This window comes from Arachis stenosperma, chromosome 6, assembly GCF_014773155.1.
Source record: "Arachis stenosperma cultivar V10309 chromosome 6, arast.V10309.gnm1.PFL2, whole genome shotgun sequence".
Taxonomy (NCBI): domain Eukaryota; kingdom Viridiplantae; phylum Streptophyta; class Magnoliopsida; order Fabales; family Fabaceae; genus Arachis; species Arachis stenosperma.
In genome coordinates this window covers 13,690,713-13,762,801 of record NC_080382.1, presented here as the reverse complement: position 1 = coordinate 13,762,801, position 72,089 = coordinate 13,690,713, and the positions used below count along the sequence as shown (strand labels likewise).

The following is a 72,089-nucleotide window of genomic DNA, read 5'->3' as shown; positions in this document are numbered from 1 at the left end:
AACTTGTAGTCAAATTTCTTAGTAGAAAACAGATAAATGTACAAGGCACTAGGATACCACCAGCATCATAATAGACTAATATTCATAGCAAACATTAAAATTAAAAATTGACTATGAAATAACTAAAGTTGAATTATGAATTAGTTAAAATTAAAATTTTAAAGTGGCTTAAAAATCTTTTAATACTTTTAAAATGTTATTAACTTTAGATTTTTTTTTTTCAAAATTTAAATAATATAATGAATCATAGAAAAAAAAAACAAATAGATTATTGATTTTTACCTAAATTCATGAGAATTGAAAAAATATTTTTAAATTTTTTACCAGTTTCAAAATTGGACAATTAAATTTCCCGTCTATCCATGTCCGTGAAACAAGATAACAGAGACGTGTGACATATTACATATGAAAAAGTATAGATAGATAATGAAAATACTAAACAATGTGAATAATGAATATATCGGATGTTTATTTTACTAAGTATGCGAATGATTATTCTAATATTAAGATTTAGATAGATAATTTATAGGTATAGTGTGTTTTAATTTGATTGATAGTTATTCATGTTGTCCTTTGACCAGTGGCGGAGCTTGAAATAAAATTTTGGGAGAGGGAGAAATAGAAGATAATTGTCAAGATATTTTTGATATAGATCCCATTTAAGATAAATTCGTCTAACCTCATCTCTCTGATTTGGGTGATATTGCCGAATTTGAAGTCGTTTTCTATGGTTTCATTCCAAAGAATTAAGGTCAAACTCATCAGATGCAACTCTTTGAACTTTTGAAGGTTGTATCTCACTTTTTTCGTGATTTATTAAAGTCGAAGAATTATCTACAGGTGTTGATATTATAAAAGTTATATGTTCTCTTTCTTGAATATTAGCCTTCCTCTTAAAAAAATGCATTAATTTTTTGATTTTTTAAGATTATTTTATATAAAAATTTGAATATATATCCTGTAAAATATATAAAAAAGAAGTTAGAAGGACAAATTTTAAAATTTATAATATTTATTGAATTTTTTTATCAATTTATACAAATATAATAATATCAATACTTATTGAATATTCTAATATTTTTTATCATATAAAAAATTAAATTAAATAAACAGTAAAATATAAAATAATATTAAATTACATAAATAAAAAATACCTCATTTTTTCTATTTGAACTCAAAGGTAGAGGGAGTTTTGCTTATTGAATAGAGAGCTGCGAAATGCGAAATGCGAAACACTCAGTTCAGTCCAAATCCAACATGTTTTGAATATTTAAAAATAAAAACTAGTATGTAATAAAAGCAAGAGATAAAGATTAAACTTTGATATTTTAAATCATAGTAAAGTATTTGAGCCAACTGAATTATTTTTTATTTTTTAAAAAAATATTACTAATTTTTTTAACAAAAATTTGAGAGAGTATGGCCCCCTTGTCTCAACTAAGCTCCGCCCCTGCCTTTGACCTTTGTTGCTGATGCTGGAGTTGGTGCCATGGATACTATCTCAACCATCTTTTCATTGCTTCACAAATAAGTCCCTGAACTATGCTTATTATATTTTTCATTTATTATATTTTTTCGAAATAGATGGGAAGGGAGTTTTATAATTGGTTTTTTTTTTCCCAATATTTTGTTACAAATAGCATTTAACATCAACATGACTATTCATAATAACAATAGTAACAAAGGAATTTAAATCATTGGAAATTTTGTATAGTAATCAATTTGTAGTGTATTTGGTGAGAAACCAAATTGATGCAATAGGAAGAAAGAGATAAAATACCAATAGCTATTATTGTGAAGCTATTCAATATTAGGTGGAAACTCACCTGGATGGCTGATATGTGTCATCATTTGGTTTGAAAAACACCGATTTATTTTATATAGATAGTTTAATTAAAAAAATCGATTTAGATAGATTAAATAATCGGTTTTTTTCTGCATGTTATCTTTAAATTTCAAAATGATGAATTTGATACTTTTTTTTTTCTTTATCCTTACTAATTTTACCTATAATAACTTGAATATGAAAAATAATGACAATTTAATCAATCTCTATGTTAACTTTAGACAAAGATGTGAATAATAAAACTTTAAAAATTATTGTCCAACATCAAATTAATTTTATCTTAAATATCAAATGGTTTGATGACATGATCAGGTACTTATTTATTAAATGATTTTCATCATTCATAGAGAAGCGAATAAAAATATAAATTTAAAAATATATTAAAAATAATAAATTTGATTAAGAAATACAAATAAGACGAACATACTCAATTAAAAGTTTGATATTAATTTTAAAAAATTGGAAGAAAACGAATTTCAAGAGTATAACCAAAAAGAAGAGAATAAAAATAACTGTTTGGTCCAATTTAGATTAATTTTTTAATTAATTGTATAAAATAAACCAGTATTTTTTCAAACCAGTTTATTAAGTAATTCAGTTTATTAATCAAAAGTCTTGGATTCGAATATTAAAAATAAAAAGGGGAAACTTCAATAGGAGGCCTCTGTTTCTTTGGAAGGGACTACATCAAGTTAAATAAGTGAATTTTTTTTTGTAATGTGATTAATTAAATAAAAAACAATAAAAAATTAAGTTATAGAAGCAAAGTAAATCACTTGAGTACAAAGTATAAACTCTTCCACACGACGAAGAAAACAATATTCCTTTTTTTTTTTTTTGGACTCACTTAGAAATATTTTACCTATGCCCAACCTTTTTAAGGTATAAGAATAATAATTATAAAGCCCGAATTTTCATCTATTTTTTACTTTTATAGTTGAATTAAAATTTGGTTTTTGTCTTTGTTATATTTGATGAAGTCTTCATGAAGAGTGATCACAATTTTCTTTAATTTGGGTTCTCACCTTTATAGGGAAGAATGACAATAAACTAAGAAATCAATCCTTTGTATTAATTAAAATGAAATACAAAATATGAACTATGAAGAGCGATATTAATTATAAAGGTCAAAACACTTCCCAGGAATAAATAAATGATAAGGTTAAATAAAAATAATGTATGTTGATTTAAATTTTAATGAGTCATAACTACTCCTAATCTCCTATTGATTTGTGAACTTTTTTAGTTCATAGTTTCACTAAATTCGTAATTTTTAGAATCTGTGACAAAAAAAAAAAAAATAACTATAATTTTATTTTGTCTGTTTAATCCTAATTTAATTTGGTCTGTTTTACTGCATACATAAGTCTATGACACCATCAAAATTTAGTAACATGGTTGATAATTTAAGGTAGTGTTTTAAAAGTGAGATTGAAAAATTAAGATTTAGTATTGTATTTGGTGATTAGAGATTAGAACTAAAGTTTTAGTTTTAGAATACAAAATTTCAGTCTTTTTAATACCTTCAAAAAGTGAGAACCTTGAGGACTAAATTTTTTAAAAATAGAGACTAAAACATTAATAATATTTTTTTATTAATTATTGTAACAATTAATAAATACCGAATAAAACAAATTTTATCTATTTTTGACTAATTTCTTTTTATTATTAAATATTTCTATTTTTTCAATAACTAAAAATATTTTAGTAAACAAATAATTTTGTTTATCTTGATATTTATCTTAAAACAAAAAACTATTAAAATATAATTCAATTACGTATACTTTACACTAAATATAATATATATAAAATTTTAATTTAGTCTCAGTCTCATAAGTTTTAATCCCTCAGTCTTTTTCAAACACAGCCTAAGAAATTGAAACTTGGAAATGCTTATGAGTGAGTGTAAAATAACTGTTATTTTGCGATCACATGATAGGTTTTCAGTTTTTCCATGAAAAGTATGCTTTCAAGTTTCCAATGAAAAATAAACTTCTAAACAACCACCAAAAGTAGTTATTCCTTTTTCTTGGCTAAGAGTAAGACTTTTGTTTTTGGAATGTGATATGTCACACATAAATCAACCAATTCCTCAACTTTCTCATTGAGGATTCCAATCCCCACCACATGGATCCATATAGGCCAATAATTAGAATAAATAAGATGGAAATATTTACTAACTAAATAATAATAATAATATAGAAATTCATATATAATTATATTCACATAAAATTAATAATAAAAAATTATTAAATAATTTAATATATTTAATTGAAATATTATTTAATAAACCATAATTATTAATTTTATATAAAGATAATTGACGTAAATTTTTACCTATTATTATTAGTTTGATGTTGAAGTTATGAAGTAAAAATTAAAATTATAAGGAAATAAAAGAAATAGTTTATTTATTTGAATAATCTAGGACAACATACATGTTAGGTGAGGTCCCAGCAAAATTATTCGATTATTTTTATGCATTATAATTGATAAGCAAAGACAGATACCGTGATAATTGGAAGGGTAGCTAGATTCTCCTTTCACTCGTTATTTAATTTCCATAAGATTGTTACGTTATGTTTTGTTAGGTGGCACACTATAGACCGTTGCTAATAACCATTAACCACCAACCCCCAAAACTAAAATAAAATAAACTGTGCTAGATTTTTTTTTTTTTTTTTTACAGTTCTTCTGTTCCATAATCAATTATGGTTGGTTTGAACTTTGAATTAGGAATTTAGTAAGGGAATTGGTAGCCCATATATTCAAATAGATTGAACATTTATGCAATAATACTACTTTTCAACTTTATGTACTAATTAATATATTGATTTTTATAATTCTTATGTCATTTCAATCTGTATAAACAATAATAAACAAAATACTGTAATTAATGTTTTGATAAGCGCATAAGATTATCGATTTCTTTTAGGTAAAGCATATTCTATCTTTATATTATTATTGTTGCGGTATATTACATTACAATATTTAGATGCTAATAATAATGTCTTTTCTAGAAAAGAATCTCACTCTATATATAAGACACTAATTAACAAATTAGTTTTCACACCGGGAAAATAAAATAAGGTAATTAATTTGATGGTTGAAAATTATCACCACGTGAAGCATGAGCTGCAAAGTACAGTAATATTGATGTAATTAATGACATCATCAAATTAACTAAGAAGACAAATAAAAGAATATTCGTGGCATATTCTCATTAGGCTCCAAAAAAAAGTGGCTTCTGCGTAACATGCACGCCATGAGACTCGGCATGTTCATGTGTTGAAGTCATAATAAGGTGATGACTATTCAATTCAATTGATTCACAAGTTGATCAAAATAATTTATTTATTTTGAATTTGATTTTGATTTAAGAAAATGGACATTCCCTGTAGCAAGCCAATCTTGACTTATATATATAATAAGTTATTGTATACAACATCGTTGACCTTATAGCTTAGACACTATTCAATATCAATAGTGTTACATATTCAAATATCAATTTGATTTCAACGCAAACATATATCTCTTGTACTAAGTCTAAATAATGTGTATCCGATCCTAGACTTCACTACTTATTACTTTAATTTGATATAAAGTAGTTATTAAAATCATTGAAGTTTTGAAGGAATGAACCATATAACTCAACAATTTCATAATTCTTGATTGGCATGCTGGAATTGTATATAGAAGAAAGAATAACATAACAAGCTTCAATTTTATTGATGTTTTTCATTCTTATATGACCTTTCACGTGGTAGAAGCTCCTCAAATATGGATTAAAACCCAATACCAAAAAAGGGTTGGTTTGGAACTTGGAAGAAGACAACAACCTAAAGCTATGGAAAAAAAAAGGGGTGACAAGCGTAGCTAAGCCCCTTAAATTAACAAGTTTACAAGATTATGGAAATTAACATGAAAAGGTCAATAATATATAATTCCTTAGGAAGAAAAAAAAATTCAAAAACCTTCTGATCCCTCTTCTTGATCGATCCAATCCATCCAAGAAAGTGGGGTGTTCTTGAATTTGTTGTCGACAAGAATTGGTTGTTGTTGTTGTTGTTGTTTGTTGTTGTTGTTATGATGAAGAAGGAGAGTAGTAGTAGAAGGGGTAGCCTTGACCAAGCTCCTAGGTTGTTGTTGTTGGTTGTGGTGATCCTCGGCGTTGGCGGCGATGTCGCCCCCGGTCGGGGTTTGGAGGGGAAGAACGATGGGCTTGGCGGCGGCCGGAGATGAAGGCTTTGGGTAGAAGAGATCGGTTGGGAAGAAGTTATATTGTTGAAGGCCAGCCATAGAAACAGAGAAAATAAAGTGTTTGTTGAGAGTATATCTAACTTTCTTTACAACTAAGTGCTTATGTTGCCACTTGTATTTATAGCCACACTTCAAGAGACGCCTTTTGATTCTCTTTAGCCTGACTTTTTCATAGCAATATTTTTAGTCAAATTATTATTTTAAAAAATAGATTTAATTATCCTCCAATCAAGTTTAATAATAATTAGTTATTTTTAGGTTTAATTACTCTATTGATCTCTATAGTTTCGTAAAATTTTTAATTAGGTCCCTATATTTTTTTTTAATTAGATCTTTGCACCAAATTTTTTTTAATTAGGTCCTTCTTGGTAATAATTGGTTTAATTCTATAGGGATCAAACTAAAAAAAAATTGGTGTAGGAACTCAAATAAAAGGAAAAAAAAAGTGTAGGGACTCAATTAAAAAAAAATTGGTGCAAGAACTCAATTAAAAAAAAAAGTATAGAGACCTAATTGAAAATTTTACAAAACTATAAGAACCAATAGAATAATTAAACCTTATTTTTATTAAAGTAAATGACAAATAGATCCCTACTTTTTTATTTCAAAGATAAATAAGTCCTCAACTAATTAAAAATATAAAAACGTCCCTCATTTTCTAAAACACAATACATATAAATTCTTCATAAGATCAATTTGTCTTTATATATATTAAACGGAAGGATTTAAGTGTCTCATATTTTAAAAAATAGGTATATTTTTATATTTTTAATTAATAAAAAATTTATGTGTATTTAAATTAAAAAATTAGGTACTTATTTATTTATTTTTATTAAATTTAAATCATTTGACACCTATATCATATCCTATTTCATTTAAACACCAAAAAAAAAATTCCTATTACATCTATAAAAATTACAAAAATATTATATATACACAAAATACTAATCAACAATTCAGTTATTATATATTTGTATATAAATATATATGATTTTATATATTTGAAATATATACTTATACTTTAATATATATTTTATATAAATAACTAATTTAATAATTTTTTATATACATATAAGATAGTTAATAACTTAATTTAGATCATTCAATAATAAATAAAAGTGGATTAACTCGATGTTGAATGCAAGAGTAAATAATTTTAATATTAAAATGTAATTTTTTTTATTATTTTAAATTATGTTTTGCACTTTTGGGATTGTGGACTTGTGGTGGCTTGAGAACCAAGGGAGCATTTGCCTTGGAGAAGGGGCAGCTATGAATATATTATTATAACAAATTTAAAAAAAATAAATAAATAAGTTTTTGATCTTTTGGCTTACAGATATTTAAATTTTTAAAAATTTTTAAAATAAGATAAATTAGACTTAAGAATTGATGTATCCAAATTTAAAAAAAAATTTAAATATATTTTTAAATTTTTAAACACTTTAATATCCACCTACAAAAAAATTAGGATGAATGTGTCACTTTCTTTTTTTATTTCGTCACACGTTAGTATTGTTGTGTGTTGCTTCGTCGATGTTTACAATTTTAAGGTGTGCGTTTGTTCGTTTTTTCTCACTGTTTCTTTGTTGTTAGATTACTGCAATTTTTAATTTGCAAAACAAAATGCTACAATGTCACACATCAATCATTTCACTTGCATTGCTTCTACCCTTTTTCCAAATATTCTTTGATCCTGCTTTGTCCTATTTTTTGTTCTCTGCTTACAGCTTTTTAATTTTTATTTAACTAGTAGTACTTTAAATACATTAATTAAATATATGAAAAGTAATTAACTAAGCTAAATGTATTGAACAATTTGGTCAAATGCTGATTTATTATATTAGTTCTTATCATATTTTTATTTTGGGTCAAATTATCATAAATTTTTCTTGGTCTTAAAAAAATTATAAAAATTTTAAGCATACCAAAGAAAGATACTAGATTCGACTATTCGAGAGTGCCCTAGAATTGTAAATATTTTAAAATTTAAAATGGAGTCACCATTTGATGATATGATACCCACTTCGAGTTGCATTAATATTTCTTTTCTTTTTGGACGAAGATATTTCATTAATATGTGGAATAGGAGTTGCCAATTGTTCAGAATATGGGCCACAAGTCACATCGCTTGGCCCACTAAGTCGGTTAATGGCCCATTAAGGACACTATTCTTCCAATTTTCATGGGACCTATACCCCTTCCGTTGACCAAAAAATAGAACTCCTCAAATATAAGTGTATACAGTATACTGTATAGCAACATAAACTTGGTTCATCACCATTGACAAAAAAAAAAAAAAGTGTCGTAAATTTATTAAGCATATATTCACTTAGTTATGAATTTTTATAATTCTTTATTTGAGCGTACACCTAAATAATAATCTCTCATATTTTGTACCCATACAAAATTATTCCACTGCCACTCACTAATTTGACGGTTTCTCCTATTTAAATCCATAGTTATATACATCCTACAAATACCTTTATTTTTATTTTTATGTATTTGCTTTTAGATTTAATTATCTCCTATCAATACAAAAATAATTTACTCAAACATTTAATTTTATGTTACCACATCAATAAAAACAACTACATTTCAAATTTATTATTTACAAAGACAAAAAAAAAACTAACATAAACTTTTAGTACATAAAAAAAATTAACTTCTAATGAAATCAAAAACGAAAAATAAATGTATTATGAAGTTAACCATTCATTCAAATTACTTGTTTTTTAATGCAGCATTTGAATGAGTCACTAACAGCCAACTCCCCCAAAGGATGAAGCATGCCTTGCTATGTCATGAGTCATGGATCACTACTCGCAAAATCAAATTGTCAAGTAAGAAATCTATATCAGTGTGACGGGGGAAGTGGGGGATTTGTGCTCTCTGCAATTTATACAAGTTATAATGAAATTAACATTAGCACTAGCAAATTTTGGAATGATAATATGATTACCAAATTCTTGTTTGGTCATTGGATATTGAATATATAAGTTGAACTTCAATCTAATTCTCCCAAAAATTAAAAGTTACAAACAAATGTATATGTTTTGCTTCTGTAGTACACATCTAATTCTTGTTTTGGCATCTCATTCCCAAATAAGACTACTGCTCTGATTTTTTTTTGTTGCATACAAAAATTACTCCATATAATCAACATATAGTACAAAGGATAATCATGAATTGTCAAATTCAAATCCATGATATATAAACTTGAACCAATGGATTGCAAATCCTAGACCAATATGGAGAACTATACAATCATCACCATCAACAAGACCTGATAATCATATTATAGATAGTATCCAAGGAATTTGACAAATTCTCACACTGAGAGTTGAGACTACACAAGGAATTAATAATCCAACCCAAAACCTATAAACATAACCAATTCATGAATCACACACACACCAGATTGACATTATCAATTCATATTTCTTAAAATTTCAATAAATTTTTATTGCAGTTGTTAACTGCCTAATACAACATTCTATGCAAAGATTTGCAATAAAGCACTATATAAGTGATCTAATGAAGAACAAAAAACTAAGGCTCATTCATCATGTCCAAAAAATTCACGTTCACACAAACCCTACATTCAACCATTTCACCCAATACACGCACAAAATCCAAACTTTCCAAAATATAGAAAAAGGGGGAAAATTCGCAAAACCTAGAATTTTCTTTGAATCAATCGAGGTCCCTCACAATCTGAATCCCCATGCTATTCGCGGTTCCAATGATTGACTTGGTGATTGCCTCGAGCGACATATTCTGGAGATAGTGATCGTTCTGCTTCACCTTCGCGATCTCATACACGTGCTTCAGCGACAGCGTCGACGCCGTCACGTGACCGGGGCGCCCGCTTCCGGATTCTATGCCGGCAGCCTTCTTCAGGTACCACGTGATCGACGGAGACTTAACGGTGAACTCGAAGGTGTTGTCTTTGAACGCCGTTATCGTAACAGCCATTGGGGTATCGGGCTTGTACTTCTGTGTGCGAGCGTTGAAGTCCTTGCAGAACGCCATTAGATTCAGACGGTACTGACCTAATGCGGGACCCACCGGCGGGGCTGGGCGTGCTGCGGCGGCTGGAACGGTGAGCTTGATGGTCGCCGCCACGGGGCGACGGGTTAGGATCTCCTTGGCGGCCATCGTCGTTCTGGTAGCGAGAGAAGTGAGGGTTTATGGTTTTTGTTGGGCCTTAATGGGCCTTGGGCCGCGGTTTTGATTTCAGGGTTTTGCCAGTTTAAGCCCAGTTTCAATATCATTTGGAGTTCAGGGAGCTTTCCCGATGCTTCTGAGTCTTTCTAGAAGGAGGAGACGCGATTGTTGTTGGGCTCAGGATTGTGTACCGGACCAAGCCCAGGAAAAAAAATAAGCATAAAAAAAATTTGTTGGTGAATGATTCTTTGGTGTCTTATTGTTTTACGCCAACTAGGATGTTTCCATTGTATATATGCCTGTGCAATATCAACTTTAGACTTTAGTTTAAATTTTTTCCATGTCAAAACATAAATAAGCTAAACCGTTAACCCTTTCTTATTTTGGCAGTTGTAATTTATTGTTATTCTATACATTTTTTTACAATACTCTGATATTTAAAAGAGGTTAAAATATCAGGTCTGTATTTTGGTTGTTCATATATAGTAATTCAGAGAGGTGTTTATATATTTTTCTAATATCAAATTTATATACATATCTAAAAAACTGCTTGTGTTTAAAATATGAATTTAATTTTGATCTTTTTCATACGTTTATTCAATTATGTAATGTTAAATTAATAAAAATAATTATCTTTTATATTAATCGTCTGAATGGTTATTCAAAAAAAACAAATGTAATTGCACGAGTGTATAAAACGTTTTACAAGTATATTAAAATTAAAGTTTTAAAATATAATGGATAATCAACCATGTTTACGAATTACCCAACTACATTAGATAAACAAGAGTTGTTGGATCCATATTTCTTTCACCCAATTATCAATTTGTTTATGCACAAACATTGATACAAACCAATGAGATACTAAAATTATTCACCGAATTCGTTGTGTTAGCTAACTCATCTTTTAAGAGAGGAGGGGTTAAAAATTCGAATATCGTATTTTATGTGTAATAATTCATTAATCAATAATTAAAATTTTTAAATGAAATTAATATGATAAATTTATTCTTGATTTTCTGAGTTGACGAAAGATATCATGAAAAAAAATTATGTATAAAAAAAATTAAAATATAAATTAATTATATAAAATATATATTAAAATATTATATATATATATAAGATAAAAATTAAAGGTGTTTGTTACGGTACGATAATAAATTCATACGTACCGATATATTAAAAATATGGACAAGTAGTAATAAATCACGTAGAATTTATTTTTCACATCAGTATTTAATTTTTTTTAAATATATATTATATCACCATTTTTACTAATACATCCCTTTTAACTAAATAAAAATAAAAATATATTTTTAATTTAATTTTATAAAAAATCTTAAACATTCTTACTTTATTTGATGAGACAAAAATATCCTTTTAAATTAATCAAATTTTAGAATTCAATTAATCCTAATTTTATAGTTTCAAATAATTTAAACAACAAAACAAAAACATATTAAAAAAAACAAAAATCAATCGTTCTCCATCTTCTCCATTCCCCTAATTATTCGTATCCTTGTCTTCCTTTTTCTCTTCTCTGCTCTCAACTCCTAACAACCTTGTCTTCCCTATTCGCATCATTTGATCTGCGCCTCATCACTGTCATCAATTTCGATTGTGCGGCTATAAGATTTTTTCCCTCCATTATCACGCTTCTCTTGCATTATTTATAGCTGGCTCCTCCTTCAATCTTGGTTACGCTTTCTCTGTGTTTTTTCGAACTCTTTTTTGTCCTAACCGTTGATCTCGTTTGTTTTGGTCCGATTCAGATGTTGAGTTAGGTTATGATTTTGAGCGTATCGATCAAATGGATTCCTTTCAAAATCCATTTTTTTTTAAATTCGGATTGATTGATTGATTTTATTTTAAAAAAGATTGGGTAATTTGTCTTCTTCTTTGGTTTGTTTCACCAAATGGACCAGAGAGAATAAACGGAGAGAAGTGTTATTTTGTAGTGTCGTTGATGGATAGCGGATCCATTAAGGAAGCTAACGGACATGGTGGTTTTGTGAAGAAAAAGTCAATTTCTGTGGCTTCTTTGGATGGTGTGAAGAAAAAACGGATTCACGAATAATTAGGAAAATTGGAGAAGACGAAGAACGATTGATTTTTGTTTTTTTTAATATATTTTTGTTTTGTTGTTTAAATTATTTGAAACTATAAAATTAGGATTAATTGAATTCTAAAATTTGATTAATCTAAAAAGGTATATTTGTCTAATAAAATAAAGTAAGGATGTTTAAGATTTTTTATAAAATTAAATTAAAAATATATTTTTTTATTTAATTAAAAGGGATGTATTAGTAAAAATGGTGATATAATATATATTTAAAAAAGAAAAAATAAAATGCTGATGTGGAAAATAAATTTCACTTAGCTTATTATTACTTGTCCATATTTTTAATATATTAGTACGTATGAATTTATCATTGTACCGTAGCAAACACCAAAATTAAAAGATAAAAAACACAACATGTAGGTGTTGGTATATATGATTCGGTGGCGCATTATCTGGTGTCTTGATTGAGAACTAATCCCACCTTAGACATATAAAATTGTTTATGAAATCGAGAGTTTGAATTTACCAGAGACATAATAAATTGTTTGTCCTTGAAAAAATAAGCATTGAGATTTGAGAGGAGCAGGATGGGATCCGAAAGAGGGTCTCCATTTTATGTGGTTGACTTGAGAGATGAAAACATGAAGGCGGGCAGCGAGGCATGGCGGTCGGCGTGCCGTGTGGTGAGGACTGCGCTGGAGGAGCACGGCTGCTTCGTGGCGCAGTTCGACAAGGTTAGCCAGGAGCTTTGCAACTCCGTTGTGACGTGTTTGAAGCAACTGTTTAGCCTGCCATTGGAGACCAAGAAACAAAAGACAAATGATAAGCCATTACATGGCTACATAGGAAGTGTGCCATGGCTTCCATTATATGAATCTATCGGCATTGATAATCCTTTGTCCATGGATGCAGTGCAAAATTTCGCCCACTTTATGTGGCCCCATGGAAACCATACTTTTTGGTATGTCGCTTTTTATCCCTTCATTCCTTGCATTGTCAAATATATCGTTATAGTTTTCTTTGTTTCAAATAAGTGTATGTCTATCTTAAATTTTTAACTTAATCTTAAATAAGTGTATTTAAATGAATGAGAGGGAGAGGGTGTGAGTGGAAATCGTAAATCTAGAAAAAAGGAACTCATATAACAATAATAAAGCTCATGGTTTTGTACAATTAATTTTAGCGATCTTGAATTAAAATGTGTTCAATCTTTCCTTTAATCCTTTGTATTATGTATATATAATTGTAAATGTACAGCTATTTAGTTATTTTAGAATAAAAGGAGTAACTTAATGTCTTGATCCAAATAAAAGAGTTATGAATAACAGAATAATTTAACGAAAAATGTTAGAAATTATTAAAATTTATTATTTTGGATATTATTTAACTATCAACCCAATTTTTTAGTTTAATAATTTAATAACATATTTTATCTTATATATTTTTAAATATTGATAACTAATTTATAATAAAAAATAATAAATTCTGACAACTCTTTAATATTTCTCTAGTTTAATTTCCCTAATACAATAAAAATACTTTTTGATGAATATTATGAGTACTATAAAAATTAAAAACTAAAAACTCAAATACAATTATCTTTTATACAAAATTATTAATTGTAAATTATTAGATAATTTGAACATATTTGACTAACTTATCTAATAGCTAATTTTCGTTTCACATAAAGACAATTCACTGAGAATTTATCGATATAAAATGTGAGGTGTAAAATGATTTTAGTGTTTGGTCAAATTTACTTTTATTTTTGTTACAAAAAAAAGAGTAAATCAAGTTTGACCGAATAGTAAAATTCTGAGTTTAATTAGTATTGTGCCAAATTTAGTTTCAATTATTTTTTAAATCTGAAATAAGTGAATCAAGTTTGAGAAAACAATGAAATTGTTATAGGTGACACATGCTCATGCATACTACTTCATGCGTATGTTGGTTGATACAGTGAAAGCATCAATGAGTATGCGAAAGTGATGGCAGAATTAGAGGTAGTGGCAAGGAGAATGGTGTTTGAGAGCTATTATGATATGAAGATGGAACGATGCGAATCATTGATAGAAGAAACAAGCGAGTATGTGTTTCGTTGCTTGGAGTACAAGCCACGAAGCGAGGGCGTAGATGAGAATGTGTTAGGGTTGGAGCCTCACACTGACTTGTCAATCATATCAGTGCTTCATCCCATTAACAATCTCAATGGCTTGCAAGTTAAGACGAGCCATGATTCTGATGATCAAGAACAATGGACAGCCATTGAAGCCTCCCCCAACTCCTTTGTCGTCATGGCTGGTGACGCACTCCAGGTACCTTACCTACATATTCTGTTAGGCAGTTATTCTGTTATTATGCTGCAGCTGACATGGCAATAAGTAGTTAGAGTGAGCTGGCACAAATTGGTTAATCTGTTATTCCACTACTTTCTCATTCCACTCAAATTATTTTAATAATTAACAATATTAGTTATATACTAAAATCAATCACTAAAATTAATTAAGAGTATAAAATATACATTAAAATACAAAATATATGTTAAAAATAAATTAAATTATACATATATTTATATATAAAAATATAATGTCTGATTTTAATAGTTAATTTTAATGTACAAATAATATTTTAAGAAAAAAGAAATATTGAAATTAAGAAGTTGATGTTGTAGGTGTGGAGTAATGGAAGGATAAAATCATGTTTACACAGAGTAGAAATGAAGGAGAAGAAAGCAAGATACGCAACAGGAATATTCTCATTTTGTGGCAACATATTGGAGATACCAGAGGAAATAATGGTTGATGAACAACACCCCTTGCGTTACAAACCAGCATTCCACCATTATGATTACCTTCGATTCTTTGACCAGCACAGAATCAGACAACCTCAAACTCGAATAAATGCCTATTGTGGAATATAATAACAGGAATGTTAGATCATGATGATTAGCCAACTTGCTCTTATTTTGTCTAAGTGTGGTTTAATTTAGAGGAGTTGTCATATACTAATATTTGACTCGGAAATTAAAGCATTTTAAATATGAATTATTGAACCTCTTAAAGTGGTTTCTAAGATTCACGATTTTTATTATTTTAGTCCTTCAAATTTAAAATTTATTATACTGGTTCTCGAGATCTAGCTCCAGTTATCATATTAATTTCTAGACCCCTTTTTAGGTTTGAATCAATGAACAGAATGTTGAGCTAGTTCTAACTTGCAACGCTAGACACATGGTTAAATAGTATCTTTTGATTTTAACTCTTAAATAAGGCAAAAATGAAGTTGTTTCGAAAAATGAAGAAAGATATAATGATTTGCACATCATATAAACTCGTCTTCCTCTTTTTATTTTTGTTTTGTTTAAGTGTCAAAACGAAATGACGATGTTTAATTATATGTTCAGCATGGCAAATCTGAACTAATTTAGCACTTAGTTCGTTGATTCAATATTAGAAAGGATTCAAGGATTAATATGGTGCCTACAACTGAATTTTTGGAGACCAATATAAATAATTTTAAATTTAAAGAATTAAAATGGTGAAAGTTGTAAATTTAAAGGACCATTTTAAAAATTTAGCCATCTACAATACTAATATTTTATTTTTAAAATTATATATGTATTGCATACTTTATTTAATATTTGAGAATTTGATGTTTATTATTCATATACTTAAAAATATTAAATTTATTTTATCATAATTACGAAACTTAATGTAATTTTTATTAAATTGAATAATTTCAGTGGCATCCCATGAGATAATATTTTCTCACAAAAAAATGAGGATAATAAGAAATATTTCCCCTATCACAAGAAATGGAAGATAGAAATTAAAAAATATATATATATTTTAGGTGCGCGGTGCTGGATGAAATTCATTTTTTTGTCTGTATTGTTATCCATAGCTAGAATTTTAAACTTATATCATCTCTCTAAGAAAAATTTTAAACTAACCATCAAAATAAGATGCTTATTCTTATACATATTTAAAATATACAAAAACAAAAATATCATATTTTGTGAAGTTTTTTATTTACTCTATATGCTATGTACGCGAGTGTATGTGAATCTCAAAATAAACTTAGAATAGTGCATTTAATTAAATTATTTTATTGTTGTAAATTACTCGACCTAATGAGAGAGAGAAAAAGTTTATAGTAAATATTAGAAAAAGAGATAAATAAGTTTTTAAGTACATAATTGCTAAATTTTAAAACATATCTCTCTTATCTACAATTCTATTTTTTAAAATTTTTTTTAATTGGTTCTCTCTTTTTTTGAAATAAAAAAACTCAACACAACAATATGCAGCAAAAAAAAAAAAAAAAAAACCTCATAACGCTAAAAATAACAATTTCTAGCCATCTCCAGCATTGTCATCAATAAACATAGAATTTACCACCAATCCACTCATCGTAACTTATAAAGGATCTGTTAATAATATTCACTACACTTGAACCTTAATTTTTAAAGATTCTATCATTTCTTTCTAGCTAACTTGTTCAGATAACCGCAAAAAAACTAACCAACCACCGCTTCCGTTTCATCTTTCTCGTTGATATATCCGTCCAACTTTCATAGTGTTGTTTGAGCGTACCTGGAATAATCCATATCCTTTCAAGAGCAAACAACCAAGCATACGACACTTGACAAGTGAGCTCATAACCAATGAACAAGTGAAAAATAGTTTCAATAGATTTATGACATAAAACACACATATTATCATTTTGGTCAATAACACCTAATCTACACAGTCTTTTCCTTGTATTCACCCTACCAACCAGTGCAAACCAAGTAAACAACTTAACCTTGGTGGGACGAATCCTCACCAAATAGTAATAGTGAAGCTATAGCTTGTGATATCCGCCAAAAGTACCTCTGTCTGAAATACTTGCACAAAGGAGTTAGTAGAATAAACACTTTTTTTTCTTTTTTTTAATCAAATTTTCATTTCACTCTGTCCTCTCTCTCAGTTGTCAGTTTCACTGATTGTAGAACCGCATGAAGCTGGTTTACTAGTTCTAGCTCCCATTGAAATAACTCTCGCCGCCACTGAAAATTCCAAATCCACTCTAACCCATCCCAAAAACCCACAATCTCCTATGACAGATCCGTGAAGATTTGAGACCGAGAAAAGTCTTGGAAAAGTAACTTTTAGAACACCACAAGGTAACCAGCTATCCTCTCAGAAGCAGATTATCCTGCCATTTCCTAGTTCCATAGCCAAGCATCTGATCATCTTTTCTCTCACTTGTGACTCCTTGATTTGTAGCTGACAAATATCCTTTCAAGGATCCTCTTGTAGGTAAGCTAATCATAAATCATTTCAAAAGGATTCATGTTATTGCAGGAATATACAATTTTCTTCTAAAGTGGACAATCCTCTTTTGAAAATCTCCACCACCACTTGAATAGGAGCGCTGTATTCCGAATTACCGCGTCACCAACTCCCAAACCTCCTGCCTTTTTGGGGGCCCTGTACAACTTCCCATTTCACTAGAGGCATTGAAGGATTACTATGTGTTCATAACACACGCAACGGAAGAAAATAAAGTAATCCTTAAAGATCTATTTTTGTGCTTAAACTTTATTCCAATAATAAAGAATATATAGATCAGATCTAGATACCTGAGTACGCTAGTAAAAATCCTTTTCTCCTTCGATAGTACGAAGGTGCTATGCGTATCCACACCGAGACCAACATTTGCTGTCAACCCCTTGACCAATGGACATCTGATCTAAATTGAGAAACCTCTTGCAACTCTTTGCACACCATAAAATTCTTCTCTAAGAATTAGGCTCACATACATTTATGTGCGTAGAGGTAAAGGAATAACAACCCTTGTTATTCTCTCTGTCTTTCTCTTGTTTTCCTCTACTCTTGGCATACCTATATATAGTATGAGATTTGTTGTTGATTTTAAATTTGAATTTCAATTCAAATTTGAATCATATCTTACTATTTTAATTTGAATATTTCAAATTTATGAATTATATCATAACTCAATTTGAAACAAAATCAGTTAGGATCTCATCCAACTTTATAATTCAAATTTAGAAATAGAATAACTAATTATTCTCAAATCTCATTTAATATTCTCAATTATCATACTATTATTATATTTTTGGTGCTAGCAAAAAATATAATAATATTCCATTTGAATTAATATAATTATTTATTTGATCAAATCAAAATAATAATTAAATAATTCTATAGCAAATATTAGAACACTCGTTAGTGTGTGACCCCATAGGTTCAATACTAAGCGGGTAGTAAATTAGTCATACTAAATTTACTAATCAAGGTTGGCGTCTAGCAACACTCCTCAATGGCCCGATAATATGAAGTAATATAGTTTTACTAAGAACCTTAAAAGAACAAAGTATATTTCCTTCCATCTTTCCAGCTCTTAGTTAACCCTTAGAGTATAGTTTAATTGTCAAACTCTAACATGTTACCATTATTATAATGAACTGTGAATGACTTAAGAAACTCATTTCTTCATTCATTCAATCCCCTTTGCCAAGGTTTTATTCATCTCAGTTATTATAATCATAGAGCTCAAACTTTTTACCAAGAGTTGACGGATTCCTTATTGACTAATCATTAATTATACAAGTATTTAAATCATACCCAATATCCATTCAACTAGCACCCTAGGGTATTAGGTGTCCGGAATCAAAGTATAATAAATACATTGTTAATTATTATGACAGTCGCAGGTCAAAGGAAACTCTATTACTATGTTCATCTCGAGAATATCCTATTGACAAATATACGGTAATTATAACCATTAGGAATTCTCAAAGTGAGTCAGTTCAATGGTCATATCTCTATATGCACCATCTATATATATAATTTAATAAATGAGATCTATTAATCTTCATCCAATGAAGACCATTATATATATATATTGATCTTTCCGGATTATTAATGTCCTTTTTAATAATCCTATGACCAAGAACAATTTTGATTAAATTATAAAAGATTTATCTCTCAGTATTATGTTCACTATCACAATGATAAATCTCTAAATTTAATCAAGGACATTATTATATTAACATTTTAATATAATAACAATAACAAATTATTTGACATGTGATTGATTGAATTGTGGTCATACTACTTATTTCCAACAGGCATATCGTCCCTCCCGTCCTCCTTACTCCACAAAAAATGTCTCTGTAAGGATATTATTTTATCTGCCTACTGCCTTCGCCATTTTGTACAAGCTGAGATAGTAAATAGGCAGGCTATTAAGAACAGATTTAATGAGAACCAGTTTATTACCCGCTTTATTCAAAGACTTTGCTTTCCATAGACTTAGCTTTTTTTCTACCTTATCAATAACTAGTTTCCATGTCTTGACTAGCCTCGGATTCACCACGAGAGAACCAGCTTACCCGTTTTATTCTAACAGGTAAATACGTCTCTTTACACTCCAACAGTCGATACATCTGTCGTGCCCAACTGTGCTCACAATTAACCAGGATCAAGCTGGACTTGTCAAAATTGAAACTCAACCCTGACATCATCTCAAAGTAGCGCAACAACCGCTTATAGTTTCTGATCGTCTCTTCTTCAGAAGGGCAAAAAAGTATAGTATCATCCGCAAACTGCAAATGTGACAACTCAATGTTATTCCTTCCAACTAACAACGAAGTAATGCGTCTATTCCGCATCGCCTCTCTAATCATCCTACGTAGAACATCCACAATAAACACAAATAGAAAGGGAGAAAGAAGATCCCGTTGTCGTAGATCCTTTTTCATTTTGAAGGACTTAGAGAGAGAGAGTCATTTATTAAGAATGACATAGACGTAGAATACACACACTCCTTTATCCACTCCTGCTATCTACGATCAAATCCCATCTTTTACAAAACAATATTCACAAAACTCTATTTGACTCGATCATAAGCCTTTTGAAAATCTGGTTTAATAATTGGTTCTATTACGCCTTTTAATCCGGCCTATTATTTTCTTTTGTGATACCATCATTTTTAGTTCTTTCTCCCTAATGTTAGCTTCTTCAAATAGAAATTGCACAATTATTCTATGTAATCCTACGAACATAACTTTTTTCGTGATCTTTTCTTAAATATCCCTTTCTAATAAACATCTTACTTTTCCATCAATTGCCACTAAATAATCTCCAACAACATATGTTATAGAGTTCGATTTATACATAACACATGTTCACTATGTCCAAACACTATCTTTTTTCACCTGTATTTTTATTTGTCTTCTAATACTCTTCATTTTGTTATCTATACTCCACAATTCAAAGGCTAATAATAACCATATGTTGCTTAGTTTAATCTCTTAATTAACATATGGTTTCATTTTCATAATACGTATGATCTCATATCAATATATAGTTGTACTTATTCTTCCACAAATTAAATCAATATATTTGTGACATAACATAGTACTGTGGTCCTCATCAATAATAATAAAATGGACCACACCGTTAATCAATCAAATCAATGCACGCACCAAGTACGAGTAATTAAGTATATGTTAATTTCAATTATTGGTGAAGTGATGCTACATTATTCAGCTAAATTGTTCAGAAGCATATGATCATACAAGATGAGTGTTAACAAATTATATTGAACAGATAACATTTAATAATAATCATGTTGCTCCAAGTCAACATACATCGATAGTGACCAAAATATTATCATACAAATTAAAGATGGTATTATATATAATTAAGCAGAAATTACAACATTATTGATCAAACAATAATGGGATCACAAACAAGAGTGTGTCCATTTCCTGTAATTGATTTGAGCGATGAAAAGATGAAGGCAGGCACGGAGGCATGGGTGTCGGCGTGCCGTGTGGCGAGGACGGGGATGGAGGAGCACGGTTGTTTTGTGGTGCGGTTCGATAAGGTTGGGGAGTCGCTATGCAAGTGTCTTGTGTCAGCAATGGAGGAACTATTTGGTCTGCCAGTGGAAACAAAAGCACAGAAGACGAGTGACAAGCTTTTTCATGGTTACTTGGGACAAGTCTCCTGGATTCCCTTGTATGAATCTTTGGGCATTGATGACCCTTTCTCTATGCCTGCTTGCCAACACTTTGCAAACATAATGTGGCCTCAAGGCAATAACCGTTTCTGGTATGTACCATTTTCATCTCATTTATCTCAAAAATTGAAGTTCATAAAGAGATAATTAAGTTGTTATATCTTTTGAATTTTCTTAAATTTATATAGGTCTTTTTTATTTGATATTATTTATTTAAAAAATTTAATAAACAGATAAGAAGAAGCAGGTAAATGACTATATCTTTAAATTCTAACATACTTGTGTAAATTTTGCATAAGTCTTCTTTATTTGATATCATGTCTATGATATTGTTTATCTAAAAAACTTAAGCTGGTAAAAAAATACATAAACAAATTATATCTTTAATATGTTTAATAGAAAAATACTAAAAAGTTATCAGAATTTATTGAGTTTGGCCATTATTTTTAGTCATCAATCTAATTTTTTTAGTTTAGTAATCTAACAACTTATTTTATATCGCACTTTTTAAATATTAATGGCTAACTAATAGTAAAAAATAATAAATTTTAATAACTCTCTAATTTTCTTCTTTTTGTTAGACATATAATTGTTTGAATTTAATTTTGATGTAATATCAGCGTAAAATAGTTTTACACGTGTATCTCTAATTACATAATACCGTATCAACAAAAATAACTACTTTTCACATTGATCACATGAATAGTCATCTAAAAGAACTGATATAATTAGATGATAGTACAAAATACTTTACACTATGAATGCATCAAAATTAAACTCTACTTATTTATATGTTTCCTTTTATCAATTTAACTTTTGAGATGATATAATATCAAAATTTATATAATATAAAAGATTAATATAAGAAAATAGATACGGTAGAGATATAATTATTCAAATGCATCGTTCTATCTAAAGATTATAGTAGTAAAACTATTAATATCCGTGACATAATCAATGCATGTATATAGTGAAAGGATTAATGAGTATGCAAAGCTAATGGGGGAAATAGACCATATAGCAAAGAGGATGGTGTTTGAGAGCTACGGAGTGGACATGGAAAGATGCAAATTGATGATAGAATCAAGCGACTATCTGCTTCGATGCCAAGAATATAGGCCACCCAAGAACGATGAGGATGAAACAGGATTGCAGCCTCACACAGACTTAACCATCACATCAATAGTTCACCAACTCAACAATCTCAATGGCTTAGAAATCAAAGCCAGCGATGGAGTCTGGAGAGGTGTTGATGCTTCTCCTTCTTCCTTTGTTGTCATGGCTGGTGATGCATTCAAGGTTTGGAGCAATGGTAGGATAAGGCCATGCGAACACAGAGTTACAGTGAGTAGTGATGTCAAGAATCTAAGATACTCTACGGGACTCTTTTCTTTCTGCTCCAACACATTCGAGATTCCTCAGGAGTTGGTCAATCAACAACATCCCTTGCGTTACAAAACAACCTTCCACCATTATGATTATCTTCGCTTCTTTGATGAAAGCAAGATCAAAGATCTTGATACTCGGATTCAAGCCTATTGTGGAATCTCATCCAATCATGAATGATTCTTCTACACTTGCTCTGTTTCTTCTCTGTCTATTACGTTAGACTTATTTGCTACTACCTTAATTATGTGATGGTGGAAATTTAGTCGACTTCACGTGAGAGCAGTTAGATGATTTGATTGATTTGGCTAAATTTTCATTTAACAACTCTCAGCTATCAACTTCACGTAAAGTCGATTGCACTTGAGTTTCTACCTTACGTGATTAGTCGAACCCGAAATGATAGTCGAAAACTGTTATATCTTAAATCATCTTTATATAAAAATAAAAAATACATGTATGTGATGAGTAACCACCTTAATTATATGGAAAATGCTACTTGTACAACATAAATCAGCCTTTAGTCAGTCTTTAAATCTAATATTTTATTATTTTAATTTTTTAATTAATTATATTTCCTATTTTTAAGGAACCACTATTATTTTAAACTTTATCAACTAAAAAATCTCTAAGTTCTTATCATTATAATAAAGTATTTCCTTTATTTTCTCCCTCTCTCTCGTTCACACTCTCTCTCTCTTTTAAAAAAATCAGTGAAGTTTTCAAAATTAATTAAACTCACTTCAATTATTTTTTTTATTTAAAACATTTAAAACTCATGTCAAAAACACATCTAAAATTAAATAAACAACATAAACACATTTAAAATTATGTATTAACATCTAAATTATTGTTATTGTAGTTCTAAATTACATATTGAACACAGAAAAAGTTAAACTCAAATACACATCCAAAATTATAAGAATGTACTCTAAATATTTTATCAACACATCCAAAACTCATGTAAAAAAACTTATATATGTACATAAGAACATAGTAAACAATGTAAACACATCTAATATTATAAGAATGCACTTTCAATATTTTATCAACACATCCAAAACTCACGTAAAAAATTCTATATATATACATAAGAACATAATAAGCAACATAAACACATCCAAAATTAAGTATTGACACATATAAATTAAGTTAATATTACAACTTCCAAATCAAATATATGAGTTAAAATCACAAACACATTTAAAAAAATAAAACATAGACATATTTAATATTATACAAAAATTGAAAAAATATAACCTTTTATTAAATGAAAAGAAAGGGATAACATATCTCCATGAATGAACTCAACCAAATTTTTTTAAAATTTTGCCAGAGACAGAGAAGAAGTGCGATGTAGAAGAGGAGACAGGAGAAGCACAGGAAGAGGAGGAGGCGGTTGTGCGTGGTGCGAGGGAGGACACCAGGGATGGGGAGGAGTCCATCGATGGAGGAGGTGTGTGCGCGTCGCGAGGGAGGTGCACGTCGCGAGGAGGAGCGCGTTTGCCGAAGGAGAAGATCCTCGCAGAGGAGGTATGCAACGCGGGAGAAGACGAAAACGGTCACATATGAAGAGGGGTAAACGTTGCAGTTCTGAATATTTACGAAGGAAGATTTTACTAGTGATGAAAATCTGATTTGAAATATTTGAGATTTGTTAGGATTTATAAGCTTTAAATTTAAATTTTGAATTTGAATTTTAGTTAATCCGGTTTTTGTAGATTTGTATTTAAATTTAAAAAAAGAAAACAAGAAATCTATTTTAATGTGTTTGTTTTAATTTTTTTAAATTAATGTAATAAAAGGCTGAATATTGTACCATTTTTAAAGGATACCTAGTTGAATTGTAATTATATATGTGCTGTTCTAGTGTGATATGTTTTTCTTATGGGCTATTATTATAATTACAAACAATTCGTCCTACTATCTTAATTTTTACTATCTTAATTTTTTTTATTTTTTTATTTTAACAATTTTTTTATTTTAAAAAATCTTGATCCCTAAGTATTAACGTATACCCACAATAGAAATAAGAAAAATAGATATAATAACGTTATGCCCATGATGTGGTCTATAAATCAAATAAAACAAGAAGTTGAAGATGAAGATATTGGGATGATTATCAATAAATTTAGTTAATTGAAACCTTTTTTATGTAGTACAACTATATACCGTTATATAATTCATTGAAAATTTGTGTATATTTGGATTATTTCATTTTGGTTAAGATAAGTTTACGGAGATGTTCTTATGCCCAATGTTAATTTTGAATAAAAAGGAAGAATTGAAGGAAATAAAACAATTTAGAACAAAGAGGCTATAATTGTCCCATTATGTGATATTGAAATATCTATTATGTGCAATCCAAATTATAAATTAATCATTTAAACTCTACATTATTGTCCAATACAAGTCTAATCTAATAGATGTACATCTATTCATTCATGTTTGATTACATAATTACATGCTAATTAATTAACATCGACCATATGTATGAACAAAAAAAAAAAAAAAACTAAGGTATAGCTAACTATCGATCCAACATAGGAACATAGCATCTTATGGGTTTTTTATTTAACAACATACCAAAACCCCTATTCTTAACAAGATTAATACTCAAATCCATGCACCTAGGGTTCATGATCACACTCTTTCTCAACCACCAACCAGATTTAATTTGACCCCAAACCCCCATTTGCACACTGAAGTTTATGTTATTCCTACTTTGTTCCATGACAAGATTGTCCACAACCCAATCCTTCACACTTGGTTGATCACCATCTATATTCCAATCCTTCCTCCACACTTTAAAGCTAACAAATTTATGTTCCCTTGGTCCCAAAACAATTGCTTTATTAATCTTTACTGAACTCACCCCAAGAACTTCATCTTTGAATAGTACCATACCTTCAATGTGATCAAGATACAATGTTGAAAAGATGTTTGGATTTTTTGCTGCTAATTCCACACCCCATTTGGATGATGCATTTTTGTATGAAACATTATTGAGGCCAGACACAGAAAGTCCAAGAATTTCCACCATGGGAGGTTTTGGTTTACCTGAAAGTTCTATGAGGATGCTTGGAGTGCAAGTAAACACCACAATTGTGCATAATAATAAGAACATTAGAAGCCCTGCTAGTTCTGCCATGAGAGCTATGTAAGGGCTTTCTTTTGTTGAATGGTAATAATCTTTCACATTATGCTTCCTCAATAATAGAGAATATTCCATTTTTGATAGAATATATATGTGACTATATATATGACGAGTAGCTTTTGAGATTGGAGATAGCTAGAAGAAGAAAGAAGATTTTTTATTGGATTTAGATGAATGTATGTGATGATCAATTGATCACGCATTTATATAAAGGGAATTTTGTAGGTTTTTTTTTTCTGCAAACAGAAATGGTTGTCATCTAACAATAATTTTGTATCATATTGTTGCATGTGGTTAATTATATGTAACGAAATGTTGACAGTAATAATCATATAGTAGTTATAGAACATAGTTAGTTGATAAAACTGGATCCATTTTGCTTCATTGCCTATCTGTTCACAACCATATTAGCAAATATAAAGCTTTTCAAAAATGTTATTTATATATTAAAATTGGTCACCATATATTTCTATACAAATATATATATATATAATTTAATTTATTTTTAATGTGTATTTTGTATTTTAATGTATATTTTATCTTATAAACTGAATTTAGTAGCTGATTTAAATGTAAACCTAATATGAAATTTAGTTTTTTATTTTGTACATATATAATTATTTTTACAACTGAAAAAATCACTACAGATAACAGACACAACAGAAACAATATGTGGATTTTGTATTTTTATTAATGCACAGATTAAAATGTAACCAATTATTGTTTAACTACAAAAAGTTAGGTGTAAAGTTTATTTCATTTTGAATATAATCAAAGAAATGGTGGTTAGGGAAAAAAGATATATTTTTTAGTTACTTTCTTGAAGTAAAAGTAAAATTTTAAAAATTAAAATTAAAAATAAAATAAAACATCTTAATAAAAAATATTATTTATAGATTTTATGTGATATAACTTATAAGCAAAAAAAATGATATGAAATAAATTTTTTGTTATTTTCCTTATTCAATTCCGCTGTTGAACAAATTTGACAAAATTAAATAAGGCATGAGATGTAATCCCTAGTGGCAAAAAATTTAAATAGTATAGGGCGAAAGTAGCATAAAATTTGAAGAAGGACCAAAATTTAATTTTTAAATATAAAAAAATTAAAATAAAATTTTAAGAAAATTAAATTAAAATTTACACACAGTTTATAAAAAAAAAAATTGAAGTTTAGGGGGCATTGTCCCCTTGCTATATGAGAGGCTCCGCCCTCAGTATACATGAGATTCTAAATTCAAATTTTATTCCTGTAAATGTAAATAATATATATTATGGCATCCTTCTAATTTATTTTTAAATGATATTACATGTCTAAACGTTTTTGTAACTAATTTTGGTGGTTAGTTTTAATGTACATTTAATATGAAATTTTTTATTTTTTATTTTATATATAAAGTTTTAGTTACATCATATATATAAGTATTAACTGAAATCTAATTTCTTTTGAATTTGTTTGGAGTTTTTGCATGTTGTCTGTTCTGGGTTCTCATTAAAGAATATTGAACATATAATTATTTTTACAGTTGAGAAAGTCATTAGAGATAACAGACACAACAAAAAAAATCTGTGGCCTTTGTATTTTTATTAATGCACAGGTTAAAATGTAACCAATTATTATTGTTTAACTACAAAATTAATACATATTTTGATATTTATATGTTTTTTTGTGTTTATTTCATTTTGAATGTAGTCAAAGGAACGGTGTGGTTAGGAGAAAACGATATATATTTTAGTTTACTTTCTTGAAGTAAAAGTAAAATTTTAAAAATTAAAATAGAAAATAAATTAAAATATCTTAATAAAAAATATTATTTATAGATTTTATGTGACATAAGCCAAAAAGAGGATATGAAATAAATTTTATGTTATTTTCCTCATTCACTTCCGTTGTTGAACAAATTTGACAAAATCAAATGAGGCACGAGATGTAATCCCTAGTGGCAAAGAATTTAAATAGTATATATGAGGTTACGTATGAAAGATTTGCAAATCTCTATCTCTTATATTAAAATTTTTCAAAGTTTATCTCATGGTATTTAAGTTAAAGAGATAAATAAATAAGTATGGTCGTCCTCTATTAAAATATATTCTGAGAATTAGCTGAAAGTATATGAAATACATTGCACATTTGCACCCTCAAAAATCATGGTTATGAGTCTGCCGTTTTTGTGTTATGTCTTCAAATTGTCTTCTTATTGGATATAAGAAAATAATGACATATGATGACATGTAAATGAGTGATTTTGGTCCAATAGATAAACCATAATTCAATATTTCAATTAATGTTTTCAATCAAGATTTTCGTGTCGTAATTGTCGTAACATTTTTAATTAAATCGCCTCATTTCTCTCATTTGAATTGAATTTCCAACGGGTATTTATGACGACAAGTTAGTTAAGGTTTTTTTTTTCGGTTTTTATGATATTTTTTAACTTGATAAATTAAAAATTAATTTAATTTATTATCAGTCAATAAATTATTATATAAATAACACATAATTTAAATTCTCGATTACAATTATCAATCAGGTTATTCCAGTGTGTTTAGAAATGTCCCACCTAAATTCGTGGATTGAACAAATCCATTCTGTTTATGGATAAAAAAATGTTTAACTTAGACTCTTTATAATCAATCTAATAGATTAAACAGGTTTAATTTTTTATTTTATTTTTTAAAAAATATTTTGATAAAAAATATTATTTTTAAGTAAAAAATATGAAATAAATAATATTTTGTTAATTGATAGATCAAATTTTTGAGTCAAATTAAAAAAGATATTGGTTAAAAATGTCTTTTTATTTAAAAAAATAAAAAAATTTAAACAGACGGCTTGTTTATCCTATGTACTAATCTATATAATCTGTCATTTTTTTGAGTTAATCGAACTCAATCTATTTAACCTAAAATTTAAACAAATTTAATATTAAAGGTAAAATTTACTCATTTTGACAGCCCATCCTAATATTTGTTACATTTTTTTAAATAGTAATACTTCAAATAGGTCCCCAAAAATTTGCGGTCTAATAGATTTATCTCTCAAAAAAATTAACTAGGTTTTGGGTCTTCAAATAGGTCTTCATACCAAGTTGAACTGGTTAAGACGATACTCTCTCTCCTACGTGGAAGTTGTAGATGTGACGTGTCAGATAAAGTAATATGCGTTCGCTCATGACACATTAGTCCCTAGACACATGGCTAAAACGACGTCGTTATGGGACAACGACAAACGATGCTGTTTTAAGGGGACAGATACGTCCCATCTTTGTTTCCTAATGCTCAAAACTTCGACGTTTTAAAGTTAAATAGGTTCTCTAAAATTTTTATTATAAATCAAAAAGGTCCCTAAATTTATAGTATATATGTCAAATTGGTCCCCTCGAATTAAGCAACTAGAACCAAAATTAAAATAAAATTATGATAAAATTACCTAAAGTATGTCAAAGTATGCAGTTCCAAGCACATGAAATAATAAATCTCAATTACAATTACAATTAAACAATTAGAATTTGTCAGTATCCTCATTTAGCATCTTGTTCTTTTGCAGAACTTTAATCTCTTTATCTCCATGAATTGGGTGAATACCAAATTTCAAGTTAGCAACAGTGGAATAATCATATTAATACGTTGCCTTGTGGTCAAATGGTCATGGTAACCTAAGTCCAAAAGAAAATTCTATAGGTCAAAGAAATAGATCAAGTCAATGGATGGGAGAAAATGTTTTACTTTCTCTATTAATGTACACAAATACTTCTTTGTTGTCTCTAATAAAATTTTCAACATGATAAAATATAGATACTATGTCTTCACTCATCTAAATACCAAAACATAAAACTCTGTCACAAGTTAACCAAGCAACCAACACAATACAACATCACAATAGAATAAAAATTTTAAACACTTACATTATTTTTGTTATTATTAAATACCTATCCATAACCACTTCACAATTCTTACTTAATTTACACCTACAATATACTGCCTATGAAGGATTAGTTCGTAAAATCTAAGTGAGGTTTTGGGATACTTGTAATTTTATATAGAGAGAAAGAGAAAAAAATTTTTTTTTATACAAGTTATCCATTTAAATTCAAGGACCTTTTTTACTTATAATAAAAATTTTAGAGAATTTATTTGGCTTTAAAACGTCAAAATTTTGAAAATAAAAAAATAAAAGTGAAAACGCATCTGTCCTTTCAAAATGACGTCGTTTAATGTTGTCCTAAAACGACGTTATTTTAACCATGTGTTCAAAGACTAATATGTCTTGAACACAACACATATTACTTTACTTGATAAAAAATATTTTGTTAATTGATTTAATCTAATTTAAAGACATATATAACATACATCTAATAATTTTAAAAATAAAAAACTTAATTAATTTTTTTGATAAACAAATTTATGGGACAACCAAATTTTTGGGACCTATTTAGAATATTAAAAAAGGATTAATGAACTAAGGATTTGATCTTGGGTTTGGACATGGCGAAAACCCAAAGAAATGATCTGACTGGACCAGCGAAACATGCCCCTTGCCACGTGTCCATTAAGAGGATTGAAATTCCATTCTTACCCATTGAACGTGGCAAGTGCCCCTCACCTCGATGAGTAGTGTAGTGCTGTGACTTATGAGTTATGATACTTTTGATGAGAAACCAAAGCATTTGTGTCCAAAATCAAAAGCAAAACAAAATAACACTTGGAACTGCTTCTTTGTTTCGACTTGCCAGTTACCACCGCAATCTGCTTCCTTTGTACTACCGTTCCGACAAGAGGACTCATCACCAACGAAGCTTCCATGGTGGACCCCACGCAAGTTCAACACCATTCCAATGGTTTTCTATTTTTCTGTTGCCAGGTAAATCAAAATGTGCAATCCCTCCTCTAAATATTTAGCCCCAAGGATAATATCTTTTTAGCCCATTTTCTTTCTCTAAAATAAAAGTCTAATTGTTTTATTTTTTTGTTTTTCAAAGTTAAAAAAAAATTGTCGAGTGAAGAAATCATTTTGCAAATTTGTTGTAAAAAAATATTTTGTTTGGTCTGTCAGACAACCGTGTGACCACCCCACCGCAGTTGGTGCGGTGAGAACGATCCCCCACTGCCACAGATGGAAGCCTCCAAGGAGGATTCGCTCTGGACCATTAATCACGCTCTGATCACACGGTCATGATTCATCAACCAGACTTCGGTTCCTGTCTCCTTAGAACTCAAGGATACGGTTGTACGAGCCTATAGAACAGATCCTGTTCAAGTAAGGTCGTGGCCATGTGTTTCGCTCTTTGATTATATAATTGCTCTTGTTTTGCTAAGAACAACCAATGTAGGACTAACTTCGCTTCCCTTGTTAACCTTATTAGTTACTCTCTCTCTTTCTGGAATTGTATTTATTGATTTAAGATCCCTCAATATATATGCCAATAATGAAATTATGGTGATAATAATGTTTTATAAAATGTAGTATTTTTGGTGCATTATCAAGTAAATAGCATGAGAAAGACTGTGCACCAGTTAAAATTGCTGTAGAAAACTTGACCGGTGGTCCTAAACCTTTCTCGTCATTTCTCTTATCATATTATTAATAACCTTAATTGCCGCATTGTTCCAGCCTATACGAACTACATAATCATTATTTGTCTCCTGTTCTTATCAGTTTAATATCTGATACATGGGCTAATAGTCCATTTGAATTAAATCAATTTTTACAGGGAGAGACCAGAGAGTCCATAGTGGTAGTTTGCTACTAAGACTCTCATGTGTCACCTTTGTCTTGCACTATAGCATAGTTTGGTACATTCATCCCACCCAAATCAGTTCAAATTATTCTTCGATGTTAGATTAGGATTTAAGAATTCAAAAAATGGTGTTGATGGATTATATAGGGTTCTGTTGTGACAGAATACAAAGTGTGATCCATTGATGCTTTGTTATCATTCACATTAGGTATTCTAGTAGTAGAAGATCAATCTTCAATCTCATGTATGAACAATTCTGTTATGAAATTCTACCTAAAATTAAAGCTTACAATGGTGGCATATATATATATCTGAAATATCAAAACAAATTAATTGAATGCTCAATTCAGTTTTATGGTTGATCTTGAATATTGATGCTTGATTAGCTAGACTGTTATACTGTTATAACAGGAACAGATGGAAACCCTGAAAGCGAGTGAAATCTGGGCCATTAATCACACTCTGATAACACGCTCGTGGTTCATCGACCATGTCTTTGGTTCCTTAAAACTCAAGGATAAGCGGTACGAGCATATAGAACTGATCCTTTTTTCCAAGTATACAATTTTGTGTTCATGTATATATACACTTATTTAGCTGCATTCATTAAGAATGATATGTAAAATGTTTGTAACCCTTCTGGATTTTCTAATAAAGTTGTAAGATGTTTCTTAGATAGCAACATTTATCTTTAATCATAGACTCGGTGGCTTACTTAAAAAGAACTGTAATATATACACAATTTTTTATATATAATCCCTTATTTTGATCTTATTAATTCCCTTCATATCAGGATTATGATCATTATGCTTTTTCATGTGGGCAGCTATCAGGAATTAAGATGTGAACCCATACACTCAACTTGCACAAGTGGAAGGAGATCATAACTGAGTCCCTGAGATACTAGTGAATTTATTAATGAACTAGAATGAAACCTGCGCGATGCACGGATGGTAAATTGATGATAGTATATAATAAATATTAAAATTGACTATGTTTTGTAGAATCAAATTAAATATGTATAAACTAAAGTTAAATTTAAAAGATGTTTTATTTAAAATAATTTATAATACAAAAGATTTGGATGTTGGAGTTGTACAAAGTGACATTTTTATTTGATGGTTTGATTTTTGCATTTGTTTTGGTTGATAGACTTAGTCTTCTAATGTGGTTCTAGTCCTTCTTTTTCTTTATTGGTTAGATGTGTCTTGAATTTTTATGATTTTCTTTCTCCTTAGTATTTTGATGTGTATGCAGTTTTCTAATGACATCTACAATAAAAAGAACAAAAATTTGTAGATTTTTTTTAAATAAGTTATTTTTAATAAGAATAATTGAAATAGTATAAAGCGAAATTACCTTTTAATATTTTTCTTTGACCCACACTGTCAGACAATGTCTCAATTGATGCAAATTTAAAATAGTGTTGGAAAATGTTTAATTTAAAAATATAATTAAAAATATAATAAATATGTTTGTTTTGTACCTTTTCATCTAATATAATCATTTCTAAGGAAAAAAACTCTTCTTCATTTTTGGGTGTTAATGTTTTTCATAGACTAATTATACAAACTTTGATAATCCAATTGTCTGTTTGTTTGGTAATATTGTCCAAAGAATGATGCTCTATTGAGTAAGTTTGAGATGTTGTGTAGTGCGAAAATAAATTTCTTGTGCTAAATTTGATGATGTTTGAAAAAGGATTTTGCTAGGTAGACAATGACTTTTGTAGGGCTCTAGAATGATGAGAGATTTATATAAGTAATTCAAATAGTATGGAATTTGAATCTTTGTAATGTAAAATTTATTATGATTAATAAATTATTATGACATTAGTAATATGTATGTTTATTACATTTGATGAGTTATTTATAGAAATTAATAAATTAATTATTTGGATTATAAATTTATTGTATTGTTTATAACGGTAAAATATAATAAATATAGGGATATAGATTTTTGTAGATTACAAATTTGGTTAGATACTATTAATGTCTAATTATTGTCATTGGTAATTTTGCAGTCTAATTTGTATATATTTCTATTACTTGTATGTTTTTTGTATATTTTATTTTTTTGCTGATTTGAAAATAATAGTTGATTTGGCATAAATTGAGTGGTTAATTCTAAAATTTTGCCAAGTAAACAATATTGCTGACATGACATTAGTAGGAGGAGAAAGATGTCTGGATAAATTTATCCATTTACTTTTATATATTAAGAATAGATTGGATCGTGTTTAGGCTTGAACGTGAGATTCAGACTCCTAATGACGTAGCATCCGTCTTAGCCAAGTGGCCGCTGTCCGAGTTGTTCGTGAAGAGATAGAGAATGGTACCTGCAAGACACACTTCGATGCTTAAGTCAACAAGGGTATTAACAAGTTCATAAGAGATTGGATTTTAAGTATACCTAAGAGATGTCAGTGTATTTATAAGTGATGAGTCAATAACTACTGTTGAAATAGTTCTACCATTATTGGTGGATAACTATCCTTTTTATTCAGGAGTTGTTGATATCTCTCTTTTAGAAGTGAGAGATAATAGAGATAAGTTATAACTTTTTCACGAGAAAGTTATCACTTGATAGTATTCTAAGAGGTCAGTTATTTGGTTCTCTGTTTTGAGCCTGACTTTGAGTTTTAGGATAGGATATGAACAACTATGGTAGAGCAATTTATTAGTATCTTTGTTGTGGACTTGATTTTACCAAAATTAATGATAATGTGAATTCTCAACCATTTATACGTTGAAAAAATATCGTTTTTTATTTATGCCAAAATAATTTAATGAAATCAAAAGACATTACTTAAACGCTATTGCAGGTACATGTTCTAAACTCAAATTTTACTCATGCAAATGTAAATATTGTATATTACAGCATCCTTCTAATTTAATTTTGAGTGATGCTACAAGTAAAAGTGTTTTTGTAGTCAATTTTAATTAAGTGGACACAAATAAAAAAAAATGGGCATATATGCGTTATTACTTTTTCTTTTTGGTACTTTTTTCACACATAATATTTAATTTGTTAAAGAGCATATAAATTTATTGACATAGTACATAAATTTTTGAACATATAAAAATTTGTATTAATATAGCATAAAAATTTTTATATATAGTACTAAAATTTTTATTCATAACATAGAATTTTTGTATATAACATAAATTTTATTAATGTATAACACAAAAGTAAAAATTCAGGTGTAATTACCAATAATAATAGAACGAATAAAAATGCACCTGAGTTGATAGAACAGATAAAAATTAATATAAGTTAATAAAAATTAATTTAAAAAATTATGGAGACAGAACGGAAATATGAGTTAGGGTAGAACTTTTACTACTAGAGATAATAATGGGATAAAATCTACATAAAATAAAATAGAATGAAAGAATAAGTAGTGCAAAAATACATTCTTATTTGTTTTATTACCATTGGTAATTACTAGAGAACCACTACTTATGTGTAAAGTGAAAATTCAGTGCAGTCAACTTCATGTGAAGTTGATAATTGAGAGTTTTAAATTATTTAACGACTCTTAGCTATCAACTTCACGTGAAGTTGACTGCATCTAAGTTTTCACTTTACACGTAAGTAGTGATTCTCTAGTACTTTTTCTAATTGTAGATAAAGTAGGAGGAGAAGCATGATGATAAAATTGGTAGTAATAATTGTTGAAAATCATGATAATTAACTAAGAAGAATAATAATAAAAGATACTAACAAAGGGTGACAGTTGAATTTACAAATTCTTGTATATGACTAACTCAGGCTAAAAAATTATAGACATATATTCCTTCATGTCAAATACAAATTGACAATTGGAAGAAATAATTTTCTTTTTTTTTTAATAAAAAAGAAAGATTCTAATTATCCAACATAGGAACATAACATCTTATTGGCTCTTCATCTAACAACATTCCAAAACCCCTCATAGGGACAAAGTTAATAGTCAAATCCATGCACCTAGGATTCATGATAACACTCTTTGAAGACCACCAACTAGATTTAATTTTACCCCATACACCCATTTGCACACTGAAATTAATCTTCTCTTTATGTTTGTCCATCATGATATTTTCCACAACCCACTCCTTCACCTTTGGTTGATCCTCATCATCTATATCCCAATCCTTCTTCCACACTTTAAAGCTAACAAATTTATGTTCCATTGGTCCCAAAGCAATTAACTTTTTCTCTAAGGAACTCACCCCAATAACCTCTTCTTTGTATAGCACCATACCAACCATGTGATCCAAATACAATGTTGAGAATAGGTTTGGGTTTTGCACCACCAATTCCACACCCCATTTGGCTGATACATTTTTGTTTGTGTATGAAACATTGAGCCCTGATACAGAAAGTGCAAGGATTTCCATGGTGGGGGGTTTTGGTGTACCTGATAGCTCTGTGAGGATGCTTGGATTGCAAGTAAACACCAAAGTTGTGAATGATATGATGAAGATTAGAAGCCCTATGAGTTCTGATATGAGAAGCAGGGAAGGCCAATCCTTATTGCTTGAACAACAACCTCTCATGTTATTCATTAACTGAAAAAGCATCTTTTTTTATAGTAAAGATATAAACCTATGAGAGATTGGAGAAAAAGACAGAGAGATCTGGTTTGGATTTCAATGAACATGTTCATGCATTTATATGTAGGAGTCTTTTTCATTAAATTTGCTTAGGAAATTTTAGATATGAATTTGATAGCATGTAACGGTTATTTCATGTAAGCATTTTGCATAATCTAGTTGCAATAACTGTGAATTATGGAAGTTGGAATAATTAACGAAACAATGTTAAAATTAGTCACAGGAGATATATACACAACATATATAGTTTCATAATCCATTTGGATTTGCTTTGATGTCTATCTGTTCATAACTATATTTAACAAATATATAGTTTTTGTTTTAGATTGAATCTGTAAACTTAATAAATTAATTCGAGAAACAACTTAAAAATTCTTCTTTTCTTTTACAATTGAATAAATCAAGGATGAACGTTGTAAAAGGTCATGGCCGAAGCGAATCCATTTGTTTTAGAAAAATAAAAAATTGCAAATATATAGTTATTTTTTAGGTGCCATCTGTAAAGTTTTATTATTCATTTGACATCTTTAATTATTATTACTATTATTTTTTGTAATTCAGTAGTACATCATTATATAAATACGAAAAATAACTATATAAAATGTCCAACTGTGAACAGAGAATTAAAATTAAAAACAATAATCATTATTAACATAAATAAATGTGTATGACACAAATCAGGCTAAATAGGATACATTAAAATTAAAATAAAATGTATATATCTATATATTATTATACATTTGAAATTGTCCATGGTATTTGTAATGCAAAGGTCTCTAAATAGGATACATGCATCTGCTAAGTGCTAACACCGTGGATGGAAAACAAGGGAAAGAAGTAAAATTTAAAGGATCAATCAAACAGTGCTACTCACACAATGTTCTGGAAAACCAACAATATGCAGACTCATCCCAGAGGATTATGATCAAATAGATCTTCTTTTTGACCTGCAAATATAGAGGAAACCAGCAATTAGACATCTCAATAATACAGTGGCATATACATATACAACTTATAAACTATGAATTTAATTTTGATGCACTGTCAGTGTAAAGTAGTTTTACATGTGCATCCAATTATGTAATGCCACATCAGTCAAAATAACTACCTTTCACATTGACCGCGTGAATGGTCATCCAAAAGAACAGATGTAATTGCACGACTGTGTAAAACGTTTTAAGCTGTCAATACATTAAAATTAAACTCATAAACTATTACATGAATGTTGATATTCATGATCATACATAGTAATTAAGGTAAGCATAGGAGTATATAGAAGAGCCTGCTTGATATTTCTTTTTCTCATGTCATAGAAACTCTCTTTTTCACACAGTTGGCAATCTTTGCAATACTTGAAGAGCAAGAAAAAGTAAAGCCAAAAACTAAACTAAATTGGAAGTTGCTGCCAGGGGAGGGTGGTTTCCTACCTTTCAGCTTGTTTAATTAGCTTGAATCTACTTTGCATACAAAGCTATTATGCTATTTGACCAGCTTTAGTTTTTCATGGTTGGCATGACTGTTTCAAAAGCTTCTACTAGCAGCCCCACCTTTCTTTTCCGAGCTGGGGTTAGTTGCGAAACAACCTGTCTAAGCGCATAATCAAGCATCCATTCTTCTGTGCCTTTCCTTCCTGCCATGTCTAGATGCCTTAAGTTAACCTTTTCTGCTTCTGGATCAAGCTCTATTGGCAGATATTTAGGCCCTCTTGGGTTGAATTTTCTCACTTTTTCCAATGACTTGATGAATCTCCTAAGCAGGATCACCTTTTTAAGATTGCTCCAGCTTCTAGGTAATTTCCTGTCCGGGTTGTTTCCTTCCTTTGATTCTGTTTGATCTTCCTTTTCGCGTTTTTCAGTTATTGTATTTCCAAATGCCATCCTTGGTTCCTCTTGGTTGTCTTTGCTGAACACTCTTTCAGCACCATTGGATTGTTTGGAGCCGTCGACTGAAATTGTGTTTTCAGTCATCAATTGTCTGTCTGGTGTATGTTCAAGATCATCCGGGATGATTGAATCAATTGCTTCTTCTACCATCTTGATGGCTTCAAGCTGTTGGCGTTCAACTTCTTGGTCAGCTAGACCATGATCCTTCATGTCCATACCTTGATTCATCATTGGTGTACTTTCACATGAAACTGAGGTGTCTCTTGATCTGCTACCTTCATACTCAGATTCTTTCCCATCTGCTCCATCAATTACTAACTTGGAATCATTTTCTCCTGAACCGGATACCATGTGCTTATACACCAAGTACCATAGTCCTGTGTAGTTCTGCTTCTCTGGCTGAGTCTCAGATTCTACATTAGCATTATTAGGATCTTCAGATTGCTCATGCATAGGGATATTAGCTTTCTCTGTCCTTCCTTCTGTGTCAGTTTTTGGTTCGCCTAGTTGGTCTGAAGGTTCTCCTGAACCAACCAAATTAGTTCCAAGTGTCCTGACAAGACCTTTTAGTATAAAACTTTTCGAATTAGAAAATTGTTCTGTATTGGCATCAATCTTGGTTTCAAAATCTCGTTGGGGTGAGCCAGATTGGCTTGTTGGATTTCTTTTGTTTGAATCCAGTACTGAGTCTTCTGGAACTTCACTGAGTATCCCACTGAATGGAGCCTCCTCATGATGAATATTATCATTTCCAGTTAATGCCTTCTCCCCATTATCATAACTGCTGGCTATACTGTGTGTGGCATTTGATTTTTCTTTGACAGTTCCAGATGCAGAAATAGTCTCAACTGCCTTGGTCCCAAGATTTTCAAGACATCTTTCTTTAAGCACAACAGAATTGTGCAGTTCAGGCATTGTATTATAACAAGCATTATCTGCAAATTCAATAATAATATTATGAGAACATGGATGCTTTTCCAAGCAACATATCTTATTAGAATAACCATAAATCTGTACCTTTTTCTGTTTCTTTCTTGCTGTGATTCGAGGAGTCATCAAGGGACCGAACTGGATTGGCTCGATTCTCAATTGTTGCAGAAGACAATGGGGTATTTTGAGCATCTTGAAATGGAAGAATTGTTTCAAAAGCTTCTACTAGAAGTGAAACTCTTTGCCTTTGAGCTGGTTCTAGTTTAGAAATGACCTTCTGAAGTGCATAATCAAGCATCCATTCATCAGCACTTTGTTTCTCTTCAGCTGTTTGGCGCTTGAGAAAAACTTTTTCTGCTTCAAACTCAGAATCTAATGGCAAATGTCTCGGTCGCCTAAACTTTAACTTTCTCACCTTGTCCAGTGCCTTCACAAACCTTCTCAACAGGATTAGCTTCTTCAGATTGCTCCAGCTCTTCGGTGTTTTCTGGTCAGGTTTGGATCCCATTCCTTGCCCTGTTATCTCTTCTGCTTGACTGCTCAAGTTTTCGTCTTTCGGCAATGTATCTTCTTTGGAAGATTCTTCAGATACAGAGACACTTCCTTCCCCAGTTTTATCTTCATTCTTTTCTAAGAGCTCCTCATCGGGGCCGGAGCCTCTAGACTTAGAACCATCATCAGAAGCAAGGTCTTCTGTTTCCGGAAGAAGAATTTCATCAAATGCTTTCTGGACCAAGTCAATCACACTCTTATTTTCATCATACACAGCCTGGTCCCTTTCGCACTGATCCTGAATGGAAGAGCTGTTTACTACATCAAATGAGTGAGCTCCTTTCCCTTCTCCTTTCTTATCATTCCCATCATTTGGATGCTTTTCTTCCCTCTCTGGGTTACCTAACATGGCATGCTTATACACTAAGTGCCACATTTTCATATATCTATCATTCCCTTCCTGTATTCTGTAAGCAGGCTTAGCTTCTTTCTGCAAAGAACACACCTGCATTACTTCATTATCTCCTTTTTCTTCACCACTGGTGGCTACTTCTCCCTCCAATATCTCAATATCAAAAGAAGAAGGCTTAACCACATCAACTAATGTTGATTTCTCAAAGGCATCATACCTAAAGTTGTTATTTTCTTCATCCTCTCCCATAGAACTGCCACCTTCACCAAATGTGGAATCTTCATTGTCAACAGCCCTAATACTTGAGTCCTTTACCTTCCTTTTCCCATTCTGAATGTTAGATATGCCACTTTCAGTGTTAATAATTCCGGTTTTCTGAGCAACTTTCCTTGAATTACCAGGCTTGTTTGACCTGGTAGCAGCTCTACCATCCATTTTCATGCTCCTTTGGGCCTTCAACTGACGCCTCCTCATCGACATAAAGCGTTTCAATGGAGGCAAATCCTTGTGCCGACGACCGTGAAGGGAACAGTAAGTGTATGGACAAACCTTGACTGCTGATACTTCTTGAGAACCATTTTCGTCAAGTGACAATTCATTGTGATCAGAGAAATGGGAATCCTTGAGAGCTGAAGAACAGGTGGCTCTATGCAAGCTTGATTCTGTGGAGAGAGAGATGTGATGATGGCCTTTGTCCATGGAAGCTTTCCTTGATTTGGAAGTAGGCATCTTTGCTAGGATCCTCACAGGCTTCAAGCTCAATCTTCTTGTAAGAACTCTCTGGGGTTTGTTACCACCATCATAAGATTGTGTATCATCACTGCCACAAATGGATTCAGATACTTTTCTTGTTGATTTTTGGCCATTCAGAGTTCCAATCTTGATTGATCTTGATGACTTGAGTTTCCTCCTCACATCATTCCTTCCGGATATCTTTCTGCTCAGACTCCTCTTCAGTTTCACAGTTGTGAATAGCATTTGTGTATTCTGCAGGCAAGAATCAAGAATCCATGTCAGAGATCCAAGAAGGACTTTACATCTATGGCTTATTAAGGTACAGTTCCACAAGAATCAAGACTCAAGAAGCAATGCATATTTTTCATTTTATCCTTTTCACAAACACTGAAGCTGCCCAAAATCAAGCTTTTACAAATTTATAAATTTATCAAGAATCAGTAAACTTTCTTTTTACCTGAAAGCTCTCCTTTGCATGAGAGCTACTTGTACCCTTCATGTAATGAGGTGACGAATCTGACATCTCAATTGGGGTTGTTGGCATTTCTGAACTTTCTGTGGCAAAAGATGAGAGAATGGAAAGATTCTCATGCTTGGATTTCCCTCTTCTATTGGTTGATCTCATGCTTGAAAATCTGGGAAACCTTATTGATCTCATTTTCTTCAGTTTCTTCACTGATCCCAACCTTCCTATGCTTTTATGCTGAAACGAAAGAGAGTCCTCCGTTTCAGGCACACTTTTAGATTCAACCTCTAGATTGATCATTCTGCAGAACTGCAGAACACATTCAACACATTGAAATAAAATTTGGTGGAAAAACAAATAAATTCTAGATTGAGTAATGAAAACAAATGAACAAAATTAATTGGTCTGGCACCTATTCGTGAAAATGCTCCAGAGAAGTGTGTGTAGTGTACTTTGTTCTTTGTTGTACAGCTGTGTACCAGTTTTCTTAGTTGCACTTTGATATTAAAATTAATGGAGGAATTAAAAAAATTATATATCTTATAAAAAAAAAAGCTATGGCTCTTGAGATTTACGTCTAGGAATTGGAATTGAAATTGTCAAAAGATTTTTTTTCTTTAATTAAAAAAAATCAGTGAAATGGGGACATTGGAGACTTGGAGTGCTTGACTAGTAGGCAAGAAAGGAAGATTCTGTTGCGTTTAATTGACCTGGCCTATGGTCAATACTCAATAGAAATATAGAATTCGACGTGATAACAACAACTCAATTTTATTTTATTTATTATTACATTTATTTTGGAAAGATGATGACAATCATGATTTCATGGCTTGTACGTTTCGTTTGCGAACTGTGATCTCCAAACTATATTTTAATGTTTGGTAGAAAAAGATTTCATTACGTATATACATGTGTGGAAAAAGTCTTAACACTCATCATTCTTTCCTCCTTTTTTTTATAACTACCAACTTTTATTATGGCAGAAATTATTTTTAATATAAAAAAATGGTGTTTTGATTGAATATTAATATTTAAAATATATTATAGTATTATAGAAATTATTTAATACGTTCTTCACATAATGCAACACGTTTTTTACGTATTGACTAATATGTTGCTATGTGTCAACACACTTCCATATGTTGGCCAAAATATTATCATGTGTCCAATATACTTTTCACGTGTTGCAACATATTCCTCACGTATTGACTTTTCTTCTACAAAATCTACCTATCTAAAATTACACCAAATAATCCTATTTCCCAAAAAAATACCAAAATTTTTTTCACACAAAAAAAAATCAACCTTATTATGGTTTGTATTAAAAAGTCATGCGTTAATGCCATCCATTATATGGAAAATTTCTAGTTAAACTTTTGATATATATTTAAATTCATTTTAAATTCTAATGACGATCCTTTAATGAGTGAGAAAGTGAGAGTTGATGCATGCACAATGAGTGTGACAACTGACAAGTGTGAGTTGTGCTGCTTTGAAGAATAACGCGTATTGTGAGTCATAGGTGCCACCCATGACCCACCCTTCCACTCATGACCGAGAAGAAGACTATCATATGGATCTGGGCCCAATGGGATTGTTTTTTGAAGAAAGCCCATCTAAATTTTTTTCTAGGCCCATGAGAGGAGTCACTTTCGGTCACGTTTGGTTGTTCCCTTTCCTTTATCTCTGGGAAGTATGGAACCGAATGCTTGTGGGATTGGATAGGTTTGTGTGCATTATGCGAAAAGTTCCAAAGCTGCAATTCCCAATTCCCAAAGATATGGTTAGGTTTTCAGTTATCTCTAGTACCCACTACTTTTTGTTTAATACCAAATTTTATGACACACACCTTAAGAAAGTCTAGAAATAGTGAAATAAAATAAATAAATAAATGTTGATTTGAATGTTCAAATAACATTTTCCTATTATTGGATATGGTGCGTTCATGCATAGTATATTGGACTACGTGTTGTGTTGTGTCCTAGTCATCAATTCATTTTTTTGTGATTGGGGCTCTGCTTCTGATTCTGCTTCTTGACCCATATCCGAATCTTTTTATCTAATCTCATCCTTGACTCTTCTTCCCCCAACTTCGTTGCTTTCTTTGACTCCCCAACTTTATATCTTCTCAAATCCACCGTTTCGTTTCTCAGCTTCATTAAAGCTTTCATCTTTTCTTCACCTTCTATACTATACCACACTTCTTGGGTTTCTCCTTGTAGTTACAAGAAACAACAAAGATTTTCAGCTGCAATACTGTAATCTTGTTGTATTTAATGTTCTGTCAATTTGGTTGTTACTAATTTAGGGTTTATTTGGGAATTTTATGAGCTCTGTCGGTGGCTAAACTTAGAACTTCAACCTTTCGTTTATTAAATTCTCTTGTTGTTAATTATTCATTTGTTTAATTTAATCTAAACCCCTGGGGATTTTATAGTTTGCGATTTGAATGGATCATATTAGTAATGAGGCTCGAGTTGACCGTTTTCGAATTGGCCCTTCCGGCATACTTGGTAGGACGGTTGCTTATAGGGTTCTTTTCTGCAAGTCTATGTCAGAATTGAGGCACCGATTAGTTCATGTATTGTTGCATCTAATTTTTAGGTTTAAGGGATTTTTTGCACCCATTTTGTCATGGTTTCATCCAAGAAACCCTCAGGGGATATTAACAATGATGACAATACTTGCTTTCTTGTTGAAACGATATACTAATGTAAGGGCAAGTGCTGAACTAGTGTATAGGAGGAAGTTCTGGAGGAATATGATGAGATCTGCCTTGACTTATGAGGAGTGGGCTCATGCAGCTAAGATGCTCGATAAAGCGACTCAAAAGATGAATGAATCAGATCTTTATGATGTGGAATTGGTGAGGAACAAGCTCCAAGAGCTGCGCCACCGCCGGCAAGAGGGGTCTCTCAGAGACATAATATTTTGTATGCGTGCTGATCTTATTAGGAATCTAGGTAATATGTGTAACCCCGAGCTCCACAAGGGTAGGCTTCATGTGCCTGCCTTAATCAAGGAGTACATTGATGAAGTATCAACTCAGCTCAGAATGGTATGTGACTCTGATTCAGAGGAGCTCTCATTGGAAGAAAAGCTTGCGTTCATGCACGAAACTAGACACGCTTTTGGGAGGACGGCTTTGTTGTTAAGTGGGGGTGCTTCTCTTGGAGCATTCCATGTGGGTGTTGTACAAACACTTGTAGAACATAAACTATTGCCTAGGATAATTGCTGGTTCTAGTGTAGGATCCATAATGTGTGCTGTTGTTGCCACTAGGTCTTGGCCTGAACTTCAAAGCTTCTTTGAGGATTCGTGGCACGCATTGAAGTTTTTCGACCAAATGGGTGGGATTTTCACAGTTGTCAAGAGGGTTACAACATTTGGTGCTCTTCATGAGATCAGACAATTGCAAATAATGTTGAGGCATCTGACAAGCAATCTTACATTTCAAGAGGCTTATGACATGACAGGTAGAATTCTTGGGATTACAGTTTGCTCCCCGAGGAAGCATGAACCACCAAGATGTCTTAACTACTTGACTTCGCCACACGTTGTCATATGGAGTGCAGTCACTGCTTCTTGTGCTTTTCCTGGCCTTTTTGAGGCTCAGGAATTGATGGCAAAGGATAGAAGTGGTGAGATTGTTCCTTACCATCCTCCTTTCAATTTGGGTCCTGAGGAGGGATCCACTTCAGCGCGCCGATGGAGAGATGGTAGCTTGGAGGTTGATTTACCAATGATTCAGTTGAAAGAGCTGTTCAATGTCAATCACTTTATAGTCAGTCAGGCTAATCCTCATATTGCACCCTTGCTAAGATTGAAAGAATTTGTGAGAAATTATGGAGGCAATTTTGCTGCTAAGGTACATATTCATGGACTTACAGCTTACTATTGACTGTTGTACTACAAGCACATTTCATGATTTGTTCATGTGCATGTTTATATTTATTGTCATTGCATACGCTTGTTTCTGAAATATTATGCACATTGCACAATAGTATCTCATCTGTATCAAAATTTTAATCCCTTATGCAGGGAATTCTTAAATTCACACTATAATAAATTTGTGTTTACTTTCCCCGACTGATTTATGAAACAATTGTTTCCCTTGGCAGCTGTCATTCATAATTTCTAAATTCTGAGGCATCGTCATACATATTAATTATTGCATCTATAATATATTCTTAAGACAGTGATTTTAGCATTTTTAACATTTTTTTCAATTTTCAGCTTGCTCATCTTGCGGAGTTGGAAGTGAAACACAGGTGCAATCAAATACTTGAACTTGGCTTTCCATTAGGTGGACTTGCCAAGTTGTTTGCTCAAGACTGGGAAGGCGATGTTACTGTTGTTATGCCTGCAACTCTTGCTCAGGTATGTGTTTATGTAATCTTCATAGTTCATATTATCAGCTATGTATTTAATTTGAGCAATCGAAGTCACTTCGGTTATATTTTAACTCAAAGAAAAAGAGCTAATGGTTAACATCAAGTCTTTATTGCCAAACTTGTTGAAATTTTATTGTACTTAGATACATTCTTATATTTTGAGAAGTGTCCTGATATTTATCTTATATTATTTTACCTGTGTCCTACTCCAGTACTCAAAAATCATACAGAACCCTTCGTATGCGGAGCTTCAGAAGGCAGCCAACCAAGGGAGAAGATGCACCTGGGAGAAGCTTTCAGCCATAAAAGCAAACTGTGGAATCGAGCTTGCTCTGGATGAATGTGTTGCAGTTCTGAATCATATGAGAAGACTCAAAAGAAGCGCACAGAGAGCTGCTGCTTCTGCTTCTCACGGTTTATCCAGCAACAACAGATTCAATGCTTCAAGAAGAATCCCTTCATGGAATTGCATTGCACGAGAGAATTCAACAGGTTCCCTTGAAGACCTTACGGATGCTGCTTCCCCAGTGCATCAAGGTGTTAGTTGTTCCAATGGAGGCAATGGTAAAAACTGGAAGACCCACCGTGGCGCACATGATGGAAATGACAGTGATTCTGAAAGTGTTGATTTGAATACATGGACCAGATCTGGAGGCCCTTTGATGAGAACTACTTCTGCGAATAAGTTCGTCGACTTTCTCCGCAGCCTGGATGCTGATTCAGAGCAAAATAAAGGCCTGATGGCTCATTCTAACCCTCATGATTTCCAATATCACAGTCCTAGAAACACACCACCAGATTGTAGCTTTGATAGCGCAGAATCCGATCAGAAGGAACAAATCGGTAATAGGTTTGTTAACGGTTCTAGCATAGTGGTAAATGAAGGTGACCTTTTGCAGCCTGAAAGGATACATAATGGGTTTGTGTTCAATATAGTCAAGAAAGAAGAGTTAACACATTCAAATCGGTGTCATGATTTTGAAAATTACAGCAATGAAGCTGCTGAGAGTGTCCAAATTGAGTCTCCAGAAAAGGATATGGATGCTGCAAGCTCATCTTCTGAAAGTGGAGATGATGATCCTTTGGCAGCTAGGTCCCTAACTTGGACATAAAATTATGTTTCCATGGATCACAGCTTTATTTACAGTTAGAGATCAATTCTTTTCCACTTAGTCTTTAATTTTTAGGTCCATTTTATTCCACCTTGTAAGTAGTAGAAACTAGGAAATCCAATCTTGGGTTGCATTATTTATTTATGTAAATTATGTTTCTGATTTTGAAGGGAATATAGCTTTCAATTTGCTTTACTCATAAATGTAAGTAAGAAAAGAAAGAGATATATTGTACATTCTAATCCCAGAATGCATTGAAACTCTTAACTTTTTCCTACTTCTGATGATGATTTGAAATTCAATCAGTTTTTTAGTATTTTACATGAATAATGTTATTTTCTAATTTGAATGTAGGATATTGGAACAGTTGGATATGTGACATTTCTCAATAATATGATAATAATAGCCAACAACTTGACCATATTAAACTGCCATTTAACTTTTTGGTTGCCCTCCGTATTTCCTAACTCGACAGGTCAAGGGGGTTAATCCATCATGGATCTGAAGTTCATTTAAAAGTTTGTCGCATGCATCTGAATACTTGTTTAAACGGACAAGTGAGCTAACCATTCGACTAACCCAAATTGATTGTCATTTATTTATTTGGTATTATTCATTTAATTTGTTTTTATTAAACCTTAATGCAACAAGTTGAAAAAACAATTGGGTAGGCCTACAAAAGTAAGCCCAACCACTTGTTTCACTTGAAAGTGCAGCTTACTCTACTTGAACCATTAAAATCAATTGGAGAAACTATTTTCAAATATGAGGAAACTATTAAAGGAAAGGATACTCAAACCAAAAACCATTTATAGTAGACTCTAACAAGAAGATTAGCTGTAAACCTTTATAACACTTGCAACAAGATTAGTTTTTGGACAAATACAATGTTAATGTAATCCCTTCAATCATGCCGCTATGTCTAACAATCTGTGTTTATTTTTCCCTCATATATATGTATATATAATTTTAAAATTGTTATGTGAATATAAAAAATTAGTTACTATGTATTTATTAATTTAATTTTAATACTTAGTTGATTTAATAGTTCATTTTTTAGTATATATGTAGTAAGATACAATTTTTTTCTTTCTTTGTTTATGGTTGAGTTACAGAGAATGAATGATTGCATGATTGGAGTTGTAATAGTGTTGTTAGAGTCCTAATTCGTTTTAGTGAAATCAATCATTGTTGGATTTTTTATTTTTATAAATAAAATAAATATAATATTTATCAAAATAAATAATTTTTAGAGAAATTATCGAAATAAATCAATCATTGTACGTATTTCGTTTACACTATAAATGAAATATGACACGTAAGTGTGACACGTGTATATCTCGTTTACAGTGTAAACGAGATATGGTCTGTACGCCCCTATATATAGAAGTCGTTTAAAGCTGACTTTCGGGTCCAGTTTCACTTTTTCGACATCTTTCTCCCCTCTTTTAACCCTTTCTGACTATACCTTTGACCTGAGCGGCGATGGCGCGCCAAGTGGAGAATGACTGGGACATAAACAGGCTGAATGAGACGACACATTACGCAGAGGTGGTCGACTTCGAGGTTAGTTTCGTTATAGTTGTTAAATTTAATGATTTTGGCATTGTTAGGGTAGTCATGTAGATCTGAAACGTTGATATGTGAGTTAGAAGTTAGGTCTGTAGGCTTAATTTAGAACTCTATCTGCTTGTGCTAGGTTTGTATGACATAAATGTTATCAGTTTGGAACTCTGTTATTCCGGTGCTATGTTGTTTGTGTTTATAAATGTAATGTCATTACAGTATAACACTTTTTATGTTATTAATGTTTTCTATTTTTATTTTATAAGAAATTTAGGACTTTATTTGGTTGTATTATGTTATTTAATTTGTAATAAAAGTAATAATAAAAATAATTAATCTTGAGACTTTTGGGAGATAAATATTATCAAAGGTAAAATTAAATTTTTTAAATGTTAAAAAAATTTTATAAGTTATAATTGATTGTATATAATTTAAATATTATTTTTGTTTATTATTAATCAGAGGCATCGCCTCCTACTGTCCCGGGGAGTGAGTTATACTTTACCTCCACTGGACGCCATCGTCCCGTATTTGACTGTGGCCGGATTCGGCGACACCGTGCCACTCAGGGATTTTACTTTTGACAACTCCCTAATTTCGACACTAGTGGAGCGATAGCGTCCAAAGATGCACACGTTTCATCTCTCGTGGGGTGAGGTCACTATCACTCTGCAGAACGTGGCGTACCACTTGAGACTACGCGCACACGGTAACCCCGTGGGGGTGCCTCCGTGACTTTGGTAAGTGGTACCATACGGAGACGTGGGCGTTGGTGGAGCAACTCCTTGGTGCCAGGCCTCCCGTGGTAGCACAGCAGGCGGCTCAGAGGAAGGAGTCGTTTACGCTGAAGCTTGTGTGGCTACGGGATCGTGTTCGCCAGAAGCCCCAGACTGACGATCCTGAAACCCTCCGACAGTACGCCAGGTGTTATATCATGTTACTGATTGGAGGATATCTGATGACCGACAAGTCCAGCAATCTAGTCCACCTTCGTTGGCTACCGCAGCTCCGGGACTTTACGGAGTGTAGATCATTATCGTGGGGCTCCGCTGTGCTGGCCTGGACGTATCAGTCCCTATCTTTGGCAGCTCAGGGAGCGTCACGGACATCGTTGGCTGCTCTCCGTTGTTGATGTCATGGATATATCAGAGATTTTCCTAGTGATGTCCACCAGATAGAGGCGTTTACCAGTATCCGTTAGCTGCAATGTGAGAAATGTCTTTTTATGTATTTGAGTTAAATAACTTTGTCAAAACTTTTGGTATGTTACTCAATGAGCCGTATATGCTCTCCTTCGATGTGTTAGGTTGGTTGGATTGCCGCAGTAGAGCAGGGATCAGCATGAGGCCAGGGTCCTGCATTGGAGGGTTTCCCTTGACCAGCTACATTTCGACGAGGTTAGTTGTAAAATACGCACGTTTTTTATTTTGGATAATTAGATAGAAATCGTATGCTTTAGTATGATTGTTATATGGATAATTCGAAAATTTTCGTCTAACAATTGTATTTGTGTTACATTGAAAACTTTCTTTCTTCAGCTTGCATGGAGAGTCTACGATGATCCCGCCCTGCAGGCTTTGTGTCCGCCATGGTTTCATGAGGAGGAGGAGTGGGGGACATGGTTGTCAGTCGTCCCCCTATTTTGCTTCAATATCGTTCGTTTTCACCACGTTGATCAGGTGAAACGGAAGTTCAATGGAGAGTAGAAGGTACCAGGCACCCCAATAAATCTTGATAGATGAGATTGATGTTATATTTCTATTTACTTATCCGTTAAAAGATTTCAGTTATTATGACTTAAGGAAGTATCTAACACATCATCTTTATTGACAGGTACCTGACTACTACTGGTCGAGGTGAGGATGTATGGTGGCCACTCAAGCTGAAGGAGCGGTATGATATGTGGCACCAGAGGTTTGAGCCCGATCGGCGGATCACTGTGCAGCACACATTCGACACGAGGCCGACCCTGGAGTACTATGACTGGTAGCGTGGGGCTTGCCGGGTTAGACATCTATCAGGGCCCACTCAACGCTAGCGGCGGTGCACCCGGCAAGTGCATGTCGGTACGGATAGTGGAGAGATTGGAATAAACCACAATCACATGTGCCCTCCGATAGCCGAACCCGAAAGGAGCCCTGACGCCACCCCTCGAACGGCACTAGTTCCTCCATGACAAACACGAAGGCCCGCTTATCGCAATGGGTCACACACATCTTCGGAATGCCTTCCATATTCTTCTCAATGGCCGCTAAGAGTCTTTGTGAGAAGCGGTTTCCAGCTGCCAACTGGCTCTGCGCTTCACTACCCTTCGTAACAAACAACTTTCGCAGTCTCTCGTACGTGATACGTACGATGGCCGAAATGGGCAAGTAGCATGTCCCCTTCAACACAGCATTGATGTGCTCGAACAAATTGGTGATCATGTGTCCAAACCTCCGACCACTGTCGCAATGCTGAAGCCAGATCTCCTTTCTGAAGCGACCAGCTCAGTCCGCCAACATCAGGGAGACGCCCCTCAATGCATTCATGTACCACTCAAACCCGGCCTGACTTGGACGGTAAGCAGCGTTTATGAGGTATCGCTTGCCCTCGACTGACTTGAACCGGCTCATGAAATTCGCAACCATATGTCTGATACAGTAAGCATGGAAGGCCCTAAGGGGATGCCACCCACTATCATCAGCTCCAAGGGCAGCCTTGATGGCCTAAGATTTGTCCGATATAACTAGCAAGCCGTCTTGTGGGGGGACGTGGCGCCTCAAATTAGTAGGAAAGAATGACCATGACTCGGTGCTCTCAGACTCAACAATGGCAAAAGCAATTGGCAGTATGTTGCTGTTCCCGTCTTGTGCCACCGCTATAAGCAACACTCCACCGTACTTGCCATACAAATGCGTGCCGTCTACAGAGACAAATGGCTTGCAATGCTTGAAGGCCTCGACACATGACGAGAAAGCCCAAAATACTTTGTCGAACATGCAGCAGTCGCGCACCACCTTCGTAGTATGGTTTGACGCGTAGGTCACATATGGTGCTGTGAAAACAGCTCTGCAGTGCCTGAAGTAGTTTCGGCACCTTGTTGTACGACTCTTCCCAATCATCGTAGATCTGTGCAATGGCCTTCTGCTTCACCATCCATACCTTTCTGTATGAGGGTTTGAAGTGATAGCTTGTGTGGACCGCACCTTGCAAAATCGGGATACTGACAGACGGGTTGGACTAAATCATGAGCAATATCACTCTGTAGATGAGACTGCTATCTAACTAACGATAGTCTTGAGACATGGTGGATGCCAGAAAGCTGTGTGGCCCACCAAATCTCCAAACCTCCCTAGTCACAACAACAAAATATATTCTTACACAACATGTCTAGCCAAAATAACATATCATACAAAACTACTCAAATTCACAATTAAACTTGAACCTACCAGTATCCGAGATTCTGACGAAGGGCCACACGGAGGCTCCATTGACACCCACCGTCGGCTTCACGACATTGCACATGGTACTTTAACCGGTCGGACTCGATCACCCGGTACTCAGCACTCCTGCGAATACTGTAGTTCTTCACACCTTGAAGCACCGCTTCTCAGCTTTTGAACCTATGTCCAACCCGAAACTCCACACCGCCGTCTAGGTTGTAATCCACTCCACAGGTGTCAGAAACCGAGATCCTCTCATGCATGGCGTCCGGATCTAGACTGTGATAGTGACTTGGCACAGCCGATAGTGCCGGATTCGGGTGAGATGGAGGCAGCACATGGTGCGACACAGCCCCTGCAGGTGTCTCCGGCACAAACTCATCCTTATCGCCGCCATTGAAAGACTCACTGTCTCCACTATCCTCCACGTAGTCCTCGTCCGACTCCTCCTCACCCTCCTCTGCCTCATTCTCCGTAATCGCGACATGAATGGGCGGTGGTGCGAGAGGTCGATCATCTTGCACATACGTGTCCTGTGCGGAACTCCCACTACCACCGTGGCCCACCTCGATGGACAGCTCCATTACCTGTTCACACATGATCCTCCCGTGAATGTCGAACATCAATCGCACATGCTCGTCCCCGTGAAGTCGAAATAGCCGAAACCGGAAGACTCCATTTTCCATGGGTGCCAGCAACCTATACGCCACACTTCCGATTTCCCTCGTTTGTGTCCCCCGAAGCTTGCTCAATATCAAACTCTTCAAATCCGACAATGTCTCCACACGCTGAGTACGAAACAATATCATATCCTGACACTCAAATGTCACCCCGTTGTCGCCATTTCTCATAGGACAATTCGGATAAAGCTCCACAACTATGAATAGATTGTTACTGGTCATTCAGCTTTGTTTTTGAGAGAAACAAGATAGAGAAAGGATATAAAATGTGTGTGAAAAATATCAAGAATTACACATCCTTTTATAGATGTTGAATAAAGTCATATATATATCGTTTACAGTGTAAACGAAATGACGTTTTCATGTATCTCATTTACAGTGTATACGAGATATACACGTCCCAGCCATACTTACCATTCGTTACGTAAAAAATAATTCCGTTCAGTAAACGAGATATGATAAAATTATTTGAAACGGTAAATATTTGTAAAAATATTTATTTCGATAAATTTTATATTTATTTTATTTATAAAAATTAAAAATCCAATCATTGTTAGTTAAAAAGACGTGTGATATTAAATACTTAAGTACATCTAACGTAAATGTACTTGTCACACCAAAATAAGAAATGATGCCCCAACAAGAATTGGTGAGCCATATCATTGTTTATCATTTATCCTTATCTGCCCAACTCAATGAAAAAAAATTAAATAAATAATTTAAATATAAATAGAAAGAAAAAGATGAGCCGACTAAGATCACATGGCCGGTGCTCATGCAAAAGCCGACAACAAAATACAATGTCTTTTTTCAAACTTTTGAATTGCATTCCAAAAACATCGATTTTGTGGTTGAAGCAATAGCTAAAATGTTGCTTACTTTACAGTTCATATATAATTTCATAATATTTGTGGTTTGATAATTAAGAGATTTTTGTTGGTTAAGTTGTTATTAATTAAGAGATTTTTGTTGCGTCTTGATTTTGGGTTGACTCCTTTGTCTCCAATTTGTTATAACATATAAACAATAAGCTTTCGGTTTTCTATAATTTCATTAATTTGCCAGCTTATTTAGGTCAAATATTAATTAGTTCCGCTTTGTTAAGACAAAAGTCCTAAAACTCAATTTAGTTATGAAATTTTAATTTAAGATAAAATATATTTTTTATTCTGTTAAAATGTTTAAAAATATCTTTTAAATTTTATTTTATTTTAAATTTATTTTTAAAATTTTAATTTGTATCAGATATATCTCTACTAACTTAATTTTTAGAAAATTTAGATTTAATCTAACAATAATGTATAATAATTATATTTAGTTTATTTATGTTAAAAGTTATTTTTGTAAAACTATTTATAAATTAATTTTAAATTTTTAAAAAATTAATTGGTAAAAATATATTTGACATAAATAAAAAAATTTTAAGATAAAAATAAGATAAAATAAAATTTAAAAAATATTTTTAAAATTTTAAATAAATTTTAAAGATAAAAAATATACTTTTTCTTTAGTGTGTTACAATCCTAAACCTATTTATAATGATGTTAAATTTAATATCTTTGTAAAATGTTTTATCGACACAATTTTTTTGAGACGGGTTGTGTCCTCATTCCACTACACATGCATTGACAGAGGTTCCAGACATATGGAGTGTACTTATATATATATATATATATTTATGATAAGTTAATATTTAAAATGGTTTCTACAATTTGGCTTTCAATTTAATTTAATCTTTAAGAGTTTAATTGACTTTAATTAAATCCTGAAATTTTGACTCGCGTTTCAATTTGGTCCTTCTGTAACTTTTCGTCACCGAAAAACTGACTTGACAATTTTAGTTGACACTTGACACTACCAAAATGACGTCGTTTAACTTTTGATGGCCAAATTATTTAGAAACGACGTCGTGTGACATAAGAAAGGGGTTAAACCAAAACCCAAACGTTAACCACTTTAAAATGAAACCCCCAATGGACCCTTCTTTTTCCTCCTCTTCCCTTCATATACATACCCTCAGAGAAGAACCATAGTTGTCACTGTAACTAAAAGCTTGAAGCTTTTCTTACTTGTTTCGTCCCCCATTGGAAAGACTATTTGTCTGGAAATCACAATCTCTTCAAAAACAGGTTAGTAACAAAATGGTTGCTCTCAACATACGATGATCTGTTTTTTGTAAAATGTTGCATAGGGTTTGTTTTTCAATTTTTTCGCTCTATTTTCATCGGTGAAACTTTTGGAGGACTTTGGTTGATTACGATTGTTGATGATGGTAAAGTTATTATATGCTAGGGTTTAATTTTTTGTATGTATGTGACTGTGATCAACTGAATCTTATAATTTTTTGTATTCTCCGTTTAAAACACATATTGTAAGAGATAGATGGTGCACTTCTTATATTCAGATGTATCCTTTTTTATACAAGCTAAGCCTATTAGCTATGCACTATTTCTGGCATTTTGAGAATGAATTGTTGCATATTGTGACGGTGTAAAATTTTATACTTCTTTCATATAATCTCAGTTTTATATAACTTTTACAGTACACATCATTACCCAAGAGAACATAAAACTCAATTTCTAGTTTGTCATCAACTTTTAGGTCCATGAAAAAAAAATCAAATACATACTAATATTCATTCACATAATTGATATCACATTTACATATATTTCATCCCACCTAATCCAGAAGCTACAATCATAAATCCAAAAATAATGACAAACTAAGACAATATAATATTCCACATGCTTAAGATTCTAATTTCAGCTTCAACTGCACTAATTTTTCATTCCAGAGAAATTTTTCAATGATCTTCACTAACTGGAGTTTCATTTCTCCCAACTATGGCATCTTCTTCTTCACCATCTGCCCATTTAAAAATCTGCACCATCTCTTACCGGCAGTCTACAAAACCAAAAATCCAAAAAAAAATGAGAAAGAGCAACTACAAAACCAAGAAGAATTTGAGAAATGAGACACACAATCAAGTTGCAACAATTCAACCAACTCACATTATAGTTAGGGCATCCATAAAATAGTCTCTCTGGATTGAAATCTGTCCCAAATCATCGAAGAATAGGATGCAACCCACAACCGCACCAATGAAAAACCTTCCCACCTCTGTCACGGTTCATTTTTCATCCAGCTACTATGTGAACTAGTTCTACTAGAGCTACCAGTCTTGGCTGCTGCTCCCTAACATCCTTCTCAATTCTTGGAGAGACTCTTGCGATTTGAGAAAATTGGGGTTGTGATAAACCCCATTTTTAGGGTTTATCTTGTATTGAATTTAGAGTATTTTGATAACCTTTTCTAGCATTTAACCTATGAATTGGCATGGTTTTGTAATCTCTCCCGTATTTGTGCTCAAGTGTAAAAACATGCTTTTTAAGCCTTATTTTGATGAATTCTAGTTCCTCTTTGATTCCATAAGATGCCTTGATATGTTTGCTAGTAATCTCAGGTTGAAATAGGCTAGTCATGGATCAAGCGAGCAAGGAAGAAATCATGCAAGTGGAGAGAAGCACAAAAATCAAAGAAATTGATCTCGACCAAGCACGCGCATGCGCACAAGGCGCTCGCGCGCACATTGCAGAATCGGCCAGGGACGCGCATGCGTACCGTGCGCGCACGCGTCGATGACAGCATATGACCTCATTAATGCAACACGTGCCTGGCGATTTGAGAGGGTTTCTGAACCCATTTTTGGCGCCAATTGCTAGGAGAAAAGAATAAAAAGGATGAAGGATTAAAGGGGAAAAAAGCTAACAAGTCTAGCATAGGATATACCTTGGATTAGTTTAGAATTAGTTTAGAGAGAGAAGCTCTCACTTCTCTCTAGAATTAGGATTAGGTTTAGTTCTTAGATCTAGGTTTTAATCTTTGCTTTCTTCTACTTCTACCTCTCAATTCTTTGTTGTTACATTCACCATTCTTCCATTCTTTTATTGCAATTTCCTTTATGTTGTTCTTATATTTTGTTGTAGATCTAGTATTGTTCCTTCTACATTCTTTCAATTCAATAAGAGGTAATTCATAATAAATGTGTCTTCTTTGCTTTTCTATTGTTGATCTCTTATTTTTGCAGTTGTAGATTCATTTAATTCTTGCATTTAATAATGATTACTTCTATTGCACTTTATGTGTTTGATGAAATGTCTCTTTCAGTTTTAGTGTAGGTTTTGTTCCTCTTGGCCTAGGTAGAGTAATTAGTGACACTTGAGTTATCTAATTTCTTTGTTGATTGATGATTAGAAGTTGCTAATTGATTTGAATGTCTCTAAAGCTAGTCATCTCTTTAGGAGTTGATTAGGACATGAGGAATAAAATTGATTCATCCACTTGACTTCCCTCCATAGTTAGAGGTTAACTAAGTGGTAGCAATGAACAATTCTCATCACAATTGAGAAAGGTAACTAGGATAGGATTTCTAGTTCTCATATCTTGCCAAGAGCTTTGTTAGTTATTAGTTTATTTTCATTGTCCTTTACTTTCATGCCTCTTATCAAAACCCCAAAATAACTCATGACCAATAACAAGACACTTTATTGTACTTCCTAGGGAGAATGACCCAAGGTCCAATACTTCGGTTTATAAATTTAGGGGTTTGTACTTGTGACAAACAACTTTTTGTATGAAAGGATTATTGTTTGGTTTAGAAACTATACTTTACAACGAGATTTCATTAGTGAAATTCTAAACCGTCAAAAATCCAATCATCAGGTTGCTAGGTTTTATTTAAAATTTAGGCGTTAAATTGATGCCTTCAAACATTTCGCCATGTCATCTAACTGCTATGGTGTCAGGTGTCAACCAAAATTGCCAGATTAACTTTTCGATGATGGAAAATGATGGACGAGCCAAATTGAGGTGCGGGTCAAAACTTCAGGGTACAATTAGAGTCAATTGAAACCTTGATAGATAAATTGAGTCGGAGATCAAAATTCAGGGGTAACTCATTTTTTATGGTAAATAATTTTCATATAAAAATTACATTATAAATCATTATATAGATTGATATATATTTGATTGAATATATTTGATTAAACTAACTATTAAATAATTAATAAGGGGTGGTGCTGAAGAAAAGAAGTAATATATGGTCCCCATATTAGAGAAGAAAAGCTAGAGTTGTGGTTTGAGCTCATGGGGTTGAAAATGAGTTGGGGTGTGCCGATTTTATTCGGAGGAGATTTCAACGAAATTTTGATGACTGAGGAGAGTGCGGGATGTAAAGCATTGTCACAGAGTAGTAATGAATTTAAAGAATGGGTGGCTAATATGGAATTGCTAGAACTGGAATTATTGTGCAGAAAATTCGTGTGGTATGGTGGGAGGAGCTGCAGTAGAATAGATAGAGTTTTTGTTGACAGTGAATGGCTAGAGGCTTTCGACATGCTCATTTTGAAGGGTTTGAATAAGTTGACGTCTGATCATTTTCCTTTATTAGTGAATTCAAAAGTGGTGGATTAGGGCCTTAAATCTTTTAGAACATTGGATGCATGGTTAACACATAGTAGCTTCGAAGAAACAGTGAGAAAATAGTAGGATAAATTGGAAGGAAGTAGCATAATTGACAAGATGGAAGCCTTGAAAAAGCCACTAAAAGTATAGAACAAAAAGAAGTTTGGGAACATTGATTCCCAAATTGAGAAGATTGAGGCAGAAATGCAAAAAGTTGATGAAAGAATGGAAGATGGGGAAGTGGACGATTGTCTTGTAGCAAGGAGTAAGGCCCTAAAGATTTTAGCTGAAAAGTGGTATGACAGGAAAGGATTATACTGAAAACAACTATCAAGGTCAAAATTTTCCTCGGATATGGATTGAAATACACGTTTTTTTTATAATATAGCTAAGAATAGAAGAAATTGCAAAATTATTGACTCAGTTTGTATGGCGAAAGACGATTTGAAGGTCCGACTAGAATCAAGAAGGAGATTCGGCGATTTTCATGAAACTGTACACTGAAGATCAACACCTTCATGTTGGGTTTGATGATGGGCTTGTGAATAAAATTACAAAGGAGGAGGTTGATTGGATAGAAAGAATATCACTAATGGAAGAGATAAAGGATGCCGTTTGGGATTGTGAACCATCTAGAGCTCCAGGTCTAGATGGTTTCAATTTCAAATGTATAAGAAAGCTGTGGGGTGTGGTGGGTAGGAATTTTTATAGTATGGTGCAAGATTTTTTTGATAAAGGAACGCTCCCAAAGAAAGCTAACTTGACTTAGGTGGCGTTAGCGTATAAGGAAGGAGGATCTGATGAGTTAAAAGATTATCGGCCAATTAGTATGATGGGGTGTATATACAAAGTAATAGCAAAGCTACTATCAAAAAGACTTCAATTGTTGATGACTGCCTTGGTAGGTGAAGAACAGTCTGCGTTTGTGAAGGAGAGGAAGATTGTTGATGGCGCATTAATAGCTTGTGAAGCAGTTCATTGGTTAAAGAAGAAGAAGGCTTCGACTTGGTTGATTAAACTTGATTTTCATAAGGCTTTTGACAGAATTAGATGGAGTTTGTGGATGTAGTGTTGAAGATTATGGAGTTCAGAAAAAAGTGGAGAGAGTGGATTCGTGTGTGCCTCACGATAGAATCCATGTCCATTTTGGTGAACGGAACACCAACCATTCCATTTAAGCTACATAGGGACTTACGTCAGAGTGATTCATTATCCCCATTCTTATTTGTTCTAGTTGGTCAAGTGTTGAATAGTATGCTTGGAAGGTTGTCTGAAATTGGGAGAATAAAACCGTTGGAGATAGGTAGAGACAAGATACAAATCTCACACTTACAGTTCGTAGACGACACAATCTTATTTTGTCCTTGTGACGTTGAGTCTGTGACGAATTATAAGAAGATCTTACATGGCTTTGAAATTATGTCTGGTCTAAAGATCAATTATAACAAATCTGTGGTCATTGGCTTAAACTGTGGAGAGGAGACAATTGATAAAGCGTGTGGTATCTTGGAGTGTAACAAAGCTAAACTTCCAATCTGGTATTTGGGGATTCCTTTAGGGGCAAATTCAAAACGTGTGAAGACATAGGATCCTATTATAAAGAAGGTAGAGGAAAGACTTTTTAACAAAGACAGGTAAACTAGTCCTTATAAAGGCTGTCCTAAATAGCCTTCCTATATATTACCTTAGCATGTTCAAAATTCCTAAGGCTGTTGCTGCAAAGATTATTGCTCTATAGTCGAGATTTTTTTGGGGTAAGGCAGATGGTGGAAAGGGTATACCAACGGTAAAGTGGAGTGTTGTACAAAAACCAAAAAAACAAGGAGGTTTGGGGGTGGGAGACATATCTTTGAAGAATACTGCCCTATTGTTTAAGTGGTGGTGGAGGTTCAATAAGGAGGAATGTCCGCTTTGGAAGAAAGTAGTTTGCTCTTGCAATAACCTTGATGGTGGTGTGTCTTTTGAAAATCAAAATTTGAAGAGAACTGAGGGTGTATAGGCTGACATTGGCAACATACATATGAGTGAAAGTAGTCTTGTGGGTATATATCAAGAGGGTCTTCAATTGCAAGTGGGTAACAGAACTAAAACCAAATTCTGGTACGACCTTTGGGTACAAAAAGGTAGATTGAAAGAGGTATTCCCAAGTCTTTACATAGTGACGCTGAACAAAGAGTGCTCAATCAGTGAGTGTGACATTTGGGATTGTTACATTTGGAGATGGAGCCTACAATGGAAAAGAGCTTTATGGGAATGGAAGGAACAAGACCTTGTAAAGCTTCTTGTAATTTTGTCAAAAATCGAAATGAGACAAGAAGAGGTGGACACTTTGAAATGGAAGCATGACAAGTAAGGTACTTTTTCTATTAAATCTTTTTTAGATGTGGTATATAAGAATAAGGAGATAGAAGTGGAACCCAATATGTATAATTTCACGAAACAATTGTGAAAAAGTATTGTGCCTCCACGGATTGAGTTGCTGATGTGATTTGTAATTTTAGAAAGATTGAATACTAGAGATAGATTATGTAAGTTTAAGATTGTACCAGAAGCGGAATCCTTTTGTGTCTTATGTAAGGATAGGTTGGAGACGGTACATCACTTATTTTTTTCATGTGATCGTATATGGAAGTTATGGGGATCAATCTTGGTGGATTGGAGTGTGATTTGGATTTGGTCAGGAACCACCAAAGAATGCTTTGAGGTGTGGATGGATAGAAAGATAAGGAAAGATATGAAGAAAGTGTGGATGGTGCTATTTTTTCCTGTAATATGGTGCACATGGAGATGTAGAAATAACATTGTTTTTAATAATGGAGTGTTGGTATTAGAGAAGTTAAAGGAGGAAGTCGTAGAATGCACAAATCGATGGTGTCAAGATCGACAATATAGGAGTAATTGATGTACTTATGAATGCAAATATCAAGTCTAAGGTGAATAAGAAGACATATAAAATTGATCTTTGATGCATGATTTACTGATCTTTGGAAAAGGCAAATAATTCTGTAGAGTAAAAGTTGAAAGGAGTATGATCATGATTTGATGTTGTATATCTGATCGGGTTCATCTTAAAATGTCTTTGGAGGAGCTAAAATCATTATATTCTTTTGCTTATATATTTTGCTGTCTAATGCTAGTTTTTATGTTTTTTTTTTTGTATTTGTTATCTTGTTTTTGTTGCTGTTTTTTAGAATTACGCCCACTTTATTTAAAGTTGAGTGAAGATGTAATTATTTAAAAAATAATAATATAATTTTTTTATGAAACATTATTACTAAAATATCCACCTTCATTTTTCATTTAATATTTTTAAGAATTTATCTCTTTTCAAAGTATCTTTTATTGTTAAACTTAGATAATTACAAAGAGAAATATCTCTTCTAATATAGGTTACTCTGTCATCAAGATTCAAAACTTTTCTTCTTTAATAGTGTTAATGACAGATGTGAGAAATGCATCTAAGGACACAGTGTGTTTTTCTTTTATTAGAAAAAAAAATTGAACTTACCAATAAAAGGATACAAACCCATAACATCATCCTGCAATTTGATATTTAATTAATAATACTATATGATATGATAAAATCCATAATTAATAATTAATTTGGGCATGTGGTTATGGTGTAATATCCCCATTTGATTTTGAAGGCAATTGAGTAGACAAAACCTTGTGAACCAATCAAATCTGCCTCCCACGTTTAATTTCGATTTTGCATGCTTTCAACATTGCTGCTTAAATTAAACTGTTTTTATTAGAAAAACTTTTTAGGTATTTGAGCGCAATTCAGTATTTTTGTAATGATTAATTTATTGTCTTTCACGTCACTATAAGTTTATTATTATTTTAAAATATTAATAAAATAAAAACTTAAACTAACAAAATAATTTTTTTAAATAAAATATAGTTTTTATTCTCAATTTTTATAATAAATTTTAAAATTATTTTTAACTTTTAAATCATTTTATTTATATCTCTAATGTTTAAAAATTGATTTAATATTATCCTATATGTAATCTATATTAATAGAACATGAATTAAAAAAAAATCATAATAAATTTAAAAAAAAAAAACTTTTTTTTTCTTCTATTCCATGTATTTTCGCTCTCCTTTCTTTTGGTACCTTGTACCAAAAATACAATCTCATTTTCTTCCATCTCCACATTCATAAATTTCAAAACAAACAACACCTACTACTTCTCCTTTCATTGTTAATTTCATGGCTTCTAGTCATATCCACACGCACCTCCTTCTTCCTTGTGTCTCTCACAACGGTCACCGAACATGAAGCACGCTGGTTGTCACGAGTTCCACCGTCAAAGATGTCGTCGATGCGAGCATTTGCTCTCTCTTTGCAAAGACCGCTACATATGGTCAGATCTGTTGCTTCTTCTTTTTTGGCTCTGCTCTTCTATGCAGTTGAGATCATTGCGTGCGAGTTCATATGTGGTGCCTTTGGTGGTAGTTGCACCACCCTCTTCTCTATTAGTTCTTGGTTTGCATCTTCCGCTATTTCCGTTGCGACAGTGTCGAGAACAATGTTGCTTCTGGCTATAAGACTGAAACTAAAATTTCAGTTTCTTAAAATTTCAATCCTTTTAATATTTTTAAAAAGTGAAGTCTCGGATAAAATTTAAGGAGAGATTAAATTTTTAGTGACTTTTTTTAAATATCTTTATTTAACTTTTTAAATTTTAAATTTACCGTTCAATCTCTATATTTATTTTAAATTAAATATAATACTAAAACATAACTCACTCAAGTATATTTTATATTAAACACAATATAATAACTTAATTTAATTTTTGTTTTTCAATCTCTATTTCTATCTCAGTCTACATCTCTCAATCTTAATATCTCAATTTTTCTCTGTATTCTAAACTCATAATGCCCCAAATTTAATTACGTCACAAGTCTAAATAAAATGCAAGTTGTTCATATGCAAAACAGTGTTATTACGGATGCTATAGACTATCTTCATGGCATTATATATAAAATAATTTTTTTAAAAGGATTTGTAGGCAGGAGCCCAATAGCATAAAGGAATGGATGGAAACAAACACACGCTGTATGCAACTATGCATGCTCAAAATGGAGCTAATTATTTTAAAATAAATGTTATATTTTCTTATTCTTTGTTATATATTAAATTGATTCATTTTTTTAAATAAATTGTAAGCTTTATAAAATGAGAAGTTTACGTCTTATTAATAATAGAAAAAATGTGTTAAATTATTATATAAAACTGGTGGATTAATATTTTTATTATTATGTTATTGTTAATGTTTAAAATGATAGTTAATGATCTTAACTAAGTACATGAGTAAGAAATTAGAGAGACTTATTTTAACACTTTAATAGTCTTCATACATAAGTATCAATTAAATAGATGGAAAAATACAAAAACTAAGGATAAATAATAGGATAAAGATTGAAATTAAATGCAAAGAATAAATAAAAAATAAAATACATTGACTGAAATTAAATACAATAAAAGTTATTCTATTTTTATCTAATTTTTTGATACAATAAAAAATAAATTCATTCAACTTTATTTATTCATACTATGATTTCATTGCCAAATTAAAAAATTTGATTTTCCAATCCTCTAATGTCTATATCTAACTGATCACTACAATATTTTAAAAGATATTTATACATCTTAAATTAGATTAAAAATAAAAAATTTTAAATCTACTAACATAAAAACAAATTATTAATTAAATAAATAAAATTAAAATATATGAAATTTGAACACTCTAATACTTAAAAATATAAACTAATAACTATTAAATAATACTTATACTTTTTATATCATGAACATTTAAACCACATACCACTAAATTATAGTTAAATTAAGGTAGTAGATATTATCATCTTTCAATCAATAATAGCATCCTTCTATTATATATTAGTTCAAATTTACTTTTAATACAAAATTTACCTTTGGAAAATAAAATAATGAATTATTTTAAAATTACTTTTAATAAAAATAGTTCCTTTGGAAAAAAAAAATAAATATAAAAAATTTAAAAATCACATAAAAAAATCACTATAAAAGATTATTGGAATAGCAATCGATTTAGCAACGGCATTGAGATCTCAGAAGACGACAATGACGGCGAGGCTTCAGAAGACGGTGTTGCAATCAGAAAATGATGAAGACGGTGCTGCGACGAAGAAGACAACAATAGTGTGGGTAACTAAGAAGATGAAGAAGACGGTGCTGTGCTTCAGGCGAGTAACTCCGTAACTGAAGTAAGAAGATGAGAATAATGTGGGTGAGTTAGGATTAGTGAGAGTAATTTAGTAACTATATTATTTTATTCAAATTAACGACCGATTTAGTGACGGATGAGTTTATAGCAACCGAATTAGCGACTAACTAATTTTTCATTATATATCTTTATTGGTTGCAAAATCAGTCACTAAATTAAAAAATAGCGACTGATTTTGTGACCAACAGTCCCAAAGACGTTACTTCTTTATTTTGGTTGCTAATTCGGTCGCTAAATTAAAAAATAGCGACCGATTTTAGCGACCAACTTTATTCTGGTGGTATAAAAAAGTAACCAGTCGCTAATTCGGTTGCTATTAGCGACCACTGTCTTAGTGGCTAAATTAGCAACCAAATAATTTTTCACCCTTTCTCTATCCGTTGTAAAATCGGTTGCTAAATTAAAAATAGCTATCGATTTTGTGATCAAAAATCCTAAAGACGTTACTTCTCTTGTTTTAGTTGTTAATTCGGTCGCTAAATTAAAAAATAACGACCGATTTAGCGACCAATTTTATTCTAATTGTATAAAAAATTTATCGATTGCTAATTTGATTATGATTAGTGACTGATTTTGTTGGTCGCTAAAATCGACCGCTAAATATAATTTAGCGATTAATTATTTTTAATTCTAAAAGTTCTATATTAGTTATTAAATCAATTGCCATTAGCAATTAATTTCTTTAGTGGCTAAAATCGAATGCTATTTTAATAATTTTTGTAGCGAACCACAATTTGAAATACACAACCACATACACTTCTGTTGAACTGAAACTACAATAAATAGATGGTGGTGGTCTAAGTGTTGATGAAAAGCTAACATGGGCAGTGCCCACTCAGGATTGGACTTTGAAGTGCTCAAAACTGAAGGCCAAGGGTGAAGGGTCCTACAAATACAATAACTTCAATTTATGCACGTGTGGAATGAGTGTGCCCTCTAATAAAAATTATGGATAAGTGCATAAACCATTATATATCGTTTTGTGGGAGTTTCTTTATTGATGGTTGAAATTTCGTACAATTTTTTTATCTAAAAAGAATATTTTAAAAATAATAAAAATTAAACTCTAAATTTTGTAATAATGATTTTTTTATATTATATCATAAACTTAATTTAATAAATAAAAAATACATATATAATTATACTCTTATAAAAATACATATATAACTATATTTTACATATATTTAACAAATAAAAAAATGAAGTATCTGTGGATTGAAAACTCAATGGTTCAATTAATTAAAGTTTGTGTGTAATGAGAATTTTGCCGTGTTCCTAAGCATTTCCGCGTGCTGTGTTTTGAGTCGGCGATTGCTTCTTAATCCAAGTTGCCGAATTTGTGGACCTTTGTGTTACCCTTTTTTGTTTTCATTAATCACCGCCCCTTTTTTAATTCCAAATTGCAGAAAAATGTTTCACCAAAGTCATGACTTGTACTCGGCTCCAAAAACTTTTTTAATTTTTTAACTCTTTGAGATATCAGAATTACATGTGCCGCATTGACAGTAATATTATTATTTTTTGACATGGATATGTCTTTTTTTTTTTTTAGATTTTCCCTTAATCCGACAGGATAAAGACTAATCTATTGTGGTACTGAGCGATATGGATATAGTTAATATCAAACTAGCGTCGTTCAAATGGGCTAAACCCATCAGACTAGTCCATTTATCCATTTAAATGGACGGACTTTGCTTCTAAAATTAAACCTGTTTAAATTTCGGGCTAAACGGACTGAGCCCGATTAACTTGAAAAAATGACGGGTTAAACGGGCTAGCTTGCGGGTTAAATGGGTGGCCCGTTTATTTTTTATATTTTTTAAAAAAACAGTACTTTTAGCTGATATTTCTCTTTATTCGACTCGAAAATCCGACCCATCAATTTATTTTTAAAAGTTTGTTACTTAAAAGTGGTATTTTTTGTCAAAATATTTTTCAAAAAATAAAATTAAATGATAAACAGGCTGACCCATTTAACCCATCGAACTAACCATAAACGGTCTGAACTAAAAAATTCTAGCCCACGAATAAAACGGGTTTAAATGGGCCAGCCTATTTAACCCACGAATTTAATGGGTCAAATCTAAATGGGCCAGACTAACCCGTTTGACAGCCCTATATCAGACTATGTTAGTAAATATTATTATTATTATTTTAACAATATTTAACTAATAATAATTTATATATATATTTATAAAAATTTTACATATAAAAAATATATAATTTATATTTATATTTATTAAATTTTGTATACATAAATTAATATAATTTATATCTATATTTTTTAAAATTTATACATATAAATTAATAAAATTTATTTATTAAAAATAATTTAGTATTTATATTGATCAAATAATAACAAAAAATATTAAAAATTATTAGTCTCTCAAAATTTATCGTAGGAAAAGATTGAGAGTTGAGACTGATTTTTAGCAAGATTTTGAAAATTAACCGGTAAAATTAGGTATTTAAAAGTGTTATATATATATATATTAAAAAAAAGTTTTAAACTTTTAATAATAAAAAATTATAATCTCACTTAGATCTTTAAACTTTTAATAATATTTAACTAATTCACTAGTTTTTTTTAATTATTTTGGTAATCGAAATTTTTATCTAAATTTGACTGATAAAATAATTAATTCTTGGTTAATCTAATTGAAGCAACCAATACCAAGCAATTCTTGAAATCGTATTTTTCAATCAATAATTAGTCAAATAAATTTTAACTTTTTTTCATTTACTATTTTGTTACATTAATTAACCAGAAATGTTACGTTAATTAACTGATTATGCTATATATTATATATATAATAATTATCAGTATAAAATATATATTAAAATATAAATATATTAAAAAATTAAATTATACATATATTTATAAACAAATATATTAATAAATAATTTCAGTAGTTGATTTTAAATGATATTTTTGTAATAAATAATCAAGTTATAGTTACACTAAAAACTAATATAACTACAATAAATCAAAGTAAAGACAGGAGGTTTTTGTAATTGTGTACAATGGTTATCTGTTTGAGGTGTTAATTTAACATTATTAATATAACAATATGGATATTGTTGTAAAATAACTAAATAAATAAATAAAAAAGAGGTAACAAATATAAAATATAAAATATAATTAAATAATTTTAGTAGTAATATCCATCATAATTACTATCTTAATATAAAAGAGATGATACATATATATATTAAATATATATTTTACTAATATATATAGTAACATGAAAGAAAGAAAGAAGAAAAAAATTTATATGTAAGCAATATAAATAGAGAGAGAGAATTGTTATTAGTAATATAATAGAGAGAAGATTTTTATTGCTCTTTTATTCTTCTCTTTGCCTCAGTACATATATTTATAGATATACAAAATTTACATTTCAAACTTCATTTATTTCTTTTAAGATAAGGAAAATGTGCCCTCATAAATGGGCATCCATCACCCTTATCCATCCTCGTCATAATAGATATGGATATATTGTGTGAACGTGAAATGCGAGGAGTAGTACATTACAATAAGTTACAATAATGGAGCAGGCCTATTATGAATAATGAAGAAGAGAAAAGTGTGAAAACTGAAAAGGACATATGAAAGCAAATAAATAAAAGAAGGAACAAGTGGACCTATTACATTCATCACATGTCATTTTAGATCTTATGCATGGAATCCTAGTAGCTTTCTAGCCCTAAACGTCTTAGCAAACTAACGTTTTATGACTCTTGGGATAAGCTGCTTATGGTGAAGCTTCATGACTTATAACACAGAGTTAATAGTTAAATTAGTTTTTAAAAAATAATATATTTTTTAAATCTGTTTTCAATAAAATTTATTAATCAAATTAATTTTTTTATAAATTAATTATATTTATTTTTTAGTTATTCTATTAATAATTTTTGATAATAATTAATGATATAAAATATTAATTAATAATATTTATTATGATACTTAATATATCTAATTTGATGTTCATCAAATATATTTATAAAAATCTATGAATTTAATTGTTAGATCATATTAGAAATATGATTTATGTAATTAAAAACAAAAACTAAATTAATAGATTTTCATAAATATATTTAGTTAAAATTTAATGAAACATATCAAATATCATGTATATTGTCAATTAACATTTTACAATATGAATTATTGGCAAAAATTATTAATTAAGTGACTGGAAGACAAATATAATTAATTTTTAATTTTTATTAGACGAACTTGATTGAAAAAATTTTTTAAAGACAAATTTAAAAAATATTTTATTTTTAAAGAACTAATTTAACTATTAAATATTATTAACCCATTATAATAGGTGAAATTTTATGTGTAATTGTTTTTACGTAAAATTCATAATTAAAAATTATTAGATGAAAATCTAATAAAACGTATTAAAATATTTTACATTCTTCATTATTAGCAATAATGTATATTTTATCTAATTCTTTTAGCTTTAACTTCTTTCTTTAGAGTTGTTTATCAACTCGGAAATTTTCCATCGCTATTAATTTGGTTTTCGAGACACTTTTACACAGTTACACTCTTAGCTTGTAATACTTATTCTCGTTATAATATCGCTAATAAAGCAATCTTACCAATGAATAAAAAGAAAAAAAACTTACATATCATACAGAACTTAAAAAATTGCTGGCCAAAATTTTTTACACTTAATTAAACAAACTAATTAAGTTCTATGTGAACGACATAATCGTCGATTAGTGGTATAAGAGAAGTTCTATCACCCTCGTTAACTTCATTTTAAAAAAAAAAAGAACAAATAAATTTTTAATTTTTTAATTAAAAAATATGAATTTTTTATTAATTAAAATATAAAAATATTTTTTATTTTATAAAAATAAATAGGTTATTCAAAAGGATTAGATGTCTTCCGTCTTAAAGAGTGAGAGAAGCTGTTATATTTTTAATTAGTTAAATATTTATTTATCGTCAAATTAAAAAGTTAGGATCTATTTATTGTTTTTTCATTTTATTTAACATACTGTCTACTATTATATCTACCCTACTTAGTACATACTAGCTAGCCGTTACAAATAAATTCATTTGCAAAAGGATGTTACATTATTGTACTCCTTTGATGTATAACAAATATACTACAACTTCTACAACACCATAAAGCAATATACATTGTACAACTTTGTCTGTCTTATATTGCATCTTGTTTATACATGGGCAAATAAATCTATTAATTATATCTTCCAAGATGAATTATCCATCTTTTATACATCTAAAAATTTAATTAAAAAAAGATTAAACTTAAATCATGACAATGTGTATGTGATGATGAGCAAAACCTTAATAAAAATGTAATTGATTCTATCTAATTGGCAAAAAAAAAAAAAAAAGATATGATTAGCAAGAGAAAAAAAATAGGTGACAGGACTGAAGATACATGCATCATCTTGTCACCCTTGAAAACTCGGTAGATTCTTCAGTAAAATTAAAAAATTCATTCTTCACACTTTTTAGATGTTTCTCCACTTATGTACATATGTGAGTTGTGACTTTATTTTTGTATATTTGTTCAAAAATATAAAATATTTTCACAACATAGTTTCAGTAAAACTAAAGAATAACAGGATCGATATATTGTTAATCAACAGTAAACTGGTCAAGAACTAAGCTAAAATAAAAATTGTTATTAAGGAATATTATAAAGAGTTATATCACCAGGAGAAGTCTCCTATGATGAGTTTTAGAGATGGTCTGGTAAATAGGATAGAGCAGGAAAATTCTGTAAATCTGGAGGCGCTGTCGATAGCTGAGGAGATCAGAGAAGCTGTGTGGGATTGTGAATCCTCTAAAACACCAGGGTGCGACGGGTACAACATGAATTTTGTCAAGAGGTGTTGGAGTGAGATTGGGCCTGAATTCACGGCTGCAGTGATGGGGTTCTTTCAGACGTCAAGGCTGCCGACATACACTAACATCACTTGGGTGGCGTTGGCACCTAAGTTCATTGGAGCTAAGGAGATTAAAGATCTGCGACCTATCAGCATGGTTAGATGCGTGTAGAAGGTTATCTCTAAGGTTTTGGTTAGGAAGATGAGATCTGTGATGCCAGAGGAATACATGATGGGGCGCTCATTGTATGTGAAACGGTAAACTGGCTCAAACTGAGGAAAAAGGAGGCAGCAATAATCAAGTTAGATTTCCAAAAGGCATATGATAGAGTCAGGTGGAGTTTTGTGGACATAGTGCTGCAAAAGATGGGATTTGGCAATAGATGGAGATCGTGGGTGATGAAGTGTGTCTCCACAGCATATATGTCAGTTCTGATAAATGGGTTGCCATCTAAGCCATTCAAGATGGAAAGAGGTCTGAGACAAGGTGATCCGCTTTCTCCGTTCTTATTCGTACTAGTTGTGGATGTCTTACATCGATTGGTGGGAGAGGCAGTCAGGAATGGGCGTATATCACCCCTGGTGATTGGCAGAGATAGCATAGCACTGTCACATCTTCAGTTTGCTGATGACACAATTCTGTTCTGCCCACCTGAGGCGGACACTATTAAGAATTATAGGCGACTATTGAGATGCTTTGAATTGATGATAGGTCTCAGTATCAACTTTGACAAATCGAGCTTGATTCCGATAAATTGTGAAGAACAATGGACCCAAAATATATGCCAGTTGTTGGGGTGTAAAGGCGAGTCTCTTCCAGTTAAATATCTGGGTATTCCCTTAGGTGCGAATCCGATATTGGTGAAGACCTGGAAGCTTGTAATAGACAAAGTGGAGGAGAAGTTAAGTCTATGAAAGGCGAAAGCTTTGAATAAAGCTGGAAGGTTGGTGCTGATTAAATCAGTATTAAACAGTCTGTCTGTGTATTATTTGAGCTTGTTCAAAATGCCGAAAGCTGTCGCTGAGAAATTGATTTCACTACAAAGAAGGTTCTTGTGGAGTAAGGATGATGGCAGTAATAGGATGGCATTAGTAAAATGGGACATCGTGCAGGCCCCGAAAAAACTAGGCGGGTTGGAAGTTGGGGATGCTAGGTTCGCAACACAGCTATGCTGTTTAAATGGTGGTGGCGATTTGCTAACGAAAATTACCCGTTGTGGAAGAAGATGGTTTATTCTTGTTATAATCTGAATCCTCATGAATTGCTGTCAACCCAAGTGCTACTTACTAGGTAGGGGTGGAAACAGGCCAGGCCAGGCTTTGCTCTTAACAGGCCTGGCCTGTCATACAGTTGATTGGCCTGAGCTTGGCCTGCAGCCTGTTATAGGCTCTTTATAAAGTACTAGGCCTGGCCTGTTATTCAGCCTGGCCTGGACTGAAGCCTGTTAAAAGGCCTGATAATTTTTTTTTACAAAAATAAAAATATTATTTAAAAAAATTATTTTTTAATAAAAATTGTTATATATAATATGTCATATATTTAATATTTATAAAAAAATTTAAACTTCTAACATATTTAAAATATACAAAAATATTTATAATAAAATATAATAAATTTAAAATATCTCATAATTTTATTAATAATAAATAATTATTTATATATTTAATTATATTTTAACAGGTCCAGGTAGGCCTGACAGGCCTATAAGGCTAATTAGTAAGCCTGAGACTGGCCTATTAATGTATTAAGGCTTTTAAAAGAGCCTGGGTCTATACCTATTTTATAACAGGTCAGACCAGGCCAGGCCAAACACAGGCCAGGCTGCAGGCCCCTGGCAGGCCGCCTGGCCTTTTTCCACCCCTACTACTAGGGGAGGACTGTGGAAGGATATATGTCAGCTACAAATAACGAATGACCATATAAGAAATAAGATTATTACATGGCTGTCTATGGAGGTTGGTGATGGGCGGAGTATGCGGTTTTGGAAGGATATTTGGTTGTTTTGTGGGCCTCTAAAAGAGCGGTTTTTCAGGCTTTTCTCTATTTCAAACCAATGTGGACCTGTTATAGGGGATTGTGGATTTTGGGATGGGTTAGACTAGATTTGGAACTTCCAGTGGAGGAG

The 72,089-nt window shown here is 31.6% G+C and overlaps 7 protein-coding genes, 1 non-coding gene and 1 pseudogene across 12 annotated transcripts; 4 read left to right on the top strand and 5 right to left on the bottom strand.

Moving 5' to 3' along the window:
* Positions 1-9,467: 9,467 nt before the first annotated feature.
* Positions 9,468-10,290, bottom strand: LOC130933286 (uncharacterized). Its single transcript, XM_057862862.1, has one exon. The coding sequence runs from the start codon at positions 10,265-10,267 to the stop codon at positions 9,803-9,805; it is 465 nt and encodes a 154-aa protein (XP_057718845.1). The 5' UTR covers positions 10,268-10,290; the 3' UTR covers positions 9,468-9,802.
* A 2,597-nt stretch (positions 10,291-12,887) lies between these two features.
* On the top strand, positions 12,888-15,376 carry LOC130936723 (2-oxoglutarate-dependent dioxygenase AOP3-like). The gene is made up of 3 exons (XM_057866864.1): positions 12,888-13,299; positions 14,299-14,653; positions 15,010-15,376. The coding sequence occupies exons 1-3, from the start codon at positions 12,926-12,928 to the stop codon at positions 15,256-15,258; spliced, it is 978 nt and encodes a 325-aa protein (XP_057722847.1). The 5' UTR covers positions 12,888-12,925; the 3' UTR covers positions 15,259-15,376.
* Positions 15,377-21,073: 5,697 nt separating this feature from the next.
* Positions 21,074-23,244, top strand: LOC130932915 (2-oxoglutarate-dependent dioxygenase AOP3-like). Its single transcript, XM_057862373.1, has 2 exons — positions 21,074-21,466; positions 22,346-23,244. Exons 1-2 carry the CDS (start codon positions 21,090-21,092, stop codon positions 22,938-22,940), a joined length of 972 nt encoding a protein of 323 aa, XP_057718356.1. The 5' UTR covers positions 21,074-21,089; the 3' UTR covers positions 22,941-23,244.
* Positions 23,245-25,290: 2,046 nt separating this feature from the next.
* On the bottom strand, positions 25,291-25,992 carry LOC130933707 (uncharacterized). Its single transcript, XM_057863327.1, has one exon. The coding sequence runs from the start codon at positions 25,990-25,992 to the stop codon at positions 25,291-25,293; it is 702 nt and encodes a 233-aa protein (XP_057719310.1).
* Positions 25,993-30,960: 4,968 nt separating this feature from the next.
* On the bottom strand, positions 30,961-31,184 carry LOC130938700 (small nucleolar RNA U3). The gene has a single exon (XR_009069855.1). It is a non-coding gene; the product is annotated as a small nucleolar RNA U3 (small nucleolar RNA).
* Positions 31,185-31,537: 353 nt separating this feature from the next.
* On the top strand, positions 31,538-31,721 carry LOC130936995 (U2 spliceosomal RNA; annotated as a pseudogene).
* Positions 31,722-35,524: 3,803 nt separating this feature from the next.
* LOC130933706 (uncharacterized) lies at positions 35,525-36,196 on the bottom strand. The gene has a single exon (XM_057863326.1). The coding sequence runs from the start codon at positions 36,194-36,196 to the stop codon at positions 35,525-35,527; it is 672 nt and encodes a 223-aa protein (XP_057719309.1).
* A 712-nt stretch (positions 36,197-36,908) lies between these two features.
* On the bottom strand, positions 36,909-41,822 carry LOC130933417 (calmodulin binding protein PICBP-like). 5 transcript variants are annotated; one of them, XR_009067710.1, is made up of 6 exons: positions 41,584-41,822; positions 41,163-41,480; positions 39,154-40,957; positions 37,681-39,071; positions 37,362-37,434; positions 36,909-37,200 (listed from the first exon to the last, which is right to left on the bottom strand). XR_009067710.1 is itself a non-coding variant. In XM_057863028.1 (4 exons), exons 2-4 carry the CDS (start codon positions 41,469-41,471, stop codon positions 37,747-37,749), a joined length of 3,438 nt encoding a protein of 1,145 aa, XP_057719011.1. In that variant the 5' UTR covers positions 41,472-41,480; positions 41,584-41,822; the 3' UTR covers positions 37,452-37,746. The 5 variants fall into 5 exon arrangements, 1 of the variants encoding a protein (XP_057719011.1); XR_009067709.1 differs by having other exon boundaries at positions 37,362-37,415; XR_009067707.1 differs by lacking the exon at positions 37,362-37,434.
* Positions 41,823-43,219: 1,397 nt separating this feature from the next.
* On the top strand, positions 43,220-46,872 carry LOC130933482 (triacylglycerol lipase SDP1-like). Its single transcript, XM_057863118.1, has 3 exons — positions 43,220-45,039; positions 45,408-45,551; positions 45,778-46,872. Exons 1-3 carry the CDS (start codon positions 43,621-43,623, stop codon positions 46,675-46,677), a joined length of 2,463 nt encoding a protein of 820 aa, XP_057719101.1. The 5' UTR covers positions 43,220-43,620; the 3' UTR covers positions 46,678-46,872.
* The last annotated feature ends 25,217 nt before the right edge of the window (positions 46,873-72,089 follow it).

Coding starts and splice junctions, on each gene's coding strand:
- LOC130933286 (XM_057862862.1), bottom strand. CDS start 10,267: ATGGCCGCCAAGGAGATCCTAACCCGTCGCCCCGTGGCGGCGACCATC.
- LOC130936723 (XM_057866864.1), top strand. CDS start 12,926: ATGGGATCCGAAAGAGGGTCTCCATTTTATGTGGTTGACTTGAGAGAT. Junction 13,300..14,298: donor CATGGAAACCATACTTTTTG/GTATGTCGCTTT, acceptor TGGTTGATACAG/TGAAAGCATCAATGAGTATG. Junction 14,654..15,009: donor TGGCTGGTGACGCACTCCAG/GTACCTTACCTA, acceptor TTGATGTTGTAG/GTGTGGAGTAATGGAAGGAT.
- LOC130932915 (XM_057862373.1), top strand. CDS start 21,090: ATGGGATCACAAACAAGAGTGTGTCCATTTCCTGTAATTGATTTGAGC. Junction 21,467..22,345: donor CAAGGCAATAACCGTTTCTG/GTATGTACCATT, acceptor GCATGTATATAG/TGAAAGGATTAATGAGTATG.
- LOC130933707 (XM_057863327.1), bottom strand. CDS start 25,992: ATGGAATATTCTCTATTATTGAGGAAGCATAATGTGAAAGATTATTAC.
- LOC130933706 (XM_057863326.1), bottom strand. CDS start 36,196: ATGAGAGGTTGTTGTTCAAGCAATAAGGATTGGCCTTCCCTGCTTCTC.
- LOC130933417 (XM_057863028.1), bottom strand. CDS start 41,471: ATGATCAATCTAGAGGTTGAATCTAAAAGTGTGCCTGAAACGGAGGAC. Junction 40,958..41,162: donor ATGCAAAGGAGAGCTTTCAG/GTAAAAAGAAAG, acceptor TCTTGCCTGCAG/AATACACAAATGCTATTCAC. Junction 39,072..39,153: donor CAAGAAAGAAACAGAAAAAG/GTACAGATTTAT, acceptor TTGAATTTGCAG/ATAATGCTTGTTATAATACA.
- LOC130933482 (XM_057863118.1), top strand. CDS start 43,621: ATGGATCATATTAGTAATGAGGCTCGAGTTGACCGTTTTCGAATTGGC. Junction 45,040..45,407: donor GAGGCAATTTTGCTGCTAAG/GTACATATTCAT, acceptor TTCAATTTTCAG/CTTGCTCATCTTGCGGAGTT. Junction 45,552..45,777: donor TGCCTGCAACTCTTGCTCAG/GTATGTGTTTAT, acceptor GTCCTACTCCAG/TACTCAAAAATCATACAGAA.